The sequence below is a fragment of the Capsicum annuum genome, chromosome 4 (assembly GCF_002878395.1).
Source record: "Capsicum annuum cultivar UCD-10X-F1 chromosome 4, UCD10Xv1.1, whole genome shotgun sequence".
Classification (NCBI taxonomy): Eukaryota; Viridiplantae; Streptophyta; class Magnoliopsida; order Solanales; family Solanaceae; genus Capsicum; species Capsicum annuum.
Genome location: NC_061114.1, coordinates 17,357,461 through 17,429,549, shown reverse-complemented (window position 1 = coordinate 17,429,549; position 72,089 = coordinate 17,357,461). Strand labels below are relative to the sequence as shown.

The 72,089-nt window shown below is 33.9% G+C and overlaps 1 protein-coding gene and 1 long non-coding RNA gene across 2 annotated transcripts; both read left to right on the top strand.

Annotated features, from left to right (window-relative positions):
• The first annotated feature begins 29,681 nt into the window (after positions 1–29,681).
• LOC124898116 lies at positions 29,682–38,676 on the top strand. The gene is made up of 2 exons (XR_007054838.1): positions 29,682–29,832; positions 38,531–38,676. It is a non-coding gene; the product is annotated as an uncharacterized LOC124898116 (long non-coding RNA).
• Positions 38,677–39,476: 800 nt separating this feature from the next.
• LOC107869078 (polyubiquitin-like) lies at positions 39,477–41,867 on the top strand. The gene is made up of 2 exons (XM_016715654.2): positions 39,477–39,519; positions 41,383–41,867. The coding sequence occupies exons 1-2, from the start codon at positions 39,477–39,479 to the stop codon at positions 41,865–41,867; spliced, it is 528 nt and encodes a 175-aa protein (XP_016571140.2).
• The last annotated feature ends 30,222 nt before the right edge of the window (positions 41,868–72,089 follow it).

The window sequence follows — 72,089 nt, the reverse complement described above, 5'->3', positions numbered from 1 at the left end:
ATTGTTTGAAATCTTTTAGATTCTTCTTTCAATTTTTTTCCTTTCTCATAAATTACTCTTATTTAAATTAGTAGATTCCTTTTCCAAATCAAACTCAATTATGAAGATTATTATCTTCATGATATTCAAAATTTCAAAATATTACTCTCTTATATCTCTAACTTTTTTTTGCTAGTTTTTTATTTATTTTTTTAATTTTAATTTCTTTTTCCTTTTTTTCCACTTTATTTTCTTTCTTCTACTTCTCTTTTTTTCCTTTTTTTTGTTTTTTCTTTTGTTTTTACACTTCTATTTCTAGTTTCTATTTCTCTTTCTTTTTTTTTTTTTTTTTTTTTTTTTTTTTTTTTTAGATTTTTTTTTTCCGTTTTTGTCTTTTTCTTTCTTTTTCTTTTTTTTAATCTTCTATCTCTATTTTTTATTTTTAAAAGACAAATATCTATATCACATATATGTATTCAAAAAAATATACAAAATAAATTGACATACAGATCTGCATATGTATTTATGGTAAAAACATACATATAGATCTACATATGTATTTACAGAAATTCATATCTGAATCACATGTATATATAAACATATAGGATATGTATCATTTATTTTTTGATTACCTATATGTATATGTATATAATTGTCCTTTTTGTTATAGGGATTTTGTGTCTTATATGTTTATATATACATATGAGTAAGATATGTATTTTTGTAAATACATATGCAGATACATATGTATGTTTTGTACTGTAAATACATATCCAGATCTATACGGCTATGTATTTTATATATTTTTTGAATACGTGTATGTGATATACATATTTGTATTTTCAAAATAAAAGTTATAAATAAAAGAGAAAAAAAAATTAAAAAAATAGAAAAACAAAAAAAGAGAAGTAAAAGAGAAAAAAATTGAGTTTGAGCAACTTGAAAAATTGATTTTGATCACTATATTGTTCGATCAATTCAACTTACTGTTGCATTACTTTTTTTTCAAAATTCTTTTACAAAATATTCAAAAATAATTTAATGAAATAAATTGTTAAATTGTATAATGTAACGAAAAAGTGATTTTGATCACTCTAACGAAAAATCGTTAATGGCTCGAAATATTCAAAAACCATTTAACAAAAAAATCAATTTTGATCACTATATTTGAACAAAACATCAGTAATGGCTCAAAAAAATTTGAATGAAATAATAGTAGTGGTTCAAAACAAAGTTCAGAACGAAATTTTTTTGATCGATTTCAAACAACTAATGAAATTCATATAAGAAAATAATATTACGATTAAATACCTTGAATAAAAGTAATGGTTTGATTAGAATTTTTGAAGGTATTGAACAGAAGAAGTTTCAGTTGAATATGATTTTTTTTTGGATGAAAACGATAATGTGAAATTGAAATTTGAATTTTGATTTCAGTTGGTAACAAATAACGAAAATAATGTTAATTAAGAGGTTTTAATGAAAAAAGAATCTCCACATTTAATTAATGGCTAATTATACCATATTTAAATCAACTGATTTGAGTTAAATATGGACAGTAAAATGATTTGTATATGTATTTTTATAGCAACAGTTTGTTTAAATACAAAATACAAGTTGCTAATTTAAGTAATTATGAAAGTTTTGTTATGAATCTCATCATTATGATCTTAAGTATGCTATTTATGAATTTTACCCTTTAACTAACCACCAAATTACAAATGTATCACAATACATATGTATCAAGGAGCTTTGGGCTGTAGGTGACAAAAGAGTTTTAAAATGAGGTGTAGGTGAAACAATTCTTAATTATTGAGTGGAGGTGACAATTACTTTATTATGGATTAAGAAAGTTGGGGGAGTTTGAAAATAGCCCAAAAGTTTTTTAATTTACACTTTGATCCAAATTTTAGTTAATATAATAGGAAACGAAGGAAAAAGTGTGTTTCTCTCATTTCTCATCCGTTATTGTTTTCTCTCTCTTCACGATTATTGTTGTTCATTGTTATTGTTGCTTTATTCATCATCTTCTGCTTTATTATCATCATCTTATACTTCATTACCATCTTCATTTTCTTCTTGTCGACCATTGTTGTTGTTGTTGTTGTTGTTACCGCTACTGCTGCTATCTGACCAATTTCTTAGGTCAAATATTTGTTTCCTACATGACTTTCCACTTTGGCATTACTTCATAGGTGACTTTGGTAAGTAAAATTATGATTTTTATTCCAATTTGTCATCTGGGTACATAGTTAGTGCTGTTTTTTTTTCAACAATGGATAGAACTCGATCATGAATCCAACATAAGTGCCCACAATTTAAACAGATCACTCATCTGGTGCATCCGATGAATAATCTGTTGCAACGGAAGACTCATATGTTAGATTTATGTTTATTCTTCTATAGTGCCTGTAACATGAATCTAACAAACGGGTAATATGTTGCAATAGAATACTTATCTGTTGTAGCAGACTAGTTATATGTTGTAACAGACTAGTTATCTGTTGAATCAGACTGATTATCTATTGCATCAGACTAGTTATCTATTGCATCAGATTGATTATCTGTTGCATCAGACTGCTTATCTGTTGCAACAGATGATTAATCTGTTTGGAACAATACAAATTAGCCCCTGCCACAAACCCAACAAATAACCAATATGTTTCAACTCTTGCTACTGCTACTGGATTCAAAATTATTCCTTACGTCCAATCATCGACATATTTGTTGAGAAGATAATAGACAAAATAAAAATTAAATATGAATTAAACCGTTAAAGTTGATCAAACATATTCCTTACGTCCAATCGTCGACATGTTTGTTAAGAAGATAATAGATAGAATGAAAATTAAATACTCCCTCTGTCTCAAATTACCCGTCCCAAATTTCCTAATTTGATTTATCCTTTTACTTATCTTTTTCTATTAATCAAGAAGAGATTCTTTTTTTCATGTTTTACCCTTTGCATTAATTATTTTTTCTTCAAATTAAAATATAAACATCATTTAATAGGGATATTATGGTAAACTAGGCATGTTATTAATTATTTTTCTTAATCAATGTGCCATCTCAATTTGGGATGGGTAATTTGAGATAGAGGTAGCATGAATTAAAACATCAATGCCGTGCAAAAGACTAGTTATCTGTTGAAACAGACTAGTTATCTGTTGTATCAGACTGCTTATCTGTTGCAACATATGAGTAATTTGTTTGGAACAACACAAATCAGTCTCTGCCACAAACCCAACAGATAACCAATATGTTTCAACTCTTGCTATTGCTACTAGATTCAAAATTATTCCTTACGTCCAATCGTCGACATGTTTGTTGAGAAGATAATAGACAAAATGAAAATTAAATATGAATTGAAACGTCAAAGTTAATCAAACATAATTTTTTTATTAAACAAAAATAAATAAAAATACACATACATAGACTAAAAGAAAAAAATTATCTAATTATTATTGTTATTATTATTATTATTATTATTATTATTATTATTGCCAGCCAGTCAATCTTTAACCGATAGCAGCAAAGCGCTCCTCAGCCTGCGGATCTCACACAGCAGTCTTGCTCTAACTGCTCCCAGTTCCCTTTGCAGGTCACGAACCTGCATCCGAAGTTCATTCATGGCATTTTTCAGAAAAGCAACGTCCCACACTAGATCAGCCATACCTAAAACACCTATGAATTGATAAAAAATGTAAAAACAAAAGTAAAGAAAAGAATATCCGGATGTAATACAACGTATACAACAAATGGGCAAGAAAAAAACTTACCTGAGTCAGGGAAGAGAAAGTGGTGGAAGGTGTAATATGAAAGACAAGATGCAATAAATAAATAGAGTGTAGTTGAATGAACGATTGAATAAGAAGGAATCTATTTATAAAGGATTGAATTTAAATGGGTGACAAAAAGGTGTGACTGTTAACCTCCATTTATTAATTATATTTTTGATTACTGTGAAAAGTTATGACTTAATTAAATTAAGAAATATTGCGATAAGTCATGAATTTTCAGATTATTATTATTAATTAGTTCTTTTCAAGAACCGTTTTTATTGAGTTGTGACAACAAATTCTATATCTGTTGCATCAGATAACTCATCAGTGACAACATATATATCATATGTTGCAACAAATATAAAACCTATTGCATCAGATAATCTATCTGTTGCAACATATAATCTAACTGTTCACCTTCATTTATTAATTACATTTTTGATTACTGTGAAAAGTTATGACTTAATTAAATTAAGAAATATTGTGATAAGTCATGACTTTTTAGATTATTATTATTAATTAGTTCTTCCCAAGAACCATTTTTATTGAGTTGTGACAATAGATTCTATATCTGTTGCAATAGATAACTCATTGTGACAACAGATATATCATTTATTGCAACAAATAGAAAACATGTTTTATCAGTGTAAGACCCCGCTGAATCCTAAACATTTGAGTCCTTTAAAGCATGCCAAAAGGGGTCCCAAACTTAGAAAATTTCAGTGAAGTGTTAGGACTTAATCATTTCTAAAGCCCTCAAACTTTAAGGAATTTATTTACGACCTTACCAACCTTAGAAAGTTAGTTTCTAAGTTGATTCATGATCGAGGGAGTCAATAGTTTATCTCGGGTGAGTTTCAAAATTTTCAGACAAGCATAAGGGCGTGTTTAAAACTCCAAAATAGGGGATCAGGGAAATTAGCCTGCGGCGCCTTGCCCAGAGCGGTGCTCCATAGCCCACGACACCCTGGCCAGTCCGGTCCGGGTAAATTCTTCAGTTTTGTTCTACATTTTAAAGGGAAAATGGGTAATTTTCCCTTCACCCAATAGCTTCATAACACGGGATTAAAGCCCCAAATAACATAATTGCTCATCCTTTTCACAAAATCCTCTCAAGAACAAGCCCTAGCTTCATCAAGTTCAAGAATCAAGGGTTTTCTTCCACCCTTGGAGTTCAAGAATCTCTTTTAAACAACAAGTTTATTGTTTTTATGAATTCCATGATTGAACTAGGTTGTATTGATATTCATGATAATTTTTTGGGTTTCAACCAATGATATAATTGCAAATTAATGAAATTGAATAGCATGTGTGATGGATGTGTGATTATCTTGATAAACTCTTGAATTTATAAGTTAGTATTGTATCCATGATGTTCATGTGTTGACTAATATTATGTGAAATAATCATGCTCCCCAAGTGTTTGATAAAATGCCTATGTGGATTGAATTGGGAAATCATGACATGTTATTTTGTGTTCCCATTCATGTACAAGTTCATGTATGTTAAGTGTTTGCCCAAAAGTCAAAGTGAATGTATTGTGAACAAGTATATATTATTATGCTTTCACGACTATGCCATGTTTTACTTTCAATGTTATCGAGTCCTGTGAGTATTCAATACCCAAAAATCTAGCTGTTGACCTAAAGCTATAGTAGTTACAGAATAGTCTCACTAATAACATGATTAGTAGTATCCAGTCAGTACAGAACTCAGTTAAACTCTGCGAACTTAGTCCATCAGTTAGTTAACATGATTAGTAACAGTTCAGTCTAGCCTAGTACAATTTAGCAATTAGTTCAGTGTCTAATAAGTTAGGAGTAGGATTCAGCGTCGAGGAAACCCAAGGATGGGGACTCACCTGCCAGTAGAGGGTGTAATCCTTAGAAGCAGTCCTTGCATTCCAGAACTACGTAGCTAGCATAGGTTGAGACATCAACCTTCCAGTTGAGGGTTGATGAGGTGTCTTACCTGCCAGTTGAGGGTACCACCATTCTCATTCAGGGCACCTGCCAGACGAGGGTGACTCAATAACTTGTCTTTACCCGTGGCACGGTACTGACACCCTTCCAACTGGGGTTACAGGTTGGGCCCTAAATTAGTTCAGAGAGGGGTATGTCGGTTAGATGATTACCTCCTATAGTTTTAGTTTCAGTCTCAGGATGATTACCTCCTATAGTTTCAATTTCAGTCTCAGTATAGAACTCAGTTCAGTTCTACAGCACCAGGACTGTCAGAAATAGTCACCCAGCTCAGTAGAGAACTCAGTTCAGTTCTACAGAATTAGGATTATCAGAAATAGTCACCCAGCTGACAGTAATATAGTTATTAGTGAACTCAGAAATCAGAAATTCAATTATCAGAACTCAGTACCCAGTGTTAATATGATCTCAGTTACATGTGCATAGTTATATGCATAGCATTGCATAATCAGTATTTACAGCCGTTTCATATATATATGTACTCTCATTTAGTTATATTCATGCTACTCATCCAGTATTGTTCATGCATATAAACCCATGCATTAAGCCATACCTCACTTAGCATGCCAGTATATTCAAAGTACTACCATAAACCTTGCTTTTGCGCTATGATATCTTATATCATAGGTTCAGATGCACGGGCTCCTGACCGTACTTAGCAGCCCAGACTTATCAGCAACAGATTTAGTGAGTCCTTATTGTTTGAGAACACAGTCATCTTTTCAGTATTTCAGTTTATTTTTCAATAGTTGGAGTTAGTTGGGGACTTGTCCCATCAACTCCATGTTTGGACAGTTCGAGGCTTTTTAGATTAGATTATTTCTAACAGTTGCTCAGTTCTAAGTATTTATTTATCAGTATTTAATTTTAGTTATGAACCTTATGGCAGTTCCAACCTATTTTTGCATTATTACAGTATAATTACTCAGTTATGGCAGCAGGTACCAGTCATGGGTTAGCTTGTGGTCCTTCGAGATTATGAGCACTATGTGACATTTGGGATGCAGACTCAAGGCATTACAAACTGATAATCTATCTTTTGCAACATATAATCTATCTTTTTTTAAAAAGAAATTATCATCATATCATTAATCCAAATTTGCTAACTTTTTTATTATATAAATTAAAAAAACACCTTTTCAATAACTATTTCTTTAATAAAATAAAAACCATTTTTATTGAGTTCTGGCAACAGATTGTATATTTATTACATCAGATAAACCATTAGTTGCAATAGATATGCCATCTGTCGTAACAAATCGACGATCTGTTTTAATAGCTATTTTGATTTCTTCTAACAGCTGATACATTAGTTGCAACAGATGGGGAATTTGATGCATCAACAACATTGTTGAATGTGTTTTAGATAAAAAGTCACGACTGTTCACCTTTTTCTTAACAATCCTCATATAAGTTAATTAATCCACTATTGTGACTTTTTTATTATATAATAAATAAATAATTTTAAAAAATAAATTTAAAAACAAAAATGGTGAAAAGTCATGATCAGTTATTAAAATTTAATAACCATTCTTTTACGGTTATAAATTGTGTTTATCATTTATTTTTTATTATTTATTTATGAATTATTTTTCATATTAAATAATCGAAAAATCATGTCTTTTTCACCCTCTCAATCAGATTAACCTCTGTTACTATAAATGCTCAATCCCTACTACCAACCATCGACATTGAGAATAAGAAATAAATAGAATGATAATTAAATACTAAATAAGAATTAAAAATTCAAGGTCGACCACCAAATATAGAATTTTGAATCCCTTGGGTAGATCTGATATACAAAAGAAGGAAAATACATATGGTAAAAGAAAAAATATAACCTAATTATAATTACTATTATTATTATTATCATTACTATTATTATTATTATTACTATTATTATTGTCAACCAGACAATTTTCATCCGACAGCAGCAGAGCCCTCCTCAGCCTTGCTTCGAAGTTGGCCAAATCCCTCTAGAGTTCATCAAACTACCTTTGAAGTTCCCGCAAGGCCTCCATATGAATCTAGATCAGCCATATTTGTAAGTGTAGTAGAATGAACGAGTAAGGAAAGACCTATTTATAAATGATCGAATTCGAAGAGGTTAATCAAAAAGTCACAATTGTTCATATCCCTTAATTAAATAAAATTGGTGAATTTTTGAATATGTAAGTTTAAAAAATGGATCTAAATACAACATTTTATCTTTTATTATAGTTCAGAAAGAAAAGAAAATTGCTTTAAAATAAATCTTACAGATGGGTAATTGTTGCAAAATATATTCCATCTGTTAGATAACTTACAACATATTGATAATTTGTTGCAACAGATGGATGTATCTATTTGATTTTTCCAACAGATATGTCATATGTTACAACAGATTGATCATTTATCATAACAGATGTTTATAATTATTTGACATTTTAAATAGATATGGCATCTATTGCAACTTGTTAGTCATCTATTTATTCAATTTAAGCCATAGATGGGCTAGGAAGAATAAGGTACATGCTGATAGATGGATCCACTGTCATGTGTGGGAGTTAAGTATTACTTATAAGGTCATTGGGAAAATACACACAAAGTATAATATTTTTATGAATGTCATTTTTAATCGATTAGGCACTAATCATTCAAACAAGATCCTGTATTCTATAGTTAAGTTTGATGGGTTTGAATTAATAAAGCTGAGGGCCCCATGAAGATGGTGCAGATACCTTGTTACGAATTACTAATGGTTGTTGCTCATGTTTATACGTGTCAAGTTTTGAGAAGTAATCAATATTTGGTGTCATTGCAGAGATCCAATAGCGATTGGACTCTGAGAAGGCCTTCGAAGCCTCGCAATACATCAAACAAGAACGAAAAACCAATAAAAATTCCCCTAGCCCAAATTTATATAGAAGGGTTATTCGAGAAAATGATATACACCAGTAGGAGTTGAAGGAGAATGTCTGCGAGCTAAAGGGAGTTGATGAAAGACTATATCATCTGAAAGATAATTAAAGAGGAGACATAGGGTAGCAAGGAACTTCTAGAGAATCTGGCCGATGAAATTATCTTAAAATATGAGAAATCTGAATCAAGTTCAAATATAAAAGTGTATCCGATAATCTAAATTCGTCTGATGTTTCTCTAAAATAAAAATAATGCAAAGGGATACTTTGATAGGGAGCTGCGACTAGGTAGTGTGGTTGGATTATCACCTAGATAGAAAATAGCAGAAGACCAAGAAAGCAACTTTACGGGTATCGAGGGTTGAAATGATGTAAAATAAGTCCAGAAAACTTGCTCCAACAACAACTGCAGTTAAAATAAGGAATCAAAGAGAAGGCAAAAATTTTTGAATTTTAAATTACATCCCATGCATTCTTGTTTATGGTTCCGATTAGGTCCACTATTGTTGACCTGATTGGAACCATAAACGAGATTGAAAGACAGATTGAGTGTCATTACTTCCTTAGCAATATGGATTAATTGATTGTGTTTTCTAGCCTTAGCATGGTTTTAATATTTCTTGAAGAAGATTAGAGGCTTGCTGTAGTAGGTGAATCTTAATAGTTTTCAAGCTTGCCTCCAGCTTGCTGATTTGGTATCCAAGTTTGTCGTTGCCATCTTTGAAGTTGGTAGAGTATTCCTGGTCTCTTATGAACTCGATCAGGAACACTTTCTCCTTTAAAGTTGTAGCGTTGTAAAAGACCTTCAGAACACTTTCTTTAGAAGCCTTAAAGGGTACATGGAGGGTCGCTGTGCTTGTTTTAGGTCAACAAAAATTCTTCCCAGCCCAAAAGTTTTTAGAAGGCATTATTAGTAATTTCTCAATATCATGCGTTCTAAAGACTTCTAGACCGGTAAGAATTTCCGCTGATGGTGTAGAATTTTGCATGATGGATATCTTGTCATCAGTAGAAATTCTTGCCATAGCGAAAGTCTTTAGAATGCATAACTAGGAATCTCTCAATATCACTTGATATTAAGAGATTACTATTGATGCCTTCTGAAGACTTTCGCTCTGGCAAACGATTCTGCTGACGGTGTAGACTTTTGCATGGCAGATATCTTATCATCTATATTAGAGAAGAGCGATCAATAGAAAGGTTGAGAGATTAAGCTCGTTTGATTTATGCACTAACTTGGGCAAATTTTTTGATAGGGTAATGAGCTTGGAGTTATGTAAAGTTTGACCGGCTTGGTAGAGTCAGTTTAGATCAAACGTTATGTAACTCCTTGCTTATTAATTTATCAAATTCCTTAAAGGTTGGTTGAGCAAGCTGCATTGAGCAACGCTCGATAAAAGTGAGCTATTCAACTGTTGGGACCATATCTTGACTGTTTATCAACATATTTTGACCTAAAAACATACAAAGCGACCCTACGTGTATCCTTTAATGCTTCTGAAGAACGTGTTTTGAAGAGCTTCTTGAATGCCACAACATCAAAGATAGTGTTCCTAATCGAACTCACAAAAGATCAGGAGCTCTACACCAACTTCAAAGATGGTAACGACTAGATTGAATACCAAATTAGCAAGCTGGAGGTAAGGTTGAAAATTATTGAAATTCACATGCTATAATATACCTCTTATCTTCTCCATAATATGTTGAAATCAAGCTAAGGCTAGAAAACACAATCAATTATAACCATATTGCTAAGGAAGTAATGACACTTAAACTATTTTTCATTCTCAATTATGGTTCCGATCAGGTCAACAATAGTGGACCTAATCAGAACCACAAACAAGAATACATGGGATGTAATTTAAAATTCAGAAATTTCCGCATTAGCTTAGATTCCTTATTTAAACTACAGTTATTGTTGGCGCAAGTTTTCTAGACTTACTGTACATCATTTCAACCCTCGATACCCGTAAGGCTGCTTTCTTGGTCTTTTACTATTTTCTACCTAGGTGATAATCCCGACCACGCTACCTAGACACAGCTCTCTAGCAAAGAAACCATCTTCACTATTTTTCTTTTAGAGATACAACAAACGGATTTTTCATTACTGGATACAATTTCATATTTGCACTTGATACAGATTTCTTATGTTCTAAGATAGTTTCATCAGTCAGATTCGCTAGAAGTTACTTTCTACCCTATATATCCTTTTCAATTAGCTCTCAGATGATATAGTCTTTCATCAACCACCCATTTTCCCTTGAAGGTATTCTCCTATTGTACCTTCTGGCATATAATCATCACCCCCAGTAACCCCACCATATAAATTTGGGCTAGGGCAATAACTATATTGATTTCATTCTTGGTTAAAGCAGTGGGAGGCTTCAAAGGCCCTCTAAGGGTCTAATGCGCCCTAAAAGTTAGTCCAATCGCTATGGAATATCTTTACAATGCCACTAAAACTAGATCCCTTCACAATGCTTAACACATAAACATGAGCAATAACCGATATTAAATCTTAATAAGGTATCAGAACCATATTCATGGTCCCTCAGCCTTATCAGTTCAGACCTATCAAACTTAACTGTAAAATTGCAGATATTTTATTTGAATGATCAATGACTAATCGGTAAAAGCAACATTCACAAAATCAGTGTACTCTATGTGTGTTTCCATAAAATATTATCAGTAATACGTACCTCCCACATATGAAGTGGTTCCATCTGTATGTAGCTTATTCCTTTGAACCCATCTTTACTGCAGCTTCTTGTGTTGGTCTGGCAAAAGTTGATCAACATTCAGTTCCTTATATCTACAAAGAAGAGGAAAAAAATTAATGTCACTGAAAGAACATTATCCATCTGTTGCATCAGTTGTAGAGTTTGTTTCAACAAATATGGAGTCTATTGCATCAGATGTGGAGTCTGTTGTATCAGATGTGAAGTCTGTTGCAATAGATGTGGAATCTATTTCAACAGATGAGGAGTTTGTTGCAACAGATATGGAATCTATTAAATATATCAAACCAACCTTGCTGGTGGTTTGATTTGTTCCAACAGTTGCTTCGTCTGTTTCTACATCAACAATAACATAAACTACAAAGAAACAACAAATAAAAAATATCAACAACAAAGAAATAACATAATTTATTCCAACACCATCAATAATATCATTAATAACAAAAAAGCAACATCCTTTGTAACAAAACCATCAACAACACCACACCACAAGTTCCAACAACGTCAACCCCACCAACAACATCAATAATAGCATCAACAATAAAGAAATAAAAAAAATACATACAAAAAAAATGATACTACCAACAAGGTTTTTAAACTTCTCCCAACAAATGACTTTTTTTGCATATTGTAATAAAATTCTCGGTTCGTTTATTCAACAATTAAAAGTTCCTTCAATTTTTAAAAATAAATATGATATGAGTAAATGATAATTAAATAAAAAATAGATGTAAATAACTTGCAAAGAAGAAAATGAAAATGAAAAAGCAATAGTGAATCATACCTTAATATCAAAGGGAGATCAAAACAACAATTTCAGTCGAGGAAAGATATGTATCGGTTTAGATCCGAAATGAACTTTATGAGAAAGAGAGGAGAAAAAAAAGAAAAAAGGTTGTGATAACCCTAAATAGGAGAGAAAGAAAAAGATGAGAGATGAATAAAATAAATTTAGGGTTGAAGCTGAAGGAGAGATAAGATAATTCTAGATATATGTGTATGTAAATGTGGGTTCCAATATTCATTAATTAATATTCATTAATAATTTGAGGGGAATGAGGAAGATGAGTGACATTGAAAAGACAAGATAGGACTACTCAATGAACTCATTTTTCAGTTATCCAAGAAACATTTTTTACTGCCTTTAGTAGTACTACTTTATCTACTCGAACAGAAGCTTGCTTTAAAATTAAAAGAAAAAAAAGATTTTCAAATAGATATGTCATCTATTGCAAAAGATAGAAATATCTGTTTGAAAAATCCCAATAGCTCAGTCATCTGTAACAACAGATACAAATATCTATTTGATAATTAAATCAGATATGTCATATGTTACAACAGATATCAATATCTATTTGAAAATTTCCGACAGCTCAGTCATCTGTCACAATAGATGCAAATCTCTATTTGATAATTAAATCAAATATGTCATCTCTTGAAACAGATATGAATATCTGTTTGAAAATTTCCAACAACTCAGTCATTTGTTGTAACACTTTTTATTGAAATGGATTTAGGTGGAACTACGGATGAATGAATAAGTTCATAGGGTCAACTACAACTTCAATTGAGTCTTTGCAATTGCATGGTGTTGGTATTGCATTCATCCCGACCTGAGTCATCGATCAATCACTTTAAGTTGAAAAGATTCTCTTTAACTTAATGTTAAGCTAGTACCTAAATTAATTTAGGTGGAGCTAGGGGAGATGAGTTCTCATTAACTTAATGTTAAGACAGTACCTAAATTGATTTAGGTGGAACTAGGAATGAATGAGTTCGTAGGGTCAACTACAACTTCAATTGAGTCTTTGCAATTGCATGGTGTTGGTATTGCATTCATCTTGACCTGAGTCATCAATTGATCACTCTGAATTGAAATGAGTTCTCATTAACTTAATGTTAAAATAGTACCTAAATTGATTTAGGTGGAACTAAGGACGAATTAGTTCATAGGGTCAACTACAACTTCAATTGAGTCTTTGTAATTGCATAGTGTTAGTTTGCATTCATTCCTACCCGAGTCATCGATCGATCATTCTGAGTTAAAGTGAGTTCTCATTAACTTAATGTTAAGATAGAACCTTAATTGATTTAGGTGGAACTAGGGATGAATGAGTTCATAGGGTCAACTACAACTTCAATTGAGTCTTTGTAATTGCATGGTGTTGGTATTACATTTATCCCGACCCAAGTTGTCGATCGATCACTCTAAGTTGAAATGAATTCTTATTAACTTAATGTTAAGATAATACCTTAATTGATTTAGTTAGAACTAGGGATTAATGATGTAACGCCTCGAATCTGGTTCCCGAGATGCCACAAGGTGCTCCGAACTACAAGTAGTCCTGAGCTAACCCTGGCTGCCTTTTCTAGATCTGAATCTCAAAATAGGGAAACATAGATGAAAAATCATAATATATGCAGAAAACAATTTGAATCTTCTAAGTATATCTGAATCATACTAAAGCTCAAAAGTCTGATAAAACAAATGCTGAAAATCTGAATACTAACTCAAATGTCTGAATCTGAATCTAATAGTCCGACAAGCCTCTACTATCTGAATCTAGAGAGTTACTAATACAAGCCTCAGCTAACACTACTGTCTAAAATGAGTAAAGACATATCTACTAGTAGCTTGAAAATCTGAATAACAAAGCCCTCGAGCTATGATGACTCACCAACTGCAGGGTGTAGATAAGATGGTCAAAGATCAATCATGCTGCTGAGACTAAGCACCTGAACCCATATTGTAAGACAATGTAGCACATAGACATATATATGGATTAGTACTTTGAGAATGTACTGAGTATATGGGGGTGTAATTCATACATAAACATCATTATAATTAGAAAATAAATGCATATGGATGTATAAGACTCATATAAGCTTGAATATCTAAAATATCAAAATACATAATCATGTATAACAAATCATACTTGTAACTCTAGTGATCCATCTATCATTCTTTTTCTATGAAACTTAGAAGTTTTAGGTGCTTTGGAAATCTTAGAACTTTGGAACATAGGGACTTTGGGACTCAGGGAGTTTCTTCTAACCGACATAAACCATGTGAGCTGACATGGAGTCCAACGTCTTGCTCACATTGGGGAGAGTTGTTCTACCCTTACCATAAGAATAGAACTTTAACTTTAGTGATCACTATCTTGGCCCACTATGGGTAAATCAGAAATCTACGGTGTCATGTGGTTCTGGGGCATGAGACCTTGGAATCATACCCAACTTGGTGCTAAATACTACTCCCATACTTATTGCTCAAAACTTTTAGGAAATCCACCTTAAAATAGTATAAGGGTTTATAATGAAAACCAATTATGCTTTGCTTTGCTTTAAATCATAAACTGTATGAATCATGTGGATTCTTATCTTAGCTTGGATCAAAAGATCAACTTTCTTTATCAAAATCTAAAAACATCTAATCATAGGATACTTAAAATATAGTCATGCTTGAAATGTCAACATACAAACTAGGGCTTAATGACCCATGCTTCAATTTCATGTCAAACACCATAAGGTTCATGATTGATAATACAAATATTCATAATTCAACTTAAAATCTGGAAAATATAATCATACACATTAATTTTTCGAAAGTAGACATGTAATTCAATACCCAAATCACTTAAAATCTCAAAATCATGCAATTAGAAACATTGGGTATAAACCCTAACTTAAATTTCACAGAAAATCATACAAAACTTAGCAATTTGTATGTAACGCTCCGAAATCGCGTCCCGAGACATCACACGGTGCTTAGGATCACAAGTGACCCCAAGCTAACCCTTCTACTGGCATAACTCATAAGCAACTGAACAAAAAGTATAAGTCTATACAAATATGCGGAAAATAACTCTTTTCTGAATATGATAGATACAAAACTAAATTTACAAGATTACAACTCTGCTTTTACAACCAAAACTGAAATGGAATACATCAACTTCTACTGACTGTCTATGAAGCCTCTACTAGTACTGACTATAGGTAGCTGGGTCATGACTCCTGACTATCCCAACTCAATACGGCTGGATAAAGAAAATACAACACTTCTCAAACTGTATAACTAACTCAAGCCCTTGAATCAAAAGGACTCATCACCTGCTGACTGGATGCCGCAAATTGACTGGATCTGAAGATGTACACTGTACCTTGTACCTACATTCTAAGAAAATATAGCCCATATACGAATACGTGGGTCAGTACCATGGAAATGTACCAAGCATATGGGGGTGCAATGCATATATAAAAGAATATCTTAATATCATCACAGTTTATAAAATTATGCATGCTGATATAAATGACTCTCTTAGCTCGAATTAAATCATCGAAATCATGGATGAATAATACATGTAAAGTAAAACAAGTGAGTCATTACAATAAGTTGTCAATTCACTTCTTCCTTGGTTTCAAACATATAGAGTAATAAAATTTCAAAACAATTCTCTTTAGAAAATAATATCTCAATCTTTCGGAAACAATAACTTTCTCAAAACCAATCCTTCAAAACATATACATTCATCTTAGATAAGAGGGTACACACACGCACACGTTGGGAGTCTCTTACAACCGACATAAACTATGTGAGCTACATGGAGTCCAACGTTTTACCCACGTTGAGGAGAGTCGCCCTATTCCTTGCCATCAGAGTAGGACCTTAAATCATCAATCCAAACACTAGTGATCACTATATAAATCAGCCTCAGGCTCACATCCTACGGGGGAACATAGTTCTAGGGAAGTACCAAAACAACTATACCTCCCGCTCGGTGCTAAATACTACTCCCAGACTTAGCTCAGATCTTTTCAAAAGAAAATCCACTAATAAACAGTTCAACAATTCACAACGAGAGCCATCTTGCTACCCTTTTCATAATAATCAATAAAAGTGGATTTCTTTTCTCATCTCGGGTTCAAAAACACCCTTTTTTACTACCGAAAGGTCAAAGCTTATTCATCATCTCAAATCATTCAAACTCAAGGTGTTTATAACACATGATTTCTCAAAAGCAACAATCTCAAATAGAGTTCAAAACTCATGTCTCAATATCACATTAAAACTTATCAAGATTCAAGCTTTACATCATAAACATATATAAATCCCTTCAAAATCTAGAAAATTCAGTTATAAGGCACAAAATATCATCATTCTAATATAATTTCGCTTCTAAAATATCAAAAATATCATAATCTCGTGATAATCAATATAGAATATAAGTTCATGCTTCAAAATCATAGTAAAACATATGAAATCCATAACTTTGTAAAAGAAAGTATTTTTGGGCACAAGAAAGAAAGAGTGTTCTTGTTGATAAACCCCACATACCTTAAACTTGAAGCTTTGAATGACTTTCCAAATGACGTAATGCTATTCACAAACTTTTGGGTGTCCCTCGTAGCCTTCGTAACAGGAATTCCGAATATGTAAAAATTATAGAATTCTCACGGTTGAATCTCTAGCCGTTGGTATTTTTATGTTGAAACCCTAAAGGTTGTTCTTGGTGATTTTGAGAGAAAGTAAACTTATTTTGATGTTGTGGGAGTTTAATCCCGTGTCATAGACATATATAGGAGTGTTTTTGTCACTTGGAAGTAAGGTATGCGGTGCACAACCCATGGCAGACCTTAAGGTATGCGTCGCACACCTTATGGCAGAAATTTAAGTGTGCCTCACACTCTGAATCGCACAAATTTGATTGGGCGGCGCATTGTCCATCGCCCACCCTTACTGCCTCTCACAAAAATAGGCATAACTCTTCGCTCGGGTATCGATTTTTTGCGAAATTGGTATCGTTGGAAATATAATTCAATTATGTACAATTTGATAGGTCTTGGGATGAAAAATTCCATGTATATTAAGAGATATTCACGTTTGAAGTTGACCCTTGTAGAATCGAATGTCAAACTTTGGATGAATCAATTGGTCTTAGCTCAACCTTGTTCTAGGTCATTGCTATAAACATTTTCCACCTCTAAACTACTCCATAGACTAGGATAATGATCATTCAACTTATATTCATGTGAGAATCACATGGATTAGAGCTTAGACGCCCAGGAACGACGGTTAGAATTCTAACACGAAAATATGAAGTATTACATTGTAATTTAAAGTAAGTTTTTGAGCACAAGGATGAAAGATTTATCCTTGTTCAAAACCTCACATACCTTAATTGATGATCTTTGATGAGAAACTCGAATCTTGGATTCCTATTGATGTTTTGGAGATGGCTTCTTAGTATTCTTGTATTGGGAATCCTTAAATTTAGATTATCTTGGAGAATTAATAGAGAAATTTTGAGTTTCTAGAGAGGAAGTATAATGACCTAGGGTTTTGATTTGAGAAGAAAGATGAATAAAGCATAAAGTTCTTTGAAATTTGAGTAATCTTATGTTTTTGGACGAATTGGGGGTTGGGGGATTTACCAAAATTCCCCCTTTAACTTTTAAACAAAACTGGAAAACGTATATTTTTCCTGATCTGGGTGGCCACCGTGACATGCCACAATCGCAATGGCTCGCTGGAAAAAAGACGAGTGGAAATTGGGTTCCCTCCACGACACGCCACCATCGCGGAGCCCCTAAGTTTTCCATTTTAACCACTAGCACGACGCGCTAGTATTACGGAGTGACACTGGAAATTGCCAAATAGGAATTTGAGCCTCTCCGTGATTCGCCAAATTTGTGGAGTCTCAGTGAAAATTGACAATTATGATTTTATGTTTCTCTGCGATGTGCTAAGGACCCAAATCACGGTGTTTTGCAACTGGAACTTTAAATAGTCATAACATCTTATTCGGTTATCGAATTTAGGTGAATCTTATATCATTGGAAAGCTAATTCAATTTCTTACGCCATGGAAAGTCCAAATCTAATAATTTCACATGAAATAAATATCACTCATTCTAGAAGCTACTCCTTGTCATCTTCAGGATGAGTTTAGGCTAGGAAAAATTGAGGGGTATTACAAATATGCTCATAGGGTCAACTACAACTTCAATTGAGTCTTTGCAATTGCATGATGTTGGTATTGTATTTATCCCGACCCGAGTAGTCGATTGATCACTCTGAGTTGAAATGAGTTCTTATTAACTTAATGTTAAGCTAGTAACTTAATTGATTTAGGTGGAACTAGGGATGAATAAGTTCATAGGGTCAACTACAACTTCAATTGAGTCTTTGCAATTGCATGGTATTGGTATTGCGTTTATCCCGACCTGAGTCATCCATCGACTACTCTGAGTTGAAATGAGTTCTCATTAACTTAATGTTAAGATAGTACCTAAATTAATTTAGGTGGAACTTGGGATGAATGAATTCATATGTTGAACTATAACTTCAAATTGAGTCTTTGCAATTGCATGGTATTGGTATTACGTTCATCCCTACCCGAGTCATCGATTGATCACTCTGAGTTGAAATGAGTTCTCATTAACTTAATGTTAAGATAGAACCTTAAATTTTTTAGGGGGAACTAGGGATGAATGAGTTCATAGGGTCAACTATAACTTCAATTGAGTCTTTGTAATTGCATAGTGTTGATACTACGTTTATCCCGACCCAAGTCACCGATCGATCACTCTGAGTTGAAATAAGTTCTCATTAACTTAATGTTAAGATAGTACCTTAATTGATTAAGGTGGAAATAGGCATAAATGAGCTCATAGGGTCAACTACATCTTCAGTTGAGTCATTGCAATTGCAAGGTGTTGGTAATGCATTTATCTCGACTCGAATCGTCGATCGATCACTTTGAGTTGAAATGAGTTCTCATTAACTTAATGTTAAGCTAGTACCTTAATTTATTTATGTGTAACTATAGATAAATGAGTTCATAGGGTCAACTACAACTTCAATTGAGTCTTTGCAATTGTATAGTGTTGGTATTGTGTTCATCCCGACTCGAGTCATTGATCGATCACTCTTTGTTGAAATGAGTTCTCATTAACTTAATATTTTAAAAACTATATATTTTAAAATTTTTAAAATTAATTAAGATCAATTCGGACCAAATTAACAATTTCAAAACTTGTCATTCTTTTCCAAAATTAAAAATCAACCATACAAATCATCCATTTGTGTGAAAAACTTTTCCTCATTTCAAATCTGAAGTTCTCGCTCTTCTTTCTCTCTCTCACTCTCACTCTCTCAATAATACAGACAACAACTACTCAACATATTGCTCAACCCTTCAAAACAGATTGATTTTCTTCCCATTTCTGACCACATACTTGTTATTTTTGACTTTGTTCTTGCTTTTATTCATTATTTTCTGTCTTCATAGCTAAAAAAGTTCTATAAGAGTTCTACATTTGTTCTTTGTTCTAAAAATTAGGTCTTTGTAGTTAAAGATAAAAAAGAAGACTTTTAGTTGTATTATCTTTGAGAATGGGTTAACAATTTTGAGTTTTGATGCTAAAATAGTAGGAAACACCCGAGAAAATCCTAGTTTTTATCTCAGTGTTTTGTTGACTATCGTGGTATTATTGGATGGTGTTTGTGGTGTTGTTGGTGGCTGTTGTTGGTCGTATCGGTATTTGTGTTTTTGGTAGTGGTGTCGGTGGTCTTGGTGTTGTATTGGTAGTGATGGCATTGGTTGTGGTGTTGATGGTCCATCTATTGCAATAGGTGGGAGATCTGTTGGGAAATATTTAATAGGTCTTCAAACAGATTCCGATCCTCATCTGTTCCAACTGATGGGTTATCCTTTGGAGTATTTTTTTGTAATGTGGCGTAGAATAATTTATTGAAATTTGTCTTACCTTTTTTAACTAATTATGAAGACAACAAATGCAATGTATTTTTTGTTTTTCCATTGTTTGTAGTTAATGTCTCCCAAAAGGAAAGAAACTGAAAGTGGATCAACTTCTGACCACCCAACAAAAAAGGCTCGAGTACAGATAGATTCAGAGGAACTTCCTGAACATCTCAGTCAGGGAAAAATGCACCTGAGGAAAGTGATAACTCCTTCTCACCAATGGGGAGTGAATTAATATCGAAAACCCAGTATTTTTCTATCAAAACATTAGTATCGACAGGTTTTGAGTTGTGTTGTTGATAGATAGCCCTAAAAAAGTAATTGGTGATCTTGTACTTAAATGTCAGTTGGGGATACGTTTTGATGAACTTAGGAGTATTATGAAGAATGAAAACATAGACGGACTTTTTAACAAGAGCTGCTTTGCATACTTTCTTAAGCTGCCTGAGGACTGCACTCTCTGTTTCCCAATAAGCATGGTATATGGTCTTCTCAAGCGCAGGATAAAGTATGCGGGGGATGATAAAGATTTGAAGAAGGGTAAAAAAATGGATGAAATCTGGATCAATTACTGTGGCATGCCGGTTTGTTTTCGATTGAAAGAGTTTGCCATAGTGACGGGCTTGAGATGCGATTATCCAGAAGAACCTCTTATCAAGAAAACACCCCACAAAGGATCCAACAAACATAAGGATAAAAAAGATGGGTTGTTGGACATTGTTGGATGTAGCTACAAAATGGATAATTTGATGGCAGATCTTGAGGATAAAAATATACCAAAGCACTATAGAGAGAAATTGTGCTTAGTTTGGTTTGTCCATTCCATTTTATTGGAAAGAGACGTTAGAAAAGTCATAGAAGATGACTTGTTGGTGCTTGCTGATGATTTTGAGAAATTCAGCGACTATCCCTGGGGATATGACAGCTACTACTTTACTGTCGAATATTTACTGACAAAGCTATCCCCAAAGATGATCACATTATACGACTTTTCATGTCTTTCATGGTAAAATTGATCACTATTTTTACTCATCCATTAATTTATATTGAATATAGTTATTATGACTTTTTTTGCTTGCTTCCTATTTATATTTTTTTAGGCTTGGACATGTGAAGTCATTCCTCTCCTCGAAAGCAGTTCAAGGATTACCCGAATGAGGTTTCTCATCCAAGGATCCTTAGGTGGTTATCTGCAAAGGGCAGCAAGAAAAATATTAAGGAGGATGATCTTTTTAACCCTTCAGATGATACAGTACGTCTTCTTTCAACTAAAACAATTTACCCCAAAGAAAGATATTGAAATAGATGTGCCATCTGTTGTGACAGATGGATCGTCTGTTGCAATATATTATCCGTCAACTATAACTGGTGCAACAGATAGGTAATCTGTTGTGACGGGCGATCCATATTTTGCAACAAATTAACCATATGTTGCTCTGGTTCTCTGAACCCAACTCAACAGATTACCCATCTACTGCAAATTATGCAACAGTTGGGTAATCTGATGCAATATGTTATCAATATATTGTGACATACAGATCAGCTGTTGCGATAGCTAGATCATCTATTGCATAAGTTGGTTGTATTAACACATAACCCAACTGACTGCAAGAGGTCTGGGCTTATGGGGTACTAACTAAATGCTCGGAGCCCGTATATAAAGAAGAATATGTATAAAGATAAAGATGAACACGATAACATTTTTTTATTTCTAGTCACTTCACTTTACTTTACATGTAGTGGCAATTTTTTATGTTCGACGAAAGTTGAATTTTTATAATGGAACAGATTGTCTACCTGTTGTAACAAATATTATATTTATTATGAAAAACTAATTATCTGTTGGAATAGGTTGGTCATCTGTTTCATTATGCAGATGTTTCCCAGTCTGTCTATCACAACAGATATATAATCTGTTGCAACATATAATCTATCTGTTGCAACTGATAGGTAATCTGTTGGAACAAATCAAAAAGTAGGAATACCTGTTATATAATTTCCAGTAGATGACCTATATGTTGTAACATATGTCTAAATTTATTTGATAAGATATGTCGTCTGTTGCAGCAGATGTATTATCTGTTACGATATTTGAATTTAGTATTCTATTTCAATTAATATGTTCAAAACTAAGGATTAAATTATATTCATAGAAAGCATAAAATAAATCAAAGCCTTCAAAAATTACATAAAATAACTCAACAAATAAATGAAATGTAAAAAAATTATTATGGGAACAAATGATCTGCTCTACAAATAAATCAACAACTTAAACCAAAGAGGATAGGTTAATACATTGACAGACTCAATCTATAAAGATCTACTCAATATGGAAAAGTTGTTCTTCATCTGGTGCTACAAAATTTGGCTTTGATCATCGTGGATCTTTAATGTCACTTACGTACGGCTTCTGAGCTTTCACTTCTCCGTATTTCCATAAAAGAGCAGTATATCTTTTCGTAGAGTAATCCGGCATCAAGTCCATTATTTGGTACTTGTAATCCATCGCTCAGATACTCGGCATAAGCGGCAACAAAAAGACTGCAATCCCTGTATTTTAAAAAAAAACATATAATCCGTATCTTGCAGTTCATGTAAGAGTTGTGAAATTTATGAAATGAAAGTAAATCATGACACTTATACTTATAGGCTACCAATGGTTTGTTAAGAAATTCCTTCAATATATTGTACATCAAATGAATTACCCACTTTATCCCGGTATGCTTCAATCGTCGACCAATCAGTAAAAATTTTTTTGTCCAAAAAACCACTCATATCAAGGTAAGTAGGCAATATTTTGGCCAACTTTTGTATCTCAGACGACGGCCCGAAATATATCCTTCACGACATCGAGTCATAAACTTGGATGAGCCTGTCTTTTAGAATGACAATAGCCAACACCCAATGGAATTCATCACCACAATTGATTAGGATATACACTTCACCGACTAAATGCCAAGGTAAGCCAGCTGGAATGTTAAAATCTTTGATGATATTGATTAAGCATTCCTCATTTCAAAAAACTCCCGGTTGTTGTTGACAGTACCTATCATAGGCATTATTGATGTAATCTTTGTACAAACAATTGCATGTCGTGTATCTGTATTGTTCTTGTGTTTGCAACTTAGCCTTCTTTCGGAGGTAGTAAAAATAACATCGATGTGATACACATATTATCAAACATTTTGGATTATGTGATGAAAAAATTAATACACAGATGCAATTAAATAAATTATTAACTAATAGTAATATGTATGACATTTAAGCCTCATCATTCCAGCAAGTTTGGGACAGTGACATCAAATAGAACCAATTCTTTATTTCGAAATGTGCAACAACAAAGTCGAATATATCAATATCAAGACTCAATTCATTCACTTTGTAGTGTTCGTTATTTTATTTTCTACATGATGATTTATATGTGTTAATGTCATGTTCTTACAACAAGAATTGTATAAACCAATATCTTTAAAATTTATTTATGTACCTGACGACATGATGCTTTAACAGCCCATCGGCAATCCATTATGAATAGTCATTGATCAACTCTGTTAGATTTTTAGAACCTCGTCCGAGATATTGAACCCTTCAAATGGGTAATTCTTTCATTCTCCCAAATTGACAGGCTTCACTTTTTCTTATTCTTTGAAAGCATTTGATGGATTATCAACTGTGATATTATGCTCTTCAGCAGTAGCTTCTACTGTGACATCCACATGGAAAGCCAAAATTATCAATGCTAATTACAGATATACAAAAGATTATCTATCTGTTGCAATAGATGAGTCTTATGTTGCAATAGATGGATCATCTGTTGGGAAAAATTTGTACAGGTGACCTATCTATTGCAATATTAGACTCATCTGTTGGTAGAAATTAAAACAGTACAAAAACCTATTTGATTTGCTTAAATAGACAGACATATGTTGCAAAGATAACGTATCTGATGCAAAAAATTAGACAACAGTTGCAATAGATGTATATATCTGTTTGATAATTTTCAGTAGATGTATTATCTATTGAAACAGATATGTGCCGGTTTGTTTGTTGGAATAGATGATATACATTCACCTTCTTTAGCTCATGCTGCTCTCCTGTGGCCCTTATATATTGAACAGCGGTGCAAGACAAAGATAGAGGTGTTGCAATTTTACTTTTTTTTTTTATGTTTGATGATGCCTTGGAAATATCTTTTCTTTTCCTCTTAGCCACCTCGATCTCTAGTGGAGTGTATGGATATGAAATCCTCTTTGATGGAATGACACCCCTCTCAGATGTCATTTTCTTTACAAAAGCAGTTAGTGCATTAATAACATTAATCACTTCATCATGTTTTGCCTTGGAGTCTTGACATTTGCATGCAGAACATTCGCTAGATGTGGCAAATTCTGGAGAAAAATCTGTATAACCAGTATGATCATAATCATAATAGCTTGTTGTTTCAAAAACTATAAGAGGAGTATCATTAGCCCCAACGGCAGCACCACTACCACTCCACTACCATCATTAACAATAACAAGCCCAACCTCCAAAATTTTATTTCTTGTGATGGTTGTTGCTCCAAACAATTCCATTTTTATTCTTTCAATGATCTTAGGGTCCGATAAAATTTGTACAGATCATAAAGTAAGAAAAAATGGCATCTTCAACTCTCAATTGGTCGAAACAAGCCACGGATGGACAATCTAAAATAAATCAGTACATATATTAAAATGATGATGAAATCATTTAAAATAATCATTAATTAAAACAAAAACTTAATTAAATTAGACTTACTGCTTCCTTCATGGAATTGAAAAGATCAAGAAATTTTGCATTTTATCAGTTTCGGCCGACAACCATCTTAGGATTCTTGGATAGGAAACTTCTTCATAGTAGTTCACTTGTTGTCTCAACTAAGTAATAACTTCAAATACCCAAGCATATAACATAACGCCAATAAATCAAAAGCATTATTGAATAAAAAAATAAATCATATCATAATAAAAAAAAATATTTACCATGAAAGCCCATGAAAAGCTATATAAGTTGACTGTCTTTGGCGTTAACGGAGTCAACAAATATTTGACATTCATTTTGGAGTTTTCATAATCCAAAGGATAGTTGTTAAATGCCTCAAGATCCTCGGAGAGATTTATTAAATCGAGACTTATGTTGTTGTTAACGTCTCTCGCCCAAAGAATATTATGTACAAACCAAACCAAGCACAATGATTGTTTGTGCTTCTTTGAAAGTCCTTTACCTTTCAATGTTTCTATAATTTTTTTGTTTTTGAAGCTTGGACCAACAATGGACACCAGGTTATCACGATCACTCGACTTGCCTTTGGTTTTTTGGGTGTGCGGGGTGCTTTTCTTGGGTCAGAGTAGGTATAACTTAAGAAGGAGAAGGAGGATAATATTTTAGTCCAGCAACTATGATAAACTCCTTCCAACCAAAACAAACAGGCATGCCACAGTAATTTATCCATATCTTAGTCATCTTATCTTTGTTTTCATACATAAACCTACGCTTGAGAAGATCATATACCATTTTCATCTGAAATAAAGCATTGTTGTCCTCCGGCAAATCAAGAAATTGCCCAAAGAAGCTTTTCTTGAAATAAGAATCCAATTTTTATTCTCGAAGTATTTTTTTGAAGGTTTCGAAAGATTTTTCCATGATTAATTTAACCACGAAATCACCCGTTAAATCTGTGGCACCATCGTATCATATTCTCATAGGATAATGATCAATGCTGAAGGTTTTGAACAACTCTTCGGTGGAAGGGCTATTAGCATTTGGATTACCTCTTTTGAAATATTCCTCCTCCCTGTGTTCATTATCTTCTGCTCCTGATTGAGATAATGCTTGTAAAGCAAGCTCATACAGTGGTGGATGTAGCCTAATTGCTTCACTTGTTCCTTTACTTGGACTTGATTCGGTTTCTTTTTTTTTTGGAAGCCATATTATCTAAAATTAACAGAAACATAAAATAGATTATAATTGATTAATGCATCATTAAAAAAAGATAACAGTAAATCTAACATGCACAATAGTAAAATAATAATTCCAACAGACCACACATCTGTTGCACCAGGTATATTATTTGTTGCAACATATAATCAACCTATTACAATGGATGAGTAAATTGTTAGAAACAATAAAAACAGATCATTAATTGTTGCATCAGGTAGTTTATCTATTGCAACATATAACCAGCCTATTGCAACGGATGAGTAATTCGTAGGAAACAATAAAAAAAAATCACTTATCTGTTGTACCAGGAAGGTTATCTGTTGCAGCCTATAAACAACTTATTGCAACGGATGAGTAATCCGTTGGAAACAGTAAAAATAGATCACTTATCTATTGCACCAGGAAGGTTATCTATTGCAACATATAACTAACCTGTTGCAATGGATGAGTAATCCGTTGGAAATAATAAAAATAGATCACTCATCTGTTACACCAGGTAAGATATCTGTTACAGCATATAACCAACCTATTGCAGCGGATGAGTAATCTATTGGAAATAATAAAAATAGGCCACACATCTGTTGCACCAGGTAGATTATCTATTGCAGCCTATAAATAACCTGTTACAGTGGATGAGTAATCCGTTGAAAATAATAAAAATAGATCACTGATTTGTTGCACCAGGAAGGTTATCTATTGCAACATATAAGCAACCTGTTGCATGGATAAGTAATCCGTTGGAAAGAACAAAAATAGATCACTCATCTGTTGCACCAGGTAGGAAATCTATTGCAGCATATAACCAACCTGTTGCAGCGGCTGAGTAATCGTTGGAAATAATAAAAATATACCACACATCTGTTGCACCAGGTAAGTTATTTGTTCCAGCCTATAAGTAACTTGTTGCAGCGGATGAGTAATCTATTAGAAATAATAAAAATAGATCACTCATCTATTGAAACAGATTATTAATCTGTTGCAAAATGAGTTATCTATTTTGCAAAATGAGTTATCTGTTAGATTTTTTCCAAACAGAAGAGTTGTCTGTCGCAATAGATGAATTATCTGCTAGATTGTTTATCTGTTGCATCAAATTTTCACTGTTGCATCAGATTTGTATTTGTTGCATTAGATATTTCATCTGTTGCATCAGATGGTTTATCTATTGCAACACCATTTTTACCAAGAAAACAACAAATCAACCCAGCAACACCAACACAACACACACACATAACATCAATGGTGACCAAAAATTACCAACAAATCAAATCAACAGTTCGACAATAAGAAGAAGAAGAAATGCCAGAAATCAGGGTTTTATTCAGTCCACATTTCAAATTTAAGCAACAAATATTGAAATTATTAACCAATAATAGAAGAGAAGTTGACTCAAGTTCCTCTGTTTCTTCATAACTAAAAAAACATAACTTCTTATCCGTGAAAGAATAAATGGATAACCTCGAAGCTGTTGTCGTCGGAGAAGTTTTCACGTCGATTGACGGTTGAAGGTCGAAAACAAACTCGCCCGAATGGCTGGAGGTTGAAGTCACCGGGGATTGAAGGGAGAAATTTTGCAGAACTATTGATTGGAAAAGAGTTGAGAGAACCTGTCGAGAGAGACTGATTGATTTGGATTGAAGAAGGGTGTGGGATGGGTTGATTTATATTTTTTGAAAAGATTAGAACGTTTTGAAAATATTAATCAAGTCCACAATTAACTTAATCAAGTTTCCTAATGATGTTTGACCCTTTAAGTTGGTCAATGTCACCAATTCTTCATTCAAGCTTTCCTTCAATTTTCTCATGTATCAAGGTTAAAGATATATATCACAAATATCAAAATTTGAGATATCATGTAATTAAATAAAGTTATGGGAAAAAGTGTTAGAACCCATTAAAAATTTGAGATTTACGTAAGTTATCCTATAATATCAGTCTAATTTTTGATGGACTGAATTGAAACGAGTCAAGTTTAGAAATGACCGTAAAATGACCTGGTCTTGATATTTTACCGTCCAGTAAAAAAGTTCTACAAAAATTAGCCCCATAAATGATGGTCTTGATTTTTGCGACCCATTTAACAAATATTGTCCATAAGAAAAATAATACGTTCATGATATTTCAAGACAACACACTTGTATAAGTGATCAAATATTATGATTTATAGACAAACATTAAAACTTATTAAATAGGGACGAAAAATCAAGATTGAATATTTATGGAGACAAGACCTCATAATTTGGGCGACACTATGAGGGTGTTTGGATAAGATTAAAATCTGGTAAAACTAGATTTTAATCACTTTTTTTTAGCTTTTTTAGGTGTTTGGCAAAATTAAAAAGAGCTTGAAAAAAGCTAAAAGTGGATTGAAAAAAGCAAAAATTGAGAAGCTGGATACCCTAGCTCTTTACTTTTTAGATTAATTTTTTTTTTTAGGTTTGACCAAAACATTTACGTTTTTATCCCTTATATTTTCTTTTAATTCCAACAATACCCTAAACTTTGTAGCCCTTATTGATTTTTCTTTCTTTTTCTTTTTGCCGTTTTTTTTTCATCTTTTCCTCCAGTTTTCTCTTTATCTTTCTCCTTTATTTCCAGAGAATCCATCATTACATAAAAACACACACAAAAATTTTATCGTCAAATCGAGCTTGTCGTAAGTTCTTCTCTATCTGTTCATATAGAATCTCTGCATGTTATTTAAATTTTAAAAATTGATTCTTTTTAATAGTTTGTTTCATTCCTAAAGATTTTTTTGTTGTTTACAAGCTTGCAATATTATAATATAATACTATATTTATATAAAAAAATATCTAAATTTTTTTATTTTTTAATATTTAAAAATAAAAAAGTAACTTATATTTATAAATTGACCTGGCATAATCACTTTACGCTGAAAGTGTATTTAAATAGAAATTATTTTTGAAGTATTAGAATTAAAAATCATAAATAATTCACATTATTATGTGTTAACAACTTTAAGGACATTTAAGTCATTTTGACAACAAAAAAGTGATTGACAACACTTGTTTACCTAACACATCGACAGATTTTTTTCAGTTTCAGCACTTTTATTCAAACACTTATTTGCTTAATTTAAAAGCACTTATTTTAAGCTTTTAATCACTTAAGCTAAAAAGTAATTTTTTAATCCTATCCAAACAAGCTCTATGTATAATTTTCTGAAACTGATAAACGTGAGTTAATAATCAACTCAAACTTAAGACAAATTATATTTTCATGATTAATTTTGTCACTCTAGTTCTATATAACAATTCAAAAGTTTTCCTATATCATTCAATTTTATTAGATATTTCAAAAATAAATTCCATAGTTTCGAAAAAGAGATTATAAGGTGAAAAATCAACTTTTTAATAACAAAATGAAAGTTTCAAAAATCAATTAATTAAACTATTAAAATTATTTGACTCATTTTTTTTAAATGATAGTAGTCAGTTCTTCTTTCGTCAACCAATACTTGTTTAGATTAAAAATTCAACGAATAATTTATCCTTTCTATTTATTTTATCCTTAATTATTAATTTCGATCGTTACCAAATAGTATTAAATTAATTTTGCCCTTATTCAAATTTGCACATCCGCACCCCCAAAGTCCAAAGTTTATTAGAAAGGGTTTTAAGTGAGCATTTCAAGAACTAACAAATGGCGCAAAGCCTTAAGCACAGTATAGAATCCCTTGAAACTGAAGAAGAAGAAGAAGAAAAGGTTCGCCTTGTTATACTAATGAATTCTCTTTTACAAACATTTATTTTTCTATATTTTTTGGTTATTGCTAACTATTAATTTGATAAAATTGCAAGTTCTTTTATGACCTGTAAATGCGTTTTTTGTGTTGTTTATGTAGCTTTTGTCTTAAGGTCTGCTTATATACTACCCTCCTTAGACATTAATTATGGCATTATCTTTGATAATAGAGATAATTTTACAATATTAACCTTTAAATTTAACACTCAAGGGTGTGGCATAGTGGTTCAACGAAGTTGGATTGAGCACCGTGAGGTCTCAGGTTCAATTTCCAACAGAGACAAACACTAGGTGATTTCTTTGTGATCTAGTCTTGGTGGACAGAGTTACCAGGTGCTTGTGGCTGGTGGGAGGTGGCAGATATTCTGTGGAATCAGTCGAGGTGCATTGGATAATGCGTTATTTAATGCTAAGTGTAAAGTGAGTAGAAACAGGTAAATTATCCATTGGTTTTATAAACTAGACAAGTATGGTTGGACATCCCAAAATTGATAAGTGGATAAGTAAAAATGGTAATTTTACCATATTGCCCTTTGGATATAATAAATTTAGCATCCAAGGGTGTGACCTAGTGGTTCAATGAAGTTGGATTGAGCACCGTGAGGTCTGAGGTTCAATTCCCAACAGAGACAAATACTAGGTGATTTCTTCCTATTCTAGTGTTGGTGGACAAAGTTACCTGGTACCTGTTGCTGCAGAGAGGTGACATGCATTCTGTGGAATTAGTCGAGGTGCATTGGATAATGAATCGTTATTTAATGCTAAGTGTAAAGTGAGTAGAAATAGGTAAATTATCCATTGGTTTTATAAACTAGACAAGTATTGTTGAACATCCCAAAATTGATAACTAGATAAGTATAAATAGTAATTTTATGATATTACCCTTTGGATATAATAAATTTAGCATCCAAGGGTGTGGTCTAGTGGTTCAATGAAGTTGGGTTGAGTATAATGAGGTATCAGGTTCAATTCTCAACAGAGATAAACACTAGGTGATTTCTTCTTGTTCTAGTCTTGGTGGACAGAGTTATCTGATACCTATTGCTGGTGGGAGGTGGCAGGTATCCCGTGGAATTAGCTTCGAGGTGTGCCCAAGATGGCCTGAATACCACGGTTATAAAAAAATATAATAAATTTAAAGCTTTGGAAAATGCATTGGATAATGAATCGTATTTAATGCTAAGTGTAAAATGGGTAGAAACAGGTAAATTATCCATTGGTTTGTAAACTACATAAGTATTGTTAGACATTTCAAAAAAAAAAAGTGGACAAGTAAAGATGGACGGAGGGAGTTATTGATAAAATTGCAAGCTGTTTTATGGCCTGTAAATGTTTGTGTTGTTTATGGAACTTTTGTCTTAGGTTTGCGTACGCACTACCCTCCTTAGACACTATGGCATTATATTTGATTGAAATCTACTCCCTCCGTTCATCTTTACTGGTACATTTTCCTATTGGCATAGGAATTAATAAGCAATAAATAATAAATAATAAAAGTAATTTTACTATATTACCCTTTGAATATTGTAAATTTTAATACTTTGGGAAATGTATTGGATAATGAAATGTATTTGATTGAAATCTACTCCTTTAATTTCAAATTTTGTTAGATTGATAAGATCCTGGTATTTGACCTAATATGTCCTTTATTATGCTAAGTTCTTGTTTCTCTTGTGTTCCATAATTCCACTTGAGTTTTTCATGGATGGATTGCAGTGGCGTAGCCTGGATTTTTATTGAGGGAGTTCAAAGTGCACACACGAACTAGTCGATGAGGGTTCAACATCTGCTATATATACATAAAAAATAATTTTAACTATATATAAATAGTTTAATTTCCGCTGAAGGGAATTCGAATGAACCCCCTCATTATATGCTAGCTCCGGTATTGGATTTTGTTGTGTCCTTAGATTTCTTTAGTCTACCATTTCTAGTTGTGAACATTGGGATGACAATGGAGAGGGATAGGTGGAGCAGGTAACGCCTTTACTAACTTTAGTTGTAACCAACCCCACCCTGCCTTGTGTGCCAATCATGACCTTCCAAGTACTCTAGGTTAGGCCTCCCTCTTCTCCCCATCCTATCGGCATCTTATGGAGTAGAAATTAGTGGCGGACTAAGTTGCAAGGACTCCACTTTCGATGCTGCACCCGTGTCGGGTTCTCCAAAAATACACTAACTTTGGCGAATCCGACACGTACACATGGACATTTTTGAAGAGTTAGAGCAATGTAGGTGGCGGATGCAGCCCTTTGGCAATGTGTTTATCTGTCCTATATGTGTGTGTGCGCGTGCGTGTGTGCGCGTGCGGATGTGCGCACACGTGTGTGCGTGTGTCTGTGTATAAGTCAATCAAAATCTGAACACGTAATTTTAAAATACAAGTAGTTCAACATTAGAATATTTAAAGATCAAACTCATCAAATTTAAATTCTTGATCTGCCTCTACTTGTAGTGTGTCAGACTATGCTAGTTTGCAAATTTGATCAGCAAGAGTCCAATTATAGGCTTTAATAAAAGAAAAGTGGCTTCACTAAATAAATCGGATTAGCCGAATTAAGGAAATAAATGTACATTCTCTCTAACATCATTTAGATGAGATGAGTACAAACCGAGGTCATGCGTTCGAATTTCACTGCCAGCCATATCATAAAACGTTCCACATGCTTGACACTTTAAAAAGTATTAGTTCACATCGGAGGAACGTACAAATATAATTAAGTAAATAAAGGTGTTCGCTATCTAAGTATGATAGCTGTACATGTGATTGATAATTTAGGAGTTATCTATGTAAAATGTGAAGATCTTGAAATACATCATAATAAGTTCGAGAAAATGATCTGTTACCCCCTCAACCTTTAGTCGAAATCCTAACTACACACTCAACCTTTTAATGTGACCTATTACCTCCTGAATTTATTTTTATCGAATTTATTACCCCCCAGTTGCTGACGTGTCACTGGACGTGACTACACACGCCCATAGGCGCGTCAGTTGACTTTTTTTCACTTTAAAATTATTATTTTTTTATTGCCACGTCATTATTTTTAATAATTATTATTTTTTCTTAATAAATATTGGCTTCTTCTTCTATTCTTCTTCTTCAATGGCTTCTTCTTCACCTTCTTCTCCTTCTTCTTTTTCTTCTTCTTCTATTCTTCTTCTTCAATGCCTTCAATGGTGCAGCTTTAATGGTGAAATGTCGATGAACAGTGACGGCGTCGGAAAATTCAAAATTCCGTCGACTTTTTTTTTTTGATGAATTTTACGTAATTCGATTCAACATTTTGATTCAACACGTTGATTCAACATTCGATTCAACTTCACGTAATCAATGACATTTGGCTTTTTTGATTCAACATTCTCACATAATTCGAGTTCTTGGATGTCATTGAAAAAGAAGAAGAAGAAATGCCATTAATGAGTTCTCACTTGAACTAAAAACTTCGATTCAAAAAACTTAAGAAAAAATTAAGAACTTGAATTCTTGAATGAAGAGATGAGGAAGATGATAAATTAATCTTGAATGACATTGATTAGTTCTTGGATGCTATTGAAAAAGAAATGCCATTGAACACGAATTAACTTGAAAAAATTTAAGGACTTTAATTCTTGAAAGAGGAGATGATGAAGATAATAAATTAATCTTGAATGTCATTGATGAGTTCTTGGATGCTATTGATGAAGAAATGCCATTGAAGAAAAAGAATTGAAGACGAAGAAGAATTGAAGAAGAAAAAAGAAAAATAATAATTGCCATTGATGGGTTCTTGGGTGCCATTGAAGAAGAAGAAATAAATAAGAAGAATTGAAGAAGAAGAAGAAGAAGAAGAAGAACAAAGAAAAATAATAATGTTAAATTATTATTATTTTTTTAGAGTAAAAAATTTAAAAATGACGTGGCAATGACGTGGCATGACGTGACGGCGTGTGCATCACACCATATTTGTAATGACTGGTTGTCAGTTTGGGGGGTTTTAATAATTCCACTTTAAAATAGTTCAAGGAGATAATAATTCCATTTTGAAATAGTTCAGAGGGGTAATAGGTCACCTTTAAAGATTGAGCGTGCAGTTGGGATTTGAGGTAAAGATCGGGGGGTAACATACCATTTTCTCTAATAAGTTCTTTTAATACTTCAAGATATCAATGTCAAGCCTTATTGTTTATGATTATTATTTTTCCATTAATAGAAGAGTTGAATTTAGTATATAAAAGGCAAAAATGTATGCCACTATGAGATTATAATCTTTCACATTTATTATGATGTTTAATATTATTTTAATGATGAATCCATGTTGAGCTGATCCGTGTACATTTGTATTCACACATATAAGCTTTCGTCATTTAATGAAGAATTACATTTAGTTTTTAAAAGGCAAAAAATTGTACCTTTATGAATGAGAGTACGTAATTTATTCACATTTCATATTGAGGTTTATTATTTTTTTCTATTATAAATGTTGGTTAATCTAATCCGTGTAGTGAGTACATTCATATTTCACACATACAAGACACTTCACTTGAAAGTCAAAGTTCTTTTGTGTGCTTGAAATATTGGTTTCTTACATATATATACAATGAGACTCCTTTGTGTTCATGCAATTGAATTTTAAATCATGTGCAATTAGCTAATACATCGAAGGTAAAATTTATCTATTTTTGCTGGTCTAAAAATTGAAGAACAATCGTGTTCTTTTAGTTAAATGTTATTATTAAAGGCACCTCTTATATAATCAATCCATTAAGCAGGTCGGGTCAAGATTGGATCGGGTTCAGGGTGGGTTAGGTCCTAAATAAATCTAATTATTGATTTTGGAATTGGAAAGCATAGTAAATATTGAAAAAGACACTCTTTTTAGGACAAACCAAAAAGAAAAATAAGACACTTAAATTGAGATGAGGGAGTGTTAAAATTCATTTTTGTATGTGGCGATTGTTTGATGAACTTTTGAGTACTATATATTTATAATAATGTCTAAGTGTTAGCAGAGGTAAGTAATATGAAGTTTAAGGTTTAGATCCTACTTTTGATGGACAATGAATAGCATCATATCCCTCGAGAAGTTGTTTTCCCTCATACTAGGCACAATGATATGACCATAAAATTTTTATGGCATCACTAGTTTCAAATATTGTTCTTTCTTTCTTCGTTCAATTCCATGTCTAGTCAAATAGGTTCATAGAGCATGAAGTGGAGGGAGTAGTATAGAATTGTAGTTTCCTATTAGGGAAGATAGCTTCTTTGATTTCAAAAAAATTGTTAGCCTGATAGATCTTGGTATTTGACCTAAAATGTCCTTTATTATGCTTAGTTCTTTCTCTTTATGATCCATAATTCAATTGAGTGTTTCATGAATGGCTTGTATTGTGAATACACTAGTATATTGTTGTTGTCGTTGTTGCTTGTATTGTGAATATAGGGCCTAAAATATTAACTTGTTGGCAGGGTAGGCGGAGCGGGTAATTCCCTGTCCAACTATAGTCTCAACCAACCCCGCCCTACCTCATTTTTATCGAGTAAAATATTTCATTGATAATAAAAAGGCCATCTTGGCCATATATAAGAGGTATACCAAAAGGAGAAACCTACAAAATATTGTTCTCTCCAAAAGTTACACAATCCTATATACAGATAGGAACTATGTGGGTGCACCAAAAGAAAATAAGTGATCAAAGACTGCTCCTTAATTGGGCAAAGCTTGTCTACACCCCTTCAAAAGCTTTCACATTTCTCTTTCCAAATAATCCATCAAGACAAGGGGAGTAACATTCCAAGCCTTGTGCCTTCTTCTCCTAGCTCCACTCTTCCAGTTGAACAACAACTCCTTCACAGATCTTCGCACTGCCCAAGAAACTCCAATTCAACTAAAGATATCCCACCATAACTTCATGCTAAATTTCAATGTAGTAAAATATGATCCACGTCCTCACCTGCTTGGCGACAAAGGAAATGCCATCTTAGGCTGACAACTTCTGATTTCCTCAAACTTTCGCCTTTAAAATCACCTCTCTAGGAGCTAACCACGTAAAGAAACATGCTCCTCGGAACCTTACAAAATCTATGTTGGATCATATGGATAGCTATCCTACGGCCTGACATGAATCTTATCGTAAAAGGACTTGACAGAAAATACCTTATTATTTCTCAACTCCCAACTCAATGCATCGGTCTGCCGACCGGCTAACATTGCTTGTGAAGTAGCAAGCAATCTCTGGAGCTCAGTCAACTCCCAGTGTTGGAAATCGCTCATAAACCTCAAATCCCAAAAAACCCATCACCTGCCTCATGCACCATTCTTGCCCCTCCAAGCCCCCTCAGGCTAAGTCTCTCTGTTCGCCCTACTCTACTGGCATCCTATGTACTTGAAATCAGTAGCGTATGTAGTCTTTCGTCAATGTGTTCTTCCAGCCTATATATGTGTGTGTGTGTCTTGTGTACAAGTCCATCAAAATGTCAACAAATATGAAAGTTGAACATACAATTTTAATGTATAGCGAGTTCAACACTAATAAATTTAAAGATCAAACTCATCAAAAATTTAAATTCTAGTAACTTGAGCCGGGGGTCTTTCGGAAACAGCCTTTCTACTTCATCAGAGGTAGAGGTATGGACTGCGTACATCTTACCCCCCCCAGACCCCACAAAGTGGGAATACACTGGGTTTGTTGTTGTTGTTGTTGTTGTTGTAGATCTCATATACTTGTAGTGTCAGACTATGCTAGTTTGCAAATTTGCTAACCACATGCCTTAATAAAAGAAAGCTTGCTTCAGTTGCCTATTTGATTTAATTAGTCCACTGGATCAGATTGCCACCACCAAATGTTGATAACATAGTTAAGTACGTAAGTACGTATTCTCTCTAACACCCTTTAGGTGAGATGATCACAGGCAGAGGCAGAGGTCGTTCGAGTTTCACTGCCAGTCATATTAGAACAAATTCCGCGTACTTGATACATTAAAAAGAATTAGTCCACACATTAGAGACGTGTTAACAATATAATATAATTAAGTAATCAGAAGTGTACACTCTCTAAGTATGATATATGTACATGTGATTGATAATTTAGGAGTTACCATGTAGATTATGAAGATCTTGAAATACATCATGATAAGTTCTTTTAACATTTCAAGATATCAAAGTCCATCCTTATTGTTTATGATTGTTGTTTTTCCATTAATGAAGAACTAAATTAGTTTTTAAAAGGCATAGAAATATATCATTATGAAATTACTTAATTTATTCACATTTTACTCTGAGGTTTAATACTTTTTCTGTAATAATAACTTTAGGTTGATCTGATTTGGATACATAGTATATCATTATGAGATTACTTAATCTATTCATTTTTTTTTCTGGTGAAGTTAATCTATTCATATTTTACTTCGACGTTTAATGTTTTTTCTATAATAATAATTGTAGGTTGATCTGATTTGAGTACATAGTATATCATTGTGAGATTACTTAATCTGTTCACATTTTACTATGAGGTTTAATGTTTTTCTATAATAGATGTAGGTTGATCCGACTACACTTGTATTCACATGTATAAGCTTTTGTAAATTAATGAAGAATTAAATTTATTTTTTAAAAGGCAAAAAAAAATAGGTGTGGAGGTCGCGAATAAGGGTAGAAGGCTAATGCGGGTGTGTGGGTTGTAGCTTGCAGTCTGGAGAGTCTTGTGTAGCCGGGTTAATAAGCCTAGAGGTCCGTGTTCATAGGGTCCTTGTTATGGGAGTGTAGGTTATTACTAGGTGGGTGCACTAAGTCTTATGTCTTAGTACCTATTTTCTTATTCCATGTCGCCCTTATGTCTCGTATTTCATATTTCTCTGATGTCTATTTTATTCTTTCTTATTCCTGATTTTCTATTATGTTCTCCATCCCTTTGTTTACTGTTCTCTACTCTGAGCCGAGGTCTATCGGAAACAGTCTCTCTACTTCTTCGGAGGTAGCGGTATGGACCGCGTACATCTTACCTTCCCCAGACCCCACTCTTGTGGGAATACACTGGGTATGTTGTTGTTGTTGTAAAAGGCAAAAAAATATACCATTATGAGATTGTGAATTTCTTTTACAGTTCTTTTAGAAAAACATTATAAGATTACTTAATTTATCCACATTTTACTTTGAGGCTTAATATTCTTATGGCACATCCTTTATATAATAAATGTAGGTTGGTCTGATCCCAATACATTCATATTCACATATATAATCTTTTGTTCACTTAGTGAAGAATAAAATTTGTTTTTAAAGAGGCAAAAGTGTATAACATTATGAGATTACTTAATCTATTCACATTTTACTCATGTTTAATAGGTTGATATTCTGTGTGCTTGGAATACTAGCTTCTTACATTATTTACATAATGAGACTCCTTTTTTCCTAAAAATTTACAGCTGTCGCTTCATTTAGTAGGTACAAAAAATTGCATTTTCATCTAAAATGATCATCGATGATAACTAGGTAAATTTGAAGGACTATAATGACCATTTTCTGTAAGTTGAGTGACCATTTTAACTGTAGTCAAGATTCATGTAATCTTGTTGTTTAGCGAATTGCATACATTCAACTATTCACCACTTCTTCTTTTTCTCCTCTTGTTATTTTCGCTTTCTCTTGTTATTTTCTCCATTTCTTTTTGTGTGCTTTTGTAGGAGGTCTCAATTTCTGCAGAAAATGGGATCCACTTGGAAACGCGTGAGACCTGTTGAAGAAGAAAAAGAAAAAGAGGCTAGATCCTTGTAGAAATATCACCCTTTTTTTACTACTTTGCCGCATTGATAAGATTCACACACCAAAAGAGCAACTAATACTGCTATTGGTTCATTAGTTTTTAGGTTACGTTCTTGATTGAAGAGAACTGAAGTATCAGTTATGTTTAGGTCTTTACTGTTCTTAACGGAATGCTGCTATTGCTTTCTTCTTTTCCATTTAAGAATTTTAGTTCTGGTTATCTTTATTTGCCCTTGATTGAGTGGATTTCTCCAACTCTAAACCATTTCTTGCATGAAGGGGAGGGTGATATGTAAAAAGCGCTAAAAGATTTTCTTCCCCTTGGTGGATCGTCCATCATATACTGTATTTAGTATCTCAAACCTCTTTTGTTCCTTTTCTCTTTTGTGGAACCTGTATTCCATCTTTTCTTGCTCGTGATAGCACTAGGGAATAGTCATTACAAATTGAGAAGAGCAGGAAAAAAGGAAAAAGGAGGACTGGGAAATCCATGCTGGACATATGTTTTTTGCCATATATATCTGTATGTTTCTGTACTAAAATATATGGATTGAAAGATTTCCTTCGAGTATTAGAGGTGAAATCTATCTCAGATCCATATTAATAAAGACGTGTTTTGGGCTGAGAAAGTTGTTAGCTGGAGGAGTAAACTGGAAGATCCATGGTGTACATGTGTTTTTTGCCATGGTATCCAATTGAGAACCCTCTCTCTCTCTCTCTCTCTCTCTCACATACACACACACACATATATATAGCTAGATATAGAAGATGTGGATTGAAAGAGTTTCTTCGAATATAAGAATATGAAATGTATCTCATTTCCATACTAAAAAAGATGTTTTTGGAGTGATCAAAATGCTTTTGGGAATGGGGAAGAGGAAGAGGAAGAGGAAGAGGAAGAGAAGGGCTGGCAAATCCGTTCTCTCTTTGCATATCTGAATCACGGTGTCCAATTGAAAACCTTCATATGAAGGCACGGATCGTAAAAGCTCCTTTGAGTATAAGAGGATGAAATATATCTCATGTGCATACTAATAAATATGTGTTTAGGTTTGATCAGGTTTTTTTGAGATGAAATTTATGTGAATTAATGTCAAGCATGGGATAACTTCTCAAGAAGTGCTAGACTACATGAAAATTGCAAAAAGATTATAGGTTTCTGTTGGAGAAGGTAAAATAGCCGGTTCCACTTAGAAAGTGGCTAGGTTTCTTGTATATTTGCCCTAATAGTTGTAGAGAACACACATATTTGTTTGAGGGAAAAAGGTTTAGCTGATTCCCGTGATTTAGCTAGCTAATAAATTCTTAAGTAGTTGATTCTTTTTTTGGATTTTCGTAATTACACTGAGAATTCTACACAGGATACTCCTCAGACAAGACTGCAGTGTGACGACACTCAACTTCACCGCCAGATGTAAATAAGCTTAGTCATAGGTTTGGCAAATTCTCTTTCCAGCTCTACCCCATTGCTAATTTGAAAAAGTCTTTTTTTCTTAAAAGAGGGGGCAACCCGGTGCACTAAAGCTCCCGCTATGCGTGGAGTCCAGCAAAGGGCCCCACCATAAGTGTCTATTGTAGGCAGCCTTACCTTGGCATGCATTGCAAGAGACTGATTTCAAGGCTTGAATTGGTCACATGGGAGCAACCTTACTCGTTACTCCAAGGCACCCCTTCACTTATTTGAAAAAGATAATCATGAATAAACTAAAAGTACCCGTGAAGGAACTAATCATAGGTGGCACAGTTTTGAACTTCTCTCTGTTTTGGTGACTATGGAATCACAGGGGACACAGAGTTGTTCGTCATTTATTGAGCCAACTTGTGTCATATATAAAGACATGAGCAAGCTGTCCAATGTGTCCACTGCATTGTTTGTGAACATGTTCTTCATATTTCCTAAAAAAAGTTAGAGATGCAACTTGTAAATGTCATCAGAGGATGAACGTAGATTATGAAACACGAAATGTTAGAAATTTGAAGAAGAGGAATGGATAACAAAGTAATTGCTACTCATTGATTAGTGAGAAATGAATGACCGTTTCAAGCTGATTGGATATCGTTGAACTTTATATATTGTGGAACTTAATTTGAATCATAAGCACTAAACAAGGTTCAAGAAATGGCATAAAAAAACGGTTAATAAGGAAAGGATGCTAGTTTGATCTATATTTCAAATACTGTTACAGAATGTGAAATCTTTCCTTATACACATTCTACCATGCATACAAAAAATCTATGTTTCTGTCGACATATACCTTTATTTGAGCTTGCAGATTCTCATTTAAGTTCGTAGTTGAGAATTTTTCTAAGTTTTTCCGTATTTCACTACCTAGAAAAAATGCACTACATGATCATGATGTACCACACATCTGGTGCCTTCATGTGATTGCATGTATCAACTAAGATAATAGAACGTACTATATTCTACAATCTAATGGAGGAGAAGTAACATAAGATGAAAGAGTGGTGTTGTGTAATATGTAGGGTATTTAGCCATCAAATACATGATATCTGTATTTTAATTTCCACGCTTTAATATGTGATTAGAGTATTTCTGCTGGATGATGTTTATAATTTTTAACATTTTTAATTGCCGTTTTTGCAATATGCATCTATTAAATATTTTGCAGCATTGTGTTTTTGTTGGATGCATGGTGTTAATGCGAAAAATTTGAATTTTTTTTAAAAAGTTGCACCATTATGACCATATCTTGCATTATTTTTCTTGGTATCCTCTTGCAGATACCTATATAATTGAGAATCACTAAAACAGTCAAGTTAAACGTTAAGGAATCAGATAGTATTGGACATGTCAAAGCGTTGCTACATGATAAGGAGGGCATACTGGTATGTCTTCAACAGCTGCTTTCAGGAGATAATAAGCTAGTGGATGGACGGAAGCTAGTTGATTATGGCATTTGCGAGAACTCCACCCTTCATGCTAATGTTGAAGATTCAATCCCAAAGATCAAACTATATGTAAAGAGATCGTATGCTGAAGGCATCATTGCTGTTATTTCAAAGATGTATATTACTATCCAGGATATCAAATCTAGGATTCTGGCCAAAGAAGGAACAAGCTCGGGCAAATTCTCTCTTTTTCATGATGGAAAGTTTCTTGAAGATGGCAACACCTTAGCTTATCTCAATATTGATGATGGATCAACCCTTCATCTGGTGTTCAATCCAGAAGACAGATTTCTAATTAGTGTTGTAATGCCAGATTATCAAGTCGAACAAATAGAAAGTCAGGGCTAGTTTATCTGTTCGCCATGTTAAAACAGCTATAGAGAGCAAGGTTGGTTGGTCAATTGGTGAAATGCCTCTCTTTATGGGAAAACAGTATCTGGAAAACCTGTTCATTTCCAAAGAAGGCTCCATCTTACTGGTGGTGGAGGGAACAATGCAGATCTTTATCTGTAAACGTACTGATCGTGAATGTGTAATGCTGGACGTTCACAAGAACAACTCGGTCAAGTAAGTGAAGGGGATGGTTCTAGATAAGCTTGGAATACCTGTTCATTTCCAAATGCTTTTGTTCGAGGGAAAATGTTTAGTTGATTCCCGGACTTTATCTAGGTACAAAATTCATTCTATATCTGGATGTTTATAATTGCACTGAGAATCCTACAAATAGTACTCCTCAGACTGGACTGCTGCATGATGACACTCAACCTCACCGACAGATGAATTCAGTCACAGGTGTGGCAAATTCTGTTATGAACCATAGTGGTGATGTCGAGGACAGCAGAGCCAACACAGGAGATCAGAGTAATCGTACTGACTGTAGAACAAGTAACCTTGTGAAAATACCATTTAACAGATTTAGTTGATTATTTCGCGGAGCTGGGTAACCGAACATAGTGGGGGGCTGCGCGTGTTAGTGCCTGTGGAGTATGAGAAATCTGTTAAAAGTCGCTATCTCTGTATCTTGTTATACCTTTACTGTTTCATTGCGATTTCCAGTTAACTAAGATACTCAGTCACGTTGGTTTGATATTGTGTCTGTGTCGGACAAATACAATCTGTTGTTTTTTATATTTGGTGTGGTTTTAAAAAAAAGTTCTTGGATTCATGGCCCAAAATGGTAAATATGCATCATTTATTATTTGGTGTGGTGGATGTTAACCACTTTTTTAACGATTTGTGTATTCACTTTAAATCGCTAAGTTGAGGGGTATAAGCCTTTGCATTTCTATGTGTGTTGTGGATTAGGTTGAATTTGGACGAATTAGATATGTTGAATCAATAAATGAGTAGATCATTGATCCGTCCAAAGGTTACTTAATTTTCAACGAATGTGCAAAATAATGAGATGTGTTGTAGAAAATTGAAGATCATGTGCTTTATTTTACCTTTTTAAGTGGTTAATCCTCCCTAAATTACTAATTATGATTTTAGATTTATTGAGGTCATTTAGTTTTGAAAGGCAATAAAGTATACCTTTATAAATGAGATTACGTAATTTATTCACATTTTACTTTGATGTTTAATTTTTCTTTTATATTATAAATGTAGGTTAATCTAATCCTTGTAGTGAGTACATTCTATTTCATATATACAAGACACTTTACTTGAAAGTCTAACTTCTTTTGTGTGCTTGGAATATTGGTTTCTTACATATGTATACAATGAGACTTGTTTGTGTTCATGCAATTGAATTTTAAATCATTTGCAATTAGCTAATACACCGAAGGTAAAGTTTGTCTATTTTTGTTGGTCTAAAGATTGAAGAACAACTATGTTCTTTTAGTTAAATGTTATTATTAACGGCACCTCTTATATAATCAACCCTTTAAGCGGGTCGAGTCAAGATTGGATCGGGTTTAGGGTGGGTTAGGTCCTAAATAAATCTATTGATTTTAATTTTTACAACTTACAGTTGTCACGTCATTTAATGGTGACCATTTACATTAAGTTGAGTGACTATTCACTCTTAGTTTTACTTTGACCATTATCTGATTCATGTAATCATATTATTAAGAGGGGTGCATAACTTCTATTGTTTTACCACTTCTTTTTCTTCTTATTTTCACATTCAAGAATTGCTTTGTGCAGGAAGTTTCAAGGTTTTGAAAAAGATGGCTTCGAGCACGAAGTGGAAGAGAATTGCCGATGAAGAAGAAAAAGAAGAAGAGGTTAGATCCTTATACAGATCACAACTTTTTCTGTTATTTTGTAATGTGTGAACTTGTTTTATTTTTTTGGGTGAATCTCAAACTGAGGATCGTTTGCTAGGTGGGATAAGGGATAACAATCCTATATAAAAATGTTAGTTCATATTTGATTATTGGTGTTAGAAAATCCCGGGGTAAATTTTGTACTGATATGGTAGGAATTAGGTATCTTATATAGAAGGCGAGATCCAAATGTTAAAGTTTATAGTCCATTTAATTTACTCTTATGAAGGATTTGAATGAAAGCAACTGGGGTTCGATCTGAATTCCATGTATAAGTGAACTAGATAAAACAGGATCAACATACAATTTTTTTTCCTCTCTAGAATAGTTTCCTTATAAAAGGAGAAGGATTATGTTTATGATTCATGTTTTAAGTATATTTTAGTCTTCTCGTAAACTTTTAATGTTAGTGCATACAAGGAATTAAAAAAATTGTCATTTGTCTTGTTACGTCCTTGTCAGATTTTTGAAACCATAAGGGGGCGGTGAACGTAGATTGTGGAGAGGTTAACCTATGTCATATTAATACTTTTGTTAATATAGTCTTCTTTCAATAGGTTGTAACGATCCTCCCGGTCGTTGTGAAATTTTCTCATTTTTCTATTTTACGCTCTCCATAGTTTGTGTACGTGAATTATCACTCACGGGATGAGTAGTACCAATTCTTAAGGTGTTTAAAAATAATTTATGTCATTAGTCGAATTACTGAGTTTTAATAAATTTAAGCTTGATCATAGTCAACCTTTGATCAAGACAACCTCGACTCGGTGTATTAATATTTTCAATAGGTCCGAAGCGTACTTTTAAGTCAAGTTACATATTTGATTTATTTTTATGGGACTTCAACTAAATTTTGAAGATATATTAAAAGTTTTGGATAATTTAAATAATTAATTTGATTAGTTGATTAATGGGTCAAAATAACAATTTATTTAACTGTTGTTAGTAAAAGAATGATTTTAAATAAGTAGGGTTTACCATTTACATAGCAAGAAAAATCAGAAAGGGGCATCTTGCGGTTTCTCCATTGCGTAGACACCTAATTGTGTCCCTTCCAAAGTCCAAATCATTCATTTTTCACCTCACATTTTCATACACCCTCACCCATGTGATTATATCTCACAAAAATATAAAAAATAATAAAATTTCAATAAATCTCTAACAAATTAAATCCCTAATATTCCCTTATCCTAACAAACTTTATCTCAACCAACTCATATCACCACCCAATACCCCACACATACCCAACCCACGTGGTCCTCACCACCCTTAAATTCATGTTTTTATTCTCCATCAACAGAATACATACGCACAGAACCCTCAACCCACACACTCCCCATTTTTTTCCTTTTCTTCTTCACAGAGAACACACTCACACACACAACTTCATCCTCACCATACACTGATACACACAGACAACAAATACTCCACACACTCACATACTACTACACATATACACAGAACACACCCTCATACTGACCTCACCGTCACACACCCATATACACTACACACTCTCATTCCACCGGGATACACACAGAAGCGGATAGATAACAGATGACGTGAGAGATAGAGAGCAGTTGATAGAGAAAATAGGAGAAGAAAACAGTAGAGGGTGATCGGTGATCGGAAAAGGAAAGAGAGGGAGAACAAGGGATCGACGGGGTCAGAAATTTGACTCGTTTGCTTCGATTTCTTCCATCTCCGAGCTCGCCGGAGATACAGCGAAGTGAAAAAAGTGCCTAGCCCCCTCAAAATCCGAAAGTTCTGACCAGTTGAGCTTGACTGAGCTCTGGTGATATGAAAACAACGACCCAGCCCGCTCCGCAATCGAACCCTTATCGGAAATCATAAATGGGGTTTTGTTGGTCGTCGTGAATTTTTTTTGCGATTCTTGTGGAAAACAATAAAGGTATATCGAGGTTGGTTTTGTTCGATTGGCGAGTTCAAGGTCGAGGTTCATTGATTCCCAAAGCTCCTTCGCTGTTTAAATCGATTCAAGTTGATTGAATAAAAGAAGCCTTGAGATTCAATTCTATCTTCTCTCCTTTTAATTTTATAAAATCGTGTTTGGTATATGTAAATCTTTGTTGTGTATTGTTTAATGTTGAGTTGGATGTGAAAACTTGATTGGTGAACCATGTATCGTATTAGTTTAATTATGTTGAGATTGAATTCTGGGGTGGAATTGAGAAATTGATAAAACGGTGAATTTGGATTGATTAAGACTTTGGTTTAATTTGGTTTAAGTATGAATATTGTTGAACATTATAGTAGCATGATTAGGCCGTTAAATCTTTAGGTAAATTCTAGATTTTGGGGTAGGCAACTCATAGGATTCTAATCATCGAATGTGTAAATGTTTGTGTTGAGTGATTTTTCTCATTTTATTGCTTTAAAAATGTACTCATTTGGTCGGAAAATGCCTTGAGGAATTTGTATTGATTTATCCGGGGAATGCCCCGACAGATCATGTATGCAAAAGAGGTTCGTGATCAAGGCCCGAGGCATCGGGTAAGACATTGGAGAATAGTTTTAGGATTAGTTTAGAATAAGATTTACATTTTTGCATTTTTTTTTCTATTTTTGGACTGTATAATTGGACTGGACACTATATTTTGGATTTATTTTATTTTGTGTATTTGATTGATTGTTTTATGTGTTTTTGTGTGGTTTATACATTCGTAATGTCAAATTAGCCGATACGCTCCACCAAGCGACAGTGGTTGAACCACGGGATTAAGGGGTGCTTAACATCTTCCCCTCGATCAATAGAATTCCTTAGTCGAAATCTTTGTTCGCGGATCAGTTTTAGCGTCAAAATCATCTTCAAAAAGGATTTTCAAAGGTGACTTGGCACACCCGATTTATGCCAAGTGGCGACTCTGAGTTTTGAATATAAACGTTCTTTTCTAAACAAATTTTCATCTTTTGTCACTTTAATAATAAAAATCTTTTCGAACCTAAAAATCTAACTTTTCGAGTTAAAAAAAACTGAGTGTGACAGCTCTGGCGACTCTGCTGGGGATCTTTCAGAATTCGAGCTTATTTTTGAGTTGTATTGGCTTAGTTTGACATTATGGGTGTATATACATTGTTTGTGTTATCATTCGTATTTGTTTTATCATTGTTGAGTGCCTACGTGCTACGTGTTTATAGTCTTTCTTCTTATGTGTTATCGTTTTATATTTGGCATCATGTGTATAACCCGAGTCAATTCTTTTTGAAACAAGTCCGTAGTATACGTGTTGTACACGACCTCTAGTTGAGTCACCCTTATTTTAGGAGGGGAAGAACAACCTTGTTAGTGAACCCCAACGTAGGTCAACCTTTAGGTCATGCTTATCTGCATCATATTGAGACCTAGCGGGACTCATGTGGCCATTTGTAGGAGACTCACCTCTAAAGCATCCCTACGTGCTAAATGTCGCATCTCTGAGGGTAACGTGGTCATTTGAGGACCTATTTGGGGAAAGCGTGTGTTAGAAGTAAAGTGTGTAGACAAGAAAGTTTTGAAAAAAAAGAAAACAAGAAAAGGTGAGTAAAAAAAGAGTGTTTCGTAGTTTTTTTTAGAGTTCTTTATGGCTTTTGATTTTTTTCACAATCCAAAAATTCAAAAAGATTTTTTACCTTTCACACTCATTTTCTCAAAAACATCAAAAAGATTTTTCTTTTATTCCTTTAGCATGCATTCATAATTCAAAAATTTCAAAAAGATTTTTTCCAAATAGAAACTTTTTATAAAAAGAAAACTCAAAAAAAAAATGGTAGAAGTTTTGTACATTTCATAAAACGAAAATATCAAAAAGAATTTTTTCTTTCGTAGTTGTTGGTGTCAGTTTTATGTGAAGTGTCAAATTAAAAATTCAAAAATGATTTTATTGGCGTTTTTCATCATTTGTGAAGGTTTAGTTTGTTAGTTGATCCTTAATTGTCCAATCTGGACGAACTACGCACCCCTGATTCTCCTCTCTCGGGAGTGAGATATATAAGCAGCCTATTGTGGGTTCGGGGATCTTATTTAAAAAATTCAAAAAGATTTTCTTCACTCTTCATTTAGAGTAGCTGTTTCCTATACATCTTTAAAAGAAAACCACAAAAAGATTTTTTGTTAATAGCTTCAAGTCTCATTTTCGTACGAAATTCAAAAATTAAAAATCCAAAAGGATTTTTCTTTGGTAATCATAGGTTTCGTTTTGTATAGGGAGTTTAAAATTAAGAAATTCAAAAGAGATTTTCATCAATTCTTTTGACAATTTGTTATCTTCTTTTCTTTTTAAAGTTTCTAGAAAAAGAAAAAGAATGGAAAAAGAGTTTAATTTGTCATTTTTGGCAAGACTTCACGAACTACGCACACCTGATTCTCCTCTCTGGGGAGTGAGATACGTAGGCGCCCTTCTAGGGTTCGGTGATCTTTTTCAAAGAAAAGGAAAAATCAAAAAAGATTTTGAGAAAGTTTGAACTCTAACACCTTTGTTATCTCTTGTCCAGTTAGTTTAAGGTGGTTGGTTTGTGGCATTTTGACTGGTCCTCCATATTGCTCCAAGTCAAAGAGAAAGTTATGGCCAACAAGGATACCGAGGTTGTTGTCACTAATCAGATAGAGAGTTCGAGAAATGAGAATTTAGGAGTTAATGAAGAGATTCGAAAATTAAGGCAGCAAATGACAGAAATGCATCGAGCTTGGGCTAATGGGTTGCCGCCTCCTCCAGTTCTCACTGATAATCTGCAATATATTTCTAGCTTGCCTCTCATGCCACATGCACAATTTCCCATTTTTGTTGACATGCCACAACACGCATTAGGGACTATTCTGGGGCAACACTATCCAAACACTTTCAATATTCATTTCCTCACTCCTCAACACAAAACTACCACATGCTTGGCTTCACCTGCTATTCATACTTTTTCAGCACTACTCTATAAGACCGCGCAAAGTTCCCTCGTAGTCTGAGCCTTTAGAGCGTTTCAAGTGAAGTGTAATTCAGGCCCTAAAAAATTAAGGAGTGACTTCCAAAGTGATTAGTTTTTAAACTTTGCTGAATTTTCCTTAAAATAACTTTTTATCGTGTGGAAATTGAATTATCTTTTCAACGATACCCATTTCGTCGAAATCCGGCATCAAAAGAGAAAGATATAGCCATTTTACAGAAAGTAGTAAAATCGCCCAGGTGCGACGGAGAGGGCCGACAAACCGTTGGGCTTGTGATGGACCATCGCCCAAACTGTCGTAGAGGAGGCAGTGAGGCCTCGTTCTGGTTGAGTTCGACCGTAAGGGTTAACAGACCATCGGGCCCTCGACGGACCGTCGCACCCATCGTCGCAGGCGAGGTAGTGAACCAAGTTATGGACCAGGTGCGACAGGCAGGACCGACAACCGTTGGGCCCTTGACGGACCGTCACACATCCTGATTAATAATTTTAAGTCATTTTTAAAAGGGCTTTTTGGTCTTTTCCCACCCTTTTAACACTCAGATATAGCCCAAAATGAAGGAAATAATTTTAGTTCCTCCAAAAACACCAAGAGCTAAGGTTTTCTTCCCTTAGAACAAACCAAAATTTCTTCTCCAAGAAATTCAAGAACTCACCATAGATTTTACAAATTGAGTTAAGATTCAAGGTTCCCAAGTCAAAGGCTTCAAGAACCATCTCTCAAGAGTAAGAAGAAGAGCCTCAAACAAGTTTGCTCATCCAAGTCATAATCTAAGGTATGTGGGGTTTGAACAAGGAAACTTCTTTCGTCCTTGAGATTTTACTAGTCCCAATGTCTAGAGATTAAAGTACATGAGTATGTTGAGATTTTAAGGCAAAATGTTGAAAATTCCAGATTTTCTATATGATTTGTAAATCTTTATGACATCTAATATGCACTTTAATGAGTCCTAACTTGAGATTTGATTATGGGTCATGAAGCCCTACTTGAGATTTGCAATTTTATGAACTTTTGTGCTATAAGCACCTACAAATTGAGTACTTTGATATTATTGAGAAAGATTTGGCCTTTCGGTCAGAATAGAGTTGAAATCCTCATTGAATATGATTTAAAGCAAATAGAAATATGTTTTGAACGTCATTATAGACCCTTGAGTTATTTTAAGGTGAATTTTCTAAGAGTTCTGAGCTAAATATGGGAGTATTATTTAGCACCGAGTTTGGTATGATTCCAAGGTCTCATACCCCATAACTACGTGTCACCGTAGGTTCGAGATTTATGGGCCCAAGGCCGAGATAGTGATTACTAAAGATGAGGTTCTACTCCGATGGCAAGGATAGAACAGCTATCCCCAACAAGGGCAAGACGTTGGACTCCATATAGCTCACATGGTTTATGTCGGTTAGAAGAAACTCCCGAGTTCTAAGTGTCCCAGTCTAAAAGAGTTCTAGAGTTCCCAAGTGTTAAAAGTTCCTATCAGTTCTGAGTCGTTAGGTTTTAAAGAGGTTTTATTCTCTACAAGATCAAAGCATGAGTTTGAAAGTATTGTGTAAAGCTTCTTTTAGACTTCAAGTACTAAGAATAAGAGAAGAGTATGGATGTTAAAGTTAAATATAATAACTCGCGAGATTTGTGTTACATGCTTCACTATTCATGATTCATGAGTTTTATATTCTAGACTTATTCAAGCTATGTGAGTCATTCCTATTTGCATGGATGATTTTATTAACGAGTATTGATATTGTTTTATGAAAATGCATACACCCCCATATACTCAGTACATTCCCAAAGTGTTGATCCATATATACGTCTGTGTGCTACATTGTCTCATAATGTAGGTACAGGTGCTTAGTCCCAGCAGTGACAGTGATCTCCGAGCATCTCATCTACATCCTTACCCTTGGTGAGTCCTCATGGTTCGAGGACCTATATTTGTAGCTTTTCCACTTTTATAGTGTTTTGAGTTTTACTTTTGGCTCATTGCGAGTCAGTTGGGGGTTTGTCCCAATGGCTCTCCAGTTTGAGTAGTAGAGGCTTTGTCAGACTAAATTGTCAGTTGAAGTTGTGTTCTAGACTATCAATATTTTTGCTATCCAGACAATGTTTCCAGCTATTTTGGATTATAGTTGACACAGTAAGGCATCATTGTTTAGCTTATTTATCCTAAAGCAAGTGTTAGAAGTAGTAACAAGATCAAAGGGTTAGCTTAGGGCTACTTGTAGCCCTAAGCACCGTGTGACGTCTCGGGGATGAGATTTTAGGGCGTTACAACTCCCACCTGAAGCTACTACTTTTGATGTTCAGCCACTAGTTGTGATTCTTCATTCTGCAAGTGAGCTTATATTAAATATTTCTAGTGATAAGCATTATGCTCACGAGTCCACATTTAAGTCGACTGGTCCTTATGGCTACACTCAACCACCTGAATTTCCTCTTAACACTGAGAAGCCTATTATGATAGAAGAACAAGAGGAAATGGCCATAAAATTGAGAAGTTTGGAACTGGCTATGAAAAACTTTCAAGAACTTGGGGGTACAAAAGTGTCTCATATAAGGACTTATGCATATTTCCAGATGTCAACCTTTTCCTTGGCTTTAAAATGTCAAAGTTTGAGAAATATGATAGACATGGGGACCCAGTGGCACATTTGAGGTGCTATTGTAACCAACTAAGAGGTGCTAGAGGAAAAGAAGAAATACTTATGGCTTACTTTAGTGAGAGTCTTTCGGGTCTAGCCTCAGAGTGGTTTGTTGATCAGGATATTGATAGGTGGAATAGTTGGGATGATTTGGCTAATGAATTTGTGCAACAATTTTAATATAATGTGGAATTGATCCCTGACATCCCTAACCAGTATGAAGAAGAAGAATACTGAGAGTTTCAGGAAATATGCGATCAGATGGTGTGAACAAGCTGCTAGGGTGAAACCGCCAATGAAAGAAAGAAAAATAGTGGAGGTATTTATTCAAGCGCAGGATGAAACATATTATCAACACTTGTTACCTGCATTAGGCAAGCCATTTATTGAAGTTCTCAAAATGGGGGAAATGATAGAGGATGGAATTAAGACCGATCGCATTGTGAGTTTTGCAATATTGAAAGAAACTACTCAAGCAATTCAAAAGGGTTCAGGAAGTGTTGGGGGAAATAAGAATGGGGAAGATGTATCTTCCATTGTAGTTGGACAACAGACACGGTCAAGAAGACCACGTCATCGTTACCCTCAGGCTCAAACCCAAGTTTAGGCCTAAGCTCCACAGAATCACTCTCAAAATCTACTATACCCCATTACTCTACCTCCATATCCAGTATATAATGCACAACCATATGTTCAGTTCCCTTCTTACCCACAATGGCGTGCACCAACCCCGCAGAGTTATCCTCCAACTCTACAAACATACCAAAGCCCTTCTACTCTCTATTTTCGATCCAATCCAAACAATAAAATAAGGCAGAAGTCGAGAGATAGTTTTACACCAATTGGAGAGTTGTATGCCAGTTTATTCCAGAGATTGGTACAATGGGGCATGATCAGTCCTCTCTTTGGGTATACTCCTAAACCGCATTCAAGAAGCTTTGATCCTAATGTACAATGTACATATCATTCTGATGTTCAGGGTCACAGTATTGAAGATTGTCATGCTTTGTAAAGAGAAATAGAAAATATGATTCAACACAAATCCATTGTGGTGCAGAACACTGACAGTGAGGAAAGTTCTAGTCATGCTGATATGCAAACCAGTGGCTTAGATGTCAGGCTGAGCAATTGAGAAGTCACCCCTCTCCCTATTAGAAAGAGGTTTGGTAGTTTGTTTTATTTTATTTTTCTGTTATCTGAATTATTTCAGGGTTGTAGTTCGGAATCTATCTTGTTTTGTCTCTTTGTCGTTATGTTCAAACCCTTCTATCTTTCATTTTAATTAAATGGAGTGTCCCTTTTTCCTTTGTGTTTTAAATTTGTGTTGTTTGTTTGTTTTCTTTACATAGAATATTTTATGTTGATTCTAATGATATTACATGTTAGCGGAATTTTCAGTCAGATCTTAAAACTCAATTTGAGCATGAATTGTGAATCAGGGGGCTAAAGTTAGAAAAGTATCTGAGAACATAGGTAGGGTTCTGAGGCATTTGGTGACAAGTTGAAGCCTTCTTTGAAAACTAAGACAATTATTTTGAGAATCGCAAGAATAACTTGATCATCAATTGAAAGACATGTCTCAATTAAGTCAAATAGTAGATGTATGATCCTACATCAAAAGGAATAGAAAAATCAAATCCGCGAAAGTATGAGTCATTCGATGTGAGAAATGTACAACAAAGGTGGAGTTTGCAGAAGAAGTAGTGATGCACAGACTTAGTCAAAGTTAATTCTTAAAAAGATGTCACAAATGATCTTCATCTCTCACTTTCATATTACATGATATGTACTTGCATTTTCAAGGATTGATATGACGAAGGTATTTCATTCTGCTATCCAAACATCATGTCATCCTTTGTTTACCTCATTTGAGCTTTAGTCCTATTTTCTTTCATTCCCCTATTTTAGAATCAAGATAGAGTCAGCAAAGCTCAAAAAAAAAGTGTCGAGAAAAACAATAGAGTCAGAAAATTTCAACAAAAAAAAGAGAAGAAAAATAAAATATGTCCAAAAAGAAAGAAAAGAGAAAAGTGTCGAGAAAAGTAGAGTCAGAAAGTTTCAAAAAGAAAAAGAGTCAATAAAAGAGAAAAAAATAGAATCAATCAAAAGAATAAGCTGCCAAAACTACGTATGACCTGATTCTCCTCTTTCGGGGGTGAGATACGTAGGCTGCCTACTCTGGGCTCGAACCAACCAAATAAAAATTTAGATTCACCCATCCAAAGAAACTGGGGCATGAGTTAATCCTCATTGTTTGATTCGATTCCAAAAGTTGTAAGTTCTATCCCACTCCAAGTGTCGTTTGGGTCTCATGCCATCCTTTCTTTCTAACCTTATCCAAAAGCCAAGTTACAAATAAAGAAAGACCTTTAGATCAATCTTTGAGAATGTTAAGGCTAAACATGCTATGGATATGATAATGCATTTTAGGAACTACTTGTCTTCCTCAACATAAAGAATCAGGAGAAAAATAAAATGAGAGAGCCTTATTGGTGAAAATCCTCATGGGAACCATAAGGCGATAGTGAGCTCAGAGAAATGAAAATAAGAAAGTCTTATTGGTGAATAACCCTCACATACACCATAGGAAACTAGTGAGCTAAGAGAAAGAAAATGAGAAAGGCTTGTTGGTGAAAACCCTTCAAGGTGCCACTAGCTGAATGAGCTCTTCAAATGCAATGGGTCCAACCAAGTAACTAAATTTTAGAGCCATTAACTCAAAAATAATTGGTAAAAATTTTGAATGGAAAGATCAGGCAGCTTAATCCAAAATGCATAACATAATCATTAGAGTTGACTGTCATTTTTAGATAATTTTTTTTATTTCTTTGTTTCAAATGGGAACATTCATTATCTTCTCTTTCTTTTCTTTATCTTTACTTTATTTTCTTGAGTCAGTTATTCAAATAGAAAATCATTGTCATTTTTCTCTTGTCTTTGAGTCAAGTTCATGTCAAAATGAGTGAGAAAAGATTTCAAAACTGGCTACCAGCTTCTTTAATTGCACAAAGCAAGATAAAAGGCCAGCACATAAAAGAGACATGATTGTGAGCCAAAATAAGGTATGCAAAAATTATCAACAGAAAAGTCTGGGAACTCACGGAAATACTAAGGTTCAAAGGGTTTATCTGACGAGCATGGCAAAGCAGAGATAATGTGTTTGTTTTAGAGTAACTCTTAATAATCTGAGTTTGGGTCAATGATGTAGCAAGTCGATGACATATGCTAATGGTTGGAAGCAAGGTTAAATGTGATGGGGGCAAGAGTGATTGCCTCAAAAGCAAAATCCATAAATAAGCCACCATGTTTTAAACTCACAAGTTTTCTTTGTATGAAGCAGGAACACATGTTACATTCAGATCAAGGATTCCTGAGCCTAAACATCAAAGGCTGTAATTTCTCACTTCTACAAATGCAAGAGACAATATTGATGCAAGGGTTTGGTGATCAAAACCATGGTAAAGCTTTGGGTAATTCAGGTTCATTTATTAGGTGATGCACTTCCTAAATTAAAACTTCACTCCTAGAAGTCGCACTTTCTAGTTGAGTCATTCTACTTGAACCGTAGGAGACACTTCCTTGGTGGGTATTTAAGTTTCTCTTGTAGGTGGTTCACTTCCTAACTTAAATTCGCACTTCCTAGTTGAGTCAGTCCCCTTGATTCCTAGTAGATGTATTTCCTAGTTGAGTCAATCCCCTTGATTCCTAGTAGATGTGCTTCCTAGTTGAGTCAGTCCCCTTGATTCCTAGTAGATATGCTTCCTAGTTGAGCCTGTCCCCTTGATTCCTAGTAGATGTACTTCCTAGTCGAGTCAGCCCCCTTGATTCCTAGAAGATTTACTTCCTAGTCAAGTTAGTTCCCTTGATTCCTAGAAGATGTACTTTTTGGTCGAGTCATTCCCCTTGATTCCTAGTAGATGTACTTCCAAGTCGAGTCAGTCCCCTTAATTTCTAAAAAATGCACTTTCTAGTCGAGTCATTGCACTTAACCTTTAGGAAACGCACTTCCTTGCTAGTTTTCATTTGTCAGGTGGCACACTTTTTAACTTAAACTTGTATCTCTAGAAGACGCACTGTCTAGTCAGAATTCCCCGCTTTAATTCTTAGGAGGCGCACTTCCTAGTCTTGTTCATTTAATTTTATTCTCAAGAGATGCATTTCTTGGTCAGAGTCTTGATTCATCATTGCAACATGCAAGTAGGTATAATGTGACTTTCCCAAAAGTCTTCTGATGATAAACTAGGGCAAAAAATTTAATTTCTATTTTTGAAACTTTACTTTGCAGGCAAACGAAATTTCTCTTTATAATAATTTTTGTTTGGAAAAATTTTCTTTCTAGTTTTGATGTGATTTCAGGAGCCCACCTGAAGAACAGGGCGAATAAATGGAAAGTCAAGAAACAAGGTGAAGAAGTTGAAAGTCAAGAAACAAGGTGAAGAAATTGAAAGTCAACAAATTGAAAATAGCAAGTCAGGAGCCCACCTGGAGAACAGGGCGAAGAAATTGAAAGCCAGGTAATAAGTTGAAGAAATTGCAAGTCAGGAGCCCGCCTGAAGAATAGGTGATGAAACTCAAGTCAAGAGTCTAAAAGAAGCTACATAGATAGGATTTTTATAATTTCATTTATATTTCAACTTGTAATTTTTATTTTTATGTAATGACAGAGCCGCGGATCGAAACCTCGACAGGGCCTCACTCGACTCTCCAACTCGGTATAGCACCTCTCCTTCCAAACCTTTGAGATACCTGTGATTTGATTTTCTCATAACTTGGGTAGGTAGGATTTCCTAAGTCAAAGACCTGGTTGCCCTTCTTCCTTCTGTTTCTTTCTTTGAATAATGGTCGGGTCAGAATTTGGTCTTGTTGTCTACTTTTTTGTCTGAAAACACTTTGTGTTTACACCCAAAAAGGGAAATTATGTAGACACCTAATTTTGTCCCTTCCGAAGTCCAATTCATCCATTTTTCACCTCACGTTATCATACACCTTCACTCATGTGATTATACCTCACAAAAATACAAAAAATAACAAAATTTCAATAAATTCTTAACAAATTAAATCTCTAATATTCCCTTATCCTAACAAACCTTATCTCAACCAACTCATATCACCACCCCTACTCTTACATACCCAACATACCCAACCCATGTGGTCCTCACCACCGTCAAATTCATGTTTTTATTCTCCCTCAACAGAATACATACGCACAGAACCCACACACTCCCTATTTTTTTTCCTTTTCTTCTTCACAGTGAACACACTCACACACATAACTTCATCCTTACCATATAGTAATACACATAGACAAAAAATACTCTACAATCTCACATACTACTACACATATACACAGAACACACCCTCACACTAACCTCACTGTCACATACCCATAAACATTACATACTCTCAATTCCACCGAGATACACACAGAAGCGGATAGATAAGAGATGGCATGAGAGATAGAGATCGAGAGAGAGAGCAGCTGAGAGAGAAAAAAGGAGAATAAAACAGTAGAGGGTGATCGGTGATCAGAAAATAAAAGAGAGAGAGAAAAGGGGATCGACGAGGTAAAAAATTTGACCCATTTGCTTTGATTTCTTCCATCGTTGAGCTCCAATAAAGTGAAAACAGTGCCCAACCCCCTCAAAATCAAAAGTTTCTAACTAGTTGAGCTTGACCGAGCTTCGGTGATATAAAAATAATGACCCGGCCCCTTCCGCAATCGAACCCCCATCGAAAATCATAAATGGGTTTTGTTGGTCGTTGTGAATTTTGTTGCGATTCTGGTGGAAAATAGTAAAGGTATATTGAGGTTGGTTTTGTTCGATTAGCGAGTTCAAGGTCAAGGTTCATTGATTCCCGAGGCTCCTTCGCTGTTGAAATCGATTCAAGTTGATTGAATAAAAGAAAGACAAAATGACCTTTTGGACCCCTGTACTATGTCAGATTTGTAAGTTGGACACTTCTACTTACATGTTTGTCATCTAGATCCTTGAACCCATCAAAAAGCAACATTTTGCACCCTTTGACCATTGACCTTGCCTAAGTGGCAAGGTCATGGTGACTAGAATAAAGAGAGTAGCCACTCGCCTGGGGTGCGAGTGGGGGTCAATTTTTGGCTAATTTTACATTAAGATAATTAAAAAAAATATTAAAATTAAAAAAAAAAAAATTAAAAAGGGTTTTTTTTTCCTCCATCTTTGTAAATTTAAAAATATTTTTAAAAATTTAAAAATAATTTAAAAATATTTTTAAAAATTTAAAAATAATTTTAAAATTTTTTTAAAAAATTAAAAAGGGTCCTTTTTTTCCTCCATCTTTTTTAATTTAAAAATATTTTTAAAAATTTAAAAATAATTTTAAAATATTTTTAAAAATATAAAAATATATTTTTCCCTCCCCACCCCAGCCCGTCCCCATCCCCACACCCTACCCAGCCCCGTCCCACCCCATCCCCAGTCTCCCCACCCCACCTAACACCCGTCCAGCCCTCCCCACCCTCACCTCAGCCCGTCCCCACCCCCACACCCTACCCAGCCCCATCGCACCGCACCACCAGCCTCTCCACCCCACCCATCCCCATCCCCACCCCCTCACACCTCACCATCCCTATCCAGCCCCTCCCCACCTCACCCCCAGCCCCCATACCCCTTCCATCCCTGTCCCCACCCTACCCCAGCCCCTTTCATCCCCTACACCCCACCTCAACACTCTTCCATCCCCCTTTCTCCACACACACGTTCACTTTTTATTTTTTATTTTAATTTTCCCTCTCAATTCAATTCTCTTTATTTTTTAATTAAAATTTAAATTTGAAATATTTTTATTTTTTTGGGGATTAAAATTTAAATTTAAATTGAAAGTGAGTGATAATGAATATTTAAAAAAATTAGTGAATTTCGCTTCAAAAAAATTAAAATTTTTGTAAATTTGTTAAAAATATTCAATTTTAAAAATCAAAAATTTATTATGTTTGTATATATGAATTTGTAGTTAAAAATTTAAATTAGTTGGAGAAGACTTTTAATTATTTGGAATGGATTTGATGTTTAATTTGTGAGAAAAAATAAAAACAAGATTATTCAAATTTTTCTACAATTTATAAATTTTTCTTATTTAATTAAATTAATTTTAATATTTAATTTGTCATGTAGTATTTTAAAAATAACTTGGAATTTAATGTAATATTTTTTTATTTTTTTTATAAAAAAAATGATGTGGCAGACGTGTCAGGTGTGACTGCTGACGTGGGGGAGAGTGTGTTACACTCACCAAGAAAGGGTTTAAAATATTGCTTTTCAGTGGGTTCAGGGGTCCAGATGACAAACATGTAAGTAGAAGTGTTCAACTTACAAAACCGACATAGTACAGGGGTCCAGAAGGTCATTTTGCCTAAAAGAAACCTTGAGGTCCAATTCTGTCTTTTCTCCCTTTAATTTTACATAATCCTGAATGATTTGCGTGTTTGGTATGTGTCAATCTTTGTTGTGTATTGTTTGATGTTGGAGTTGGATGTGAAAACTTGATTGGTGAACCACATATCTCATTAGTTTAATTATGTTGAGATTGTATTCAGGGGTGGAATTGAGAAATTGATAAAAGGGTGAATTTGGATTGATTAAGACTTTGGTTTAATTTGGTTTAAGTATGAATATTGTTGACCACAATAGTAGCATGATTAGACCGTTAAATCGATAGGCAAATTCTAGATTTTGGGGTAGGCAACTCATAGGATTCTAATCATCGAATGTGTAAATGTTTGTGTTGAGTGATTTTTCTCATTTTATCGCTTTAAAAATGTACTCATTTAGCCAGGGAATGCCTCGAGGGATTTGTATTGATTTATCCGGGGAATACCGCGACATATCATGTATGCAAAGGAGGTTCGTGATCAAGGCCTGAGGCATCGGGTAAGGCATTGGAGCGTAGTTTTAGGATTAGCTTAGAATAGAATTTATATTTTTGCATTTTTTTTCTATTTTTGGACTGTATAATTGGACTGGACACTATACTTTGGATTTATTTTATTTTGTGTGTTTGATTGATTGTTTTATGTGTTTTTGTGTGGTTTATACATTCGTAATATTAAATTAGTCGATACGCTCCACCAAGCGACCGTGGTCGAACCATGGGATTGAGGGTTGCCTAACACCTTTTCGTCGGTCAACAGAATTCCTTAGCCGAAATCTCTTTTCGCGGATCAGTTTTAGAGTCAAAACTGTTTTAAAAAATGATTTCCAAAGGTGATTTGGCATACCCGATTTATGCCAAGTGGCGACTCTGAGTTTTGAATATAAAAGTCCTTTTCTAAACAAATTTTCATCTTTTGTCACTTTAATAATAAAAACTTTTTCAAACCTAAAAATATAACTTTTCGGGTTAAAAAACAGGGTGTGACACATTGTATTTACGCAGTATAGTTCAGGTAATGTAAGATTTTGTACATTCCTGTATGCATGTGTTAAATTTAAGTATAGTAATTATGGAAGGAACCTTAGATTCTACTAAGAGATGGTATGGGAATTTGTTCCGTAAGTTTTTTTAAGAAAAAAAGAAGAAGGACGAGAATGGCTTGCTTTTCGCTATTGCTAATACCGTGTGTTCAAATATCAATTAATTCATATGCAGAGGTTAATCAATAGTGGCTAAAAGTTTATATCTAGTAAGCTATGTGTTAGGTAGTAGGAATAGTATGCATAGTAATTGTCCATTATAATTCTTTATATTTTAAATTAGTTAAAGTACAAATTTGATGATTTGGTTGATGACCAGATCATGAAGTTTTGATGGAATAAATGGGTGCTGGACAGTTTTGACCTTCGTGATCCTCTATCAGTCACAATTTTCAGTTTAGATCTAGAAATATTTAGAGTAAAATTTTTTAAATGGGTGCAATTAAATTCATATTCGTATGAGAATTATATATTTGAACAGATTTGAAATATTCGAAAGCTTTATGGAAGGATAAGATCCTTACAAATTAGCTTGCTTTTGGATTCTTTGGTTGAGGTAGGTTACGGTTTAATTGGAGTTTAGACTCGACTTAATTGTGTGTATGCTCCTAAATTGGATACTTTTTGATTGGTATTCGGACATGCTTGAAATTGTTGATGTTTGGATTATTGATGCGTGTATAAATGTTATTGAAAATTTACTTGATGGAATTGTCTTATGACTTTAAGTGTACATGTAAACTTGGTACATTGTGTTGTATGATGTGAGGTTGTGAAAACTGATATTGATAATACTTGTATATGTTGGATCGGGTACCACGCCGATACGGATATATTTATGTTGGATCGGGTATCATGCCGGTACAGATATATTTATGTTGGATCGGGTACCACGCCGATACGGATATATTTATGTTGGATCGGGTACCATGCCGGTATGAATATGTATATATTGGATCGGGTACCACGCTAGTACGGATATGTATATGTTGAATCGGGTACCACGTCGGTATGAATATGTATATGTTGGATCGGGTACCACGCCGGTACAGATATGTATATGTTGGATCGGGTACCACGCCGATACGGATATTTATATGTTGGATCGGGTACCACGCCGATACGGATATGAATATGTTGGATCGGGTACCATGCCGGTACGGTACATGAACATAGATTGTTCCCTGCAGGTCATGACTATTTGGGCAAAAATAAGTCTCATAGCATGCGTGTACATAATTGTGTTGATTTTGTGGATATTTACAGTATGGTTGATACTCTTGATGGTTATGTGACTTGTTTGTTAGCATTGTTTGACCTGTTATTGATGTATTGTTTATTCATTGAGTATTTATTATGTGATGAAACCTGTCTACTTGTTATTTGATTTATGTTGTCTACATGTTATTAAGTTGAGTTGACCTATGATACCTACCAGTACATAGTGGTATGTACTGATACTACCCTGTACTCTTCTTTTGTTGAATGCAGAAAGTATTCCAGAGGCTCATACACGACCTCACCTCTAGAGTTTGATAGCAAATATTGATCCGAGGGTGAGCACTCCTTCTTCAGGCTACCATAGATCATCTTATTTGTTATTGTCCATCTTTCGGGCAATGAAATATTTCTTATTTACTATATTTTGGATATCTCTTTAGGCATGATTTTATTAGTAGTTCTTGTACGATGACTTTCGGGTCTTGGAAATTTTAGTCATGAGTTTGTTGGATTTTCACATAATTAATGATTAGTTCTGGATTATTGTTACAATGTTGATTTTATGAAATATCATCTTAATATTGACTAAGTGATTGGATAATAGTTTGATTTAGATGGTTCTCCCACGAGAAGATTACTGTGGGTGCCACTCATGACCATTTGGGTCGTGACATAGGTCATAGGTGGAGAATGGACTACTGCTCTGGTAAAAAAGAAAGGTTCTATCTTTCTTTTTTCAAATTAAAAAATAATTGGGAGAACTAATAGAACTCTCGTCTGCCCTCTTGAACATTCTTTCTTATTAGAAGCTTATTCTTTTTTTGGTAAAAGTTAAAGAAAGTTTTAATGGATTATGCCTACCAATGGTCTTCATTTGTTCATAGCTAAGTGTTCATACTTTGAGTTATTTTTAGTCTTCGTAAGTTGGCGATCCTTTTTTACGACCCTCGTGACCTTAAAGTAATGACTTTTAGGTTTAATCATGATCAGGAATGTCAGTAGGTGTTCTCGGAAAAGTTTTGAATTTTTTAGACTTCGTTTGAAACACATTTGAAAGCTCAAACCAGTGGATCAACACAATCTCGACGCGTTGCGTCGCCCATCACGTAGATGAGTATTTTTTTACCAGCTCCCAGTGCAAATTTCAGTGAACCGACGCGGCGCTTTGGCTATCGCATCGATGCCAAAGACGTGATGCGTCGGTCTGCGCATCGCTAAATTAGTTTTTAGTCATTAAAGTGCCACGTTCTCAGGGGAAATTAGGTCTTTTTCCACCTTATGTCATCTCCCAAAACATGAAATTAAGCCCCTTCAGAGGCAAAATTCATTCATCTTTCTCAAAATTTCTCAAGAAGCAAACCTAGGATCTCTAATTCAAGATTCAGCCTTAAAAAATACTCCATCATTTGTCACAAATTTGAATACTAAGGTATGTGAAGTGTTCATCCAAGGGTTTCCTTCCACCCTTAGAGTTCAAGAAACTCTTTTTAAATACAAGTTAATTGATTTCATGGAGTTCATATTGGATCTTAAATGTGTTAATGATTATGATGTTAATGGTGATCTAATTCCATGATTTGTCCGAAGTTTCATGCAAACTAGTCAATTGTGAATTGAATTTGGTGAACTACATGTTGAACTCTTGAATTGCAAATTGAATGTAGAATCCATGATATTACTACATGTTTCTTGATATGTGAAATACTTATGCTCTCCAAGTGTTCGATAAATTGCTCATGTAAATGAAGAAAAAGGGAAAACAATTATGTCATGTTAGCTTATGTTCAAGTTATATCATGCCAGTGTTTGATGTAATGTCTCTATGAATGAGTTATGATCAGGTGCATATGGTTATGCCTTTCAAGTTTATGCTATGATTTATTTTTCATGCTATCCAGTCCTGAGGGTATTTAATTACCGATAATTAGCTATTTATCTAGAGCCAGTGTCAGCTACAGAATAATCTTAGTCATGTTACGACTAGTAGTACTCTCAGTCAGTTACAAAACTCAGGAAAAACTTAGTAGACTCAGTATCAGTCCAGTCCAGTTCAGTATTTAGTTTAGACCTCAGTAAATTCAGTCAGTTAACAGAATTCAGTAGTATTCCGTCAATCAGCAGAACTCAGTAAACTCAGTTCAGTTCAGCTAGATGGTATAATCAGTATCAGTTCAGTCAAGCCTAGTATGAACTAGGAACCAGTTCAGTGTCTATTCAGTTGGGAGTATGATTCAGCACTGAGCGAACCTAGGGATGGGGCATTCCTATCAGCAGGGGTTTGAACCTTAGTAGCAATCACTGCATTACAGAACTACGTAGCCAGACTAGGGTTGATGCATCTCAAATGATTTTTCTTATCAGTGAGGGTTGATGAAAGGGCTTCCTATTAGAGAGGGTTAACTCACAGTTGTCATTATCCGTGGCACGGTACTGACACCCTTCCAACTTGGGTTATAGGTTGGACCCCAATCTATTTTGAAAATGGCATATCGGTTAGATGATAACCTCCCACAGTCTCAGTTCCAGTCTTAAGAATAGACTCAGTTTAGTTCTACAGAAATCAAGACTGTCAGACACAGTCACTCAGTTCAATATGGAACTCGGTATAGTTCCACAGAATTAGGACTGTTAGCTATAGTTATTCAGCTATCAGTTCTACAGCATCAGTAAACTCAGATATTACTAAATCAGTAATTAAGAACTCAGTATCCAGTGTCATCATGACCTCAGTTATAGTTTACGTATTTCGTGCATGTACTCTTATTAAGTTATACTCTTATTATTCAGTCAGTATTGTTCATGCATATGAACCCATGCACTTTAGCCTACCTCACTTAGCATACCAGTACATTCAAAGTACTAACACACACTTTTCTTTTGTGCTATGATGTCTTATATTATAGGTTCAGATGCACGGGATCCCGATCATACTTAGCAGCCCAATCCATCAGCAGCAGACTAGTGGTGAGTCCTCATTGTTTGAGGATATATTTATCATTACAGTATTTCAGTAGTCAATTTATTTCAGTAGTTGGAGTTAGTTGGGGACTTGTTCCATCAAGTTCTTGTTCATACAGTAGAGGTTTTTCATATTAGAGTATTTTCAAATAGATGTTTTAGTTTTGGTATTACTGTACCGTATTCAGTTTTATTTTAGTATTGAACCTTACAGCAAGTTTTTACCTAATTTTTACATATTTATAGTATTACTATCAGTTATTGAAGCAGGTACCATTCATGGGTTAGCTTGTGGTCATTTGGGGCTATGAGCATTGTGTAGCATCTGGGGTACAGACTCGGGGCGTTACATTCTTCTTATTCTTAGCCTCCTCTATCTGTTGAGCATGGACCATGGATATGTCTATCTCCTTAATCATCATTGCAGTCCTACACTCCTTGACAATACTGTTAGACTCACCCAATGCAAAATTACTCATCTTATATCTGCTATCTGCTACCACATAAGGGGCATATCTGGCTAACTGAGTAAACTTGACGAAATACTCCTTCACTACCATATTGGCCTATTTAAGATTAATAAACTCCAAAACCTTGGTTTTCCTCAACTCCAGTGGGAAGAACCTATCAAGGAAAGCAGTAGCAAACTCCTATATACCTTCCATTGCTTAAACCATGTATGAGCTAAATCCTATAATTAATATACGGTTAACTCCGCACTCTCACTGGAAGTTACCCCCATGATATGTGTGATTTTCTGCACTATGTCAAGGAATTCCTGCAGGTCTTCCTCGGACTTAGACCTTGTAAATAATGGAGGATTCATCCAGGTGAAGTCCCAAATTTTAGCTGTAGCAGTACTGGCCACTGGTTTGTCCTGAACAACAGCTGTCCATTTATTCGGGGCTGCTACAGAATGAGCTAGAGTAGTGAAAGCTGATCTGAATTCTGTATGAGAGACATGCTCGTCTAGGGGATTTGCCTGAACGGGCAGAGGTGCTGCCTAGTTTTGGGTTCTTCTTTCGTTGTTCTTTTTGAGAGGCATGTTTTATAAATAGAAGTAAGAAAAGGATTAAACAAAGAGTTTAACTTGAGCTCATGCTCACTCGCATGATATGAACACTGAAGAAAGGGAAACTTTTCCTAAAAATGCCTTATAGCCTCTTGTTCGTAAGTGTGGCGTGCTACACACCCATGCACAAGACTCTACTAGACGCAGCTATCAAACTCCTTCGGACTCTATTGAACCTTAAGCTATGATAACAAGTTTGTACGACCTCGAGTCTACACCCCGAATATCACATGGTGCTCATGACCCCAAAGGACCACAAGCTAACCCACGACTAGTACCTGCTGTGAACACTAAATAATAATACTGAAATAATGCAGAAAATTAGGCTGAAATTCCATAAGGTTCATAATCTGGATATAGATAAATATAGTACTGAAATAATATCTGAAAATTGAATCCTGGCTGAACTAGTCTAGTCTAAAAAGCCTCTAACTGATATATCTGAATATGGAGTTGATGGGACAAGCCCCCAACTAACTCCGACTACAAAAATAATGAAATCAAAGCATATCCTTGATAGATGAGGACTCACTACTAAATCTGCTGCTGCTATCTGAATCTCTCTAAGCGTGGTTGGGACCCTAAGCATCCGAACCTATGATAGAGACATCATAGTGCAAAGAGGAAGTATGCATCAGTACGTGGAATGTACTGGTATGCTAGATGAGGTAAGACTAAATGCAAGGGTTCATATGCATGAATAGTAACTGACTAAATGATATGAAGTAACTGCATAAGACTAAATGGATAACTGGAACTACTGTAAAATACTGAGTATGCAATACTGTGCATATATATATATATACACACACACACACACACTATATTTGAGCTTTTACTGAAACTGAGTACTGAGTTCTGATGACTCAGTAACTGATATCTGAGATTACTGATAACTAAATTACTGATATTGTGTTATTGTTTCTGAAAGTCATGATTCTTTAGAACTAAACTGAGTTCTATACTGAGTCTGAAATTAAAACTGTAACTGTGGGAGTGTTCATCTAATCGGCATACCCCGATTATAAATTAAGTTGGGGTCCAACATGTGACCCAATTGGAAGGGTGTTAGCACCTTGTCAAGGGATACTAACAATGGCTGTGAGTTAACCCTATCTGAAGGAAGATATTTCGTCAACCCTCACTGGCAGAAAAAATCGTACGAGATGTATCAACCATTATCTGCAGGAAGATATCTCAACCTACGCTGGCTATGTAATTCTATAACACAGGGATTTCTACTAAGGGTTAAACCTTATACTGACAGGAATACCCCTATCCTTGGGTTTGCTCGGTGCTGATTCTTAGGCAGTACTAGGCTGAACTAATTTTTAGACTGTACTAGGCTTGACGAAACTATTACTGATCGTGCTAACTGACTGAACTAGACTGAGTTCACTGAGTTCTGTTAACTGACTAAATACACTGAGTTCTGTAATTAACTGAGTACTACTATACGTGACATCACTGAGACTATTCTGAAGTTACTGTAATTTTAGGTAAACAGTTATATTTTGGGTATTGAATACCCTTAGGACTCGATACCATTGAAAGTAAAGCATGGTATGGTTATAATAGCACAACAATAGTTTCTTGTTAATAATGCTTCCATTTAGATATTTTGTCAAACACTTGGAGGCATAAATGTGTGCACACACTATTATGTCATGATTTCACCCTTCAACTCACATGAACATTCTATCAAACACTCGGAGACATAATTTATGCACATAATAATAATAATCAACATGCAAGCATCATGATCATAGTCTCATCTCACAATTTCAAGGGCTTTTAACATAAATCCACATAACCCTACACACATGTTAATTACTTTGCATGATACTTGTAATAAATCATGGATTAAAACTCAAATAACATCATAATCATGAATATAATCAAATTCAACATGAAAGCAATCAACTTGTAGTTTTAAAAGAGGTTCTTGAACTTCAAGAGTGGAAGGAAACCGTTGGATAAACACCTAACATACCTTGATTGTTAATTCTCTAAAAGTTGTGGTGAATTTCTTGGGACTTGAATCTTGAATTTAATGGATTAGGATTTGTTCTTGAGAGGATTTGTGAAAAATGAGTGAATTTTGCCTTTAAAAAGGCTTAGTCTTGTGTTTTGGGGCTGATATAAGGTGGAAAAATGACTCAATTACCCCTTCTGGATGTAGATTTTAATTACTAAAAAACATGCCCAGCGACGCGCAGACCGACGCGACGCGTCGATGGGGTCAACGCGATAAACGACACGACGATATCACATCGACTCACTGGAATTTGAACTGAATGCTGGAGAAAAATATCCGTCGATGCGATGGGCAATACGACGCATCGAGATCGCGTCGACCCACTATTTTGGTTACTCAACCATGCTTCAAACGAGGTTGGAAAAATTCAAAACTCACCCGAAGTGACCTATTTACACACCTGATCATGATTCAATTCAAGGATCAATATTTAAGGTCATAAGGGTTGCAAACATAAGATCGCCAAATTACAAAGGCTAAAATAATTCTAAGTATAAACACTTAGCTGAAATTTTTAAGTCTGTGACCTCTTTTCATGCTCTAAAGGACTGAGTTGAGCTAGGATTTTGTGGGGTCTTACAGTACACTTGACTACTTTCATTAAAAAGATAAAACAGATACAAAATTATAATTTAATACTTGCTGTTTTAAATTAACTGATACAGAGTGCACTTAAATTTTTTCCGACAAATACTTTTTTATAGTAATTTTATTATATCGCTTCTAATTTGTTAACCATTGTTGTTTTAAATTAACTTGACGACTTATACGAGGTTCACTTAAAATTTTTTCACAAGTAACTTTTATAGTAATTTTATTATATCAATTCTAAATAGTCATTGTAAGTCTTTTTAGTAGTAGATTATAAATAATATTTAATAACAAGGATACAATAGATTAAAAAATTTAAAAATGATCGGATAAAGTACTTTGCAATAGTAATAGCTGTGTCAAAAGAAGGTATCAAAGTAGTACACCTATTGAGATCTAAATAATTAGATTCAAACAAAAAATAAAATACATAGTTACGATATAGATCTGAGTGATTAAAATATCAATTTTTATTAGGTACAATTAAATGAAGCATACAATACATAAATAAGGAAATTAAATTTTAATTTTTTAACAACTTTTTCGTTTCGGCGATTGGCATGCTTGTCGATCACTGTTTGCTCCATAATTTAACTATATCATCCTTAATTATTACATGTCATTTACGTATTAGAAAATTAATAATAATTAATAAAATAAATAAATAAAATAGACATTTATAACATGTCTGCTTCTAATTATAAATCATTTAAGCATAAAAATGTTAATAAATTTGATAAAAAAGTAAAATAGACTTAAAATGATTCATTAACTCTTTATGTTTTAAATTAACTTGACATATTATATGAGGCTCACTTAAATTATTTTTATAAGTATTTTTTACACCAATTTTGCTATATCATTTCTAATTAGTTATTATAAGTCTTTTAAGATATGTCTACTTCGCTACTTCAGTCATGATATTTGCTTAACTCTCGAAATTATATCGATGTCACTTAAATTAGAATAAAATAAAAAAATATTATAAATTAAAATAATTAAAAAACTTTAATTAATTAAAATTATTTAATAATATCAATTTATTTCACTACTTTTATAATAACTTTAAAAATTACAGCTTAGTATATCTATTGCCGCTAGTATATATATAAAGAGAGATAGATAGTTCCATTTTGAGAAGAATACGGAGAGTAACCATGAACATTTACTATGTAACATAATTTCAATATTAGAAATAAATTTATGTAATGTTAGAAAGATAAATATATTATTTTTTTCCTTTAAATATTTAGCATACACAAATCGTTCCATTTAAGGAGAGAATGTTAAATTTTTCTCAGCTATGAACATTTATTAGTAAACATAATTTCAATATTAGAAATAAATTTGTATATATATGTATATTTATACTAGTTTAATCACACGTGTCTTGCACTTGTAACGTTTGATTATTTAAAATTAATGATTTTGTTTATTGTAAAAATTTTTATAAAGTATAAAAAGTTTAAATCATTTTTCAAAGATTTTTCACACTTTAATATAATAATGTAAATATAAACATATTTTTTAGTGTAAGTACATATATATTTTATATCAATACTTTTGTATTTGTCATGCAGTTTCTTCTTCCCTTACCGTCAGAGGCTAAGAGAGATGCATCAATTTGAACTATATTTATGGTATGATTATTTTTTTTTTTTCGATTTCTATATTTAAAATCTTTCCTTGTTCTTAAAGTCAAATTCTTACAAAATCATTGATTACATTCTTATTGTGTACTTAAAACTTTTAAAAATTTGATACTTCTTAATTTTTTTTATTCTAACGATTTTATATTTATTTCTAGATTTTTCAAATCTTCTTGAAATGAAATTTAGTTGATTTAGAATTCTCAAACTAATGAAAAAATAGTGTCAATGATGGATTATGAGTTCATTCTACTTATATATAAAATAGTCACAAATAAAGGAAACATTAATACAACATCGTGATATTATGCTTTTTTTTTTCTCTAAATATCATATGTTCTTTTTTGGTAAGGAGATTGAAGACCTTTTATAATATGCATTCCCAAATTAAAAAAATGTGTGGATGATTATATTGAACAATAAACATGTGTATTCTCTCAAGTTGTTTTAGGATCGTATAATTGCCAAACATGTTATAATCTATCCTGTATTTGAAAGCATAACCAGAAAAACTTCATTGGAGACAAGAATCATTTAAGTGTTAATTTTATCCTAATAACGGAAAACAACTAAGGAAGCTCCAAACCTAGAAGGGCAAGTAATTTTACCTATAGCTAGGGTGCAATTGAAACAGGAATGGTTGCTTATGCTTGAGCATTTTTATATACTTGAGTTAACTATCTATAACAATAATGAAAAATTTATTTTCATTAAACCTATTGGGATTCTAGAGTTTCTTTCAAAATCTAGTAATTATAAATTAAAAGGAATTATAGAAATATTAAAAAAATTTCCCTCAAGCCTAGTAATAAAACTTGAAGTTAGTAAATTCCTGACTACGTGAAAGGCATTAACTAAATGGTATGCAGAAAGATTTTCAAGAAGTAGATAAAACAGTTTGTGACATTTGGGTATAAGATATTGGAAGAAATGGTAAACACTTTACAAACATGCATAAACCCAAAATTCAATCAAGAAACTTCCATCTCAATATTCTTTTCTAGTCGTTTGATACTTTTTTCAAAACAGTGTTAAAAAGTCGAAAATAATGACCAAACTCAAAAGGAAAAGAAAGTATAAGAGTAATACCATGACTAATAGTACAATTATTATTAGTATAGAATAAGCCACACAATGTTCAACTATCTAACCAACCTCCTACCCTACTATGTGTCCTCCATAACCTCCTATCTAAGGTCATATCTTCGATAAATTGAAGTTGCATTATGGAGGACATAACCAATCCTTAATTAACATGAAATAAAGAAGTTATTTTTATACAAGAAAACAAAGATAACATCAACTTGTAAAATTATACCCGTACAACTTCAACAATAGTCATCATAGTACCCGTGGTTGCTCTCTTTGTCCCCTTCAAGATGATAAATTTACCGAATGTTATTTTGTCATTTGCATTTATTCTCCAAATCTAAAGAACAAAAAATGGATTTATCATGTGACCAACTTATCCTTTACACAATCGTATGTTAACAAAAATTTTGAATGAAAGTTTACTTGAATATATGCCCTTAAATGGAAATAAAATACTACTAACAAAAGCAGAGATTACTAATGTACTGGACGAAAATATCGGGATATTAGGAATCATCATGATACAAATTTTCAATTATATAAAAAAGCAAAAAATGTCAATACATGTTCAAATAAAAGCATACATCTCTTAACTGTTATATATTCAACGATTTTTTGCTAACATTTAAATAAAGAATGACTTACACATCAGCTTGCATGTATACTTCAAAGACAAGAATAACCAGCATCCTGAGATCGGTTACATTGTTCTTGTTCAAATTCTCCATATTACTTCTTAAATCAAAGAGAAAAGAAGATGAGGTTAAGAAAAATGCATAGACCTTATTTCAAGGTCAACTTTTATATAAGTAATTAAACAATCAGTATAATAACTTTGAACACCCATTGTTAAAAATTTATATTATATATACTTATAAGTTATTATACTAAGTACATAGATCAAAAGTTACAAGCCTCTGCTCTTTAAAATCAAACATCCGAAAGTTTTTTCTTTTAGAGTTTATTTGTTAATTAGGAAGCACATATTGTACATCTTTGCTTCTCAAAAGCAAGTTGTCGAACCTCTGCCATTTGAATTATTCTCTTTTCACTATGATTCTTGTGCTTCAATAGCTGTTTTATTGCTTCCTTGAATTTTTTTTACTAAAGTCGTTCATATGTTTCAGAAAGTAAGTTGCATGCCTCGATTGTTTTAGATTATGCAGTATGTAGTTCTGTACCATGCCATCGCTGTGACGTATCTGAATTCATCTCCACCAATGCTTTTGAGAAGCCATAGTGTGAATATGAAATCATCCAATCCAAACAAAATAAGTAAGTGAAGCGAGTAAAAAGAGAAGATATCGGCTATTAATTGAAGAATGAATTCTTACTTTACAAAATAATCTACTCAAAAAGTGATTAGGAATGAAAAAACATTGGTCGGCTGAGAAGAAAATGCAGCACAAGCATATGATGCAAACAAATTAATTTCATTAGATTGTTTATGGAAAAGATATAATAATTGAAACTACACATACTTTACTCCTATTTCGTAGAGGTAGAACAAAATATTTATGAAATTCAATCATGGTGGTAGGAATGCCACCAACAAAAATCTTCTTAAGTTCACATCTCCTCTCCATAGTTTTGACCCTACCTTCCATCAATGAAAAAATTATTCAGTCGAACATAAATGATAGATATGTGACATAGCGTT

What these genes read in the sequence shown, in the direction of transcription:
- LOC107869078 (XM_016715654.2), top strand. Translation starts at nt 39,477, where the DNA reads ATGGGGAAGAGGAAGAGGAAGAGGAAGAGGAAGAGAAGGGCTG. An exon ending in GAAGAGGAAGAGAAGGGCTG is followed by an intron (nt 39,520 to 41,382) that starts GCAAATCCGTTC and finishes TCACTAAAACAG; the next exon opens with TCAAGTTAAACGTTAAGGAA.